This window comes from Tinamus guttatus, unplaced genomic scaffold (genome assembly GCF_059628265.1).
Source record: "Tinamus guttatus ecotype Peru unplaced genomic scaffold, ASM5962826v1 Tinamus_guttatus_pri_ptg000071l, whole genome shotgun sequence".
Taxonomy (NCBI): domain Eukaryota; kingdom Metazoa; phylum Chordata; class Aves; order Tinamiformes; family Tinamidae; genus Tinamus; species Tinamus guttatus.
The window spans coordinates 690,513-762,601 of record NW_028288605.1 but is presented as its reverse complement, the minus strand read 5'-3'; the positions used below and the strand labels follow the sequence as shown (position 1 = coordinate 762,601).

Here is a 72,089-nt window from a genome sequence, read left to right as displayed (position 1 = left end):
ACTCTGGCAGTATCGGATTCACGAACAGTCTGTCAACTGTAGGTCCGATCGCCTCCCCCCAAACAAGTAGTCGAGTTCACAAACAGTATGATTTATTCAAATGCAACATTTACAAATCAGGTTTCGGATGTCAGTACAGGAAATTCTCTACTAGAGTGTGGGGTTTTTAGCTAGCTCTGATGTACAAATGTGCAATCATCACTCACCCCAGAAGATGGGAGAGGGCTCTCAGTCTCGAGTCTCCTCAGGCGGCATGCCAGTCCGAGGGGAGGAAAGGGGGATCAGCCCATCAACTGACCCAGGAGTTACGATGGATTCTTCCCTCCTCCTTTGCATCCTTAGTTCACCTTTTATACTTTTCTTTACATTCAGGTGGAGCTTGAGTGACTAGAGTCATACTTAATATTGTTATTGATCGGTGAAAAAGTTTCTCGCTTTCATTTAAAGGTACAGTCAACCGAAAATCTAGAGCGCATGCTCAGTGAGGGGTGGTCGTACCTCGGAGGCGGGTAACTTTTGGGATGGAGGTGTGGTTTTCACATTATAATGAGCAAAGTTCAAGCAAAGTTCATCTGAAAGGAGTCATTTGCCACCTTTGCTGGCTCAGCACCGGACTTGTTATCGTATATCTCCCATTAGACAGCCACTGTGCAGCTTATCAGCAGCCCAGCAAAGGGAGTGCAACAGAGTTTGGCCGCGGTGTCTTCACTCCGCTTCAGCCTCCGTTACTCCTCTATGCAGCTGTGAGGAGGGTAGATTGTGTTGCCCAGGGAACCGTGGAGGAGCAGAGTCCGTGCGCACCAGCCATCCTGGAAGTGGCAACTGTGTATCACCCTAAGCAAGCTTTTGTAATGCCAAAACTTCTGTTAGGCCCTAGTTTTCCTCTCAGTTCCTGCTTTCAAACAATTTTTCCACAAACAATTCTTCCACAGGGCTGCACAATGCCTGAAGGTTTCTGCCCAGAGTCGCACTCGAGTATTTTCCCCATAGCCTGGACGTGATGCAATACAAGACCATTGGGCTTCCCCAAGCTGTGGCTGGTGCTCTGACAACACAGATGAAGTTGCAAAGCTATGGTATAGTATTTATTTGAGGCATCACAGCCCTTCTTACTGACCTTGAGTCACTCTGTTTCTTTTGCCTCAGATTGTCAGCTACAAAAGAGAAATAAATATGCCTCAAGTCTCAAGGATACTCTAGGGTGAGGCCTGTTAATTACCATAACATACATATTTATTATGGTAATAGAGACTATATGAGCAGATAAATTCTGCTCTGCTTAAGCGGAAAAAACATCATTAAACAGTTATCAACAGAAACTGGAAATATCTTCTTTTCTCTACAGCGCAAGTTGTCCAGCACTCTGATCGAAGTAAATGTATTCCATATTAGCTCTTCCAGACTGCTGCATGGAAAGAAGCCCTTTAGCAGGACTGTATTTTAATGTTATAGCGTGAGCGAACATGATTTCTCCAACTCCAAGTTAAAAAGTAACTGAGCTCTATTGGTGCAGGTAAATCCTGTGTGTAATCCCCCAAAGCAAACTAGGTCTCCCTGCCATACACAGCATGAATGCAATGAGCTCTGGAGCTCGGTGATGGAGCTGTTTCATCTCCCTAGACTCCAGCCCCAAAGGCAGCCCACTTTCTGTGCAAAGCGCCTGCTTTTTCTTCCACTCCAGCATAGCAACTGCTGATACTGGGGAAGGTTGTTTGAAACGAACAAAAAAAACGAAGTGAGTGGGAGAGTAGGAAACATAGTTCTTATATGCCCACAAATGCCAGCCGCTAACTTCTGTTCCTCAGAATATTGCAGTGCCTTTTACTGAAGTCAGAGGAAGTCATCCTTAAAAAATGAAATAATGCTCAAAGAAATACTGTTTGCCTTCACACCAGACTGATTTTTTTAGAGTTTGCTTCTCTGTATGTGAAGCCAGGCATTGATAAGGGGAAGTCTGGCACTGGCCCCCTCGCCCAAGTGAGTGGCATCGGCAGCTGGTGCTACAGAGCTTAGGAAGAGGAACAAACCCCTCGGGCTGTGCTCAGGTGCAGCTCCCATGCTCCTGGCTGCGGGGCACCACCTCACCTATTTGTTCATGTTCCTCCAGTGCTTTACACTTCCAAATGCTCTTCAAAAGACTCCCACTTTTGAAAAGAGGATACCTAATTGACAAAAGTCTTTAGCTGATAATGTATATTTCTGAATAAAATAATAATAATAAAAAAACCCTGCAATTTAAGGAAGAAACATGATCTAATGCAAATAAGTGCTTAGGGACTTTTTTTTATGTTAATCTTTTTATTATCAGATACTCAGGAGGATCTTTAAGAATAATTTTTCTCTTCCAAAATCTCTCCTGCCAGCACATTTTGTGAGAAGAAAAATTTCCTTACCAAAAGACCAATGCTTAGACCTCCACTCCTAATCCAGAAGACCTCTGACATAAGGACATTTCCTTGTTTAATACATTACTGAAGTATGCTGTTGACAGATACTCTGTCAGTACTGATTTCCCCCGGGAAAATGTAGTAGTATAGACTGCCTTCCTCATCTTAGAAGGGGGGGGGACCCCACAAACCACTGAAATGTTTTTCCAGGCAGTTGGTCAAGGCAGCAGGTGTCAGGCTTACAAGTAAGTCTGCGAGTCCTGCATCACAGCCCCCTTCCACTTGCTCAGCTGATGTCAATATCACAGGCTTGTACTGAGACCATTCCTTGTGTGAGTAAGAAAATACTTCCTTGTTACTCTAAGGCACAGTTAGACTATGCTATATATAGTTTGACAGTCATTTCTTCTGCAAGTTATAAAAACAACTTATTTCCTGCCACATCTATCTGTCATATAAGCTAATGCCTCTCTGCAAGTTGCCTGGCTGCTCATTTTGGATTGATTTCGGGCTTGGATTTTTTTCCCCTCCTAATTTTGCAGCTCTCCTTCCCTGCCTTCCCCTTCTCCTTTCCCCCACTGCAGCAGTGGCAATGGAACATTTACACTTATCCCTCTGAGTGCTGCACCAGTTTCCCCCTCTCATTTCCAGACCAGAACCGAGATGCCCACCCACATGGTTGAAACCTCCCTGGACCCGCATCCCTTAGACACTGCCCCTCTGTGCTGGCCCTTGCCGCCACGCCTCAGCTGTGCCAGCCTCTGTGCTCCGCTGCCGCACAATCTCCCCTGCCATACGCCCTCCACTCCAGAACTGATCTCTTTCCTCCCGACACTCTTTTTGGGGTGGAAATCAGATGTTATTAGCACGCCCTGCAGTGTTTTAGCGAGTGGTCCAAACTGGGCGCTGAGCACGCTGAAATGAGATCATATTGTTTTTCCTTGTCCTAGGGACCGCTTGACAGGCAGGTACGGACGGCACTGTACACCATGGAAACATCCCCTGGGGGGGAAGATGTTATAAATACACATGCTACACAGAAGTCACTTAGAACATCACCCTTTGCAAGGGTTACTTCACGGTATTATCATTTACTTCCTTTTATTATTTCCTCTTCCAAAGAGGAATTAAAAATGGCAGCTTCTCAAATGCAGGGTAATACTTGGCAAAAGTCAGATTTATAATGATTATTGTATGCAGGTGGTTTCCTTCAGCAAGGGCTCTAAGCACCTTTTGTTTTTTACTGTGAAAGAAATCCCTAAGAATACAACAAAAGGAAATAAAAATGAAGGAAGAGGATAAACATAAGTGATATACAGACTCAAAGAAACACATTTACCATCGCAAACAAAGCAGCAAAATCCCACTAGGGTTCATGAGAAGCACCAACAGTAAAACTTGTCATTTTGCTTTATTTGATAATGTTAAAAAATGTAGTTGCTTGAGGACCTACTTCAGATTGGACTCTGAAGTCTGCAGGTCTGTGTTTGTCCCTCAAACCTCTACCTACCGTGGGGACTGAGAGCTGGTCAGACGGCCTTCAGCTTGTCTTAAGAGTCGGGATCTTCTCAAGTTACCATGTCCTTGAACCAGATTGAAAAAAACACGGACTGCAGCAAGTAAACAACTTAAAGGAAGTGAAGACATGGTGTTAAGTCCGGTTCCCAACCCACGAGCGAGAGAAGAGCAGAGAGGCCGATAATTGCAGGATCCAGCTTTATTACCAGCTAGCTGGGGTCCTCAGCTCCCCCTCAAAGGGGGAATCTTGCACAAGGACCCCCCCTGGTGCCGCGCGCAGGGTTTATATACCAGCAAGGGGGTGGGCGGTTACGCATTTCCTTTTAAGGTCCGACCGCTCCGGATTCTCTTCGGATTGGTCGTAACGAGTGTCGCTCCTCGAAATCTTCCCGCGACTAGGCGGTGGCTCCGCCTCCAGCAGCTGCTCGGCCCTGCACGGCAGCCAATGGCAGCGCCCCGGGCTCGGGGCAGCCTCGCGCCAGATCCCGCGTGAAGTTGCGCGAGGCGCCCTCGGCCACCATGAACCCTGCGGGCCGCCATCCGCCGCGGGGCACCACGGGTGTTAAGAGTTTTGCAGAAACATAATGTTCCGTTCTCACAGTGGAAGTTGCCAATGAAGAGGAACTAAGCGGAACAGCCAATCATGAATCAACATGATGAGGATGAAGGATATAAAAGAAGGACTCGGGAGGGGGAGAGTGCACATGCATGTGCATGCGTTAGCATGGGGTCTGAAGTACTGTACCCGCTTGATCAATAAAAGCTTACGTATAGCATGCATCCCTGGCTGTCCCGACAACCTACTATCAAAATAAATCAGCTCCCTTATACTTCACATCACCACAGCTAAGAGGGAGCACATTCAGTGCTTGGCCACAGCTGAACTGGCCACATGTAGCCAAGACATATGCCAGCCAGAGCGGTAGGACAGGCCTGCAGATCAGTTAACGGGCCATTGCCAAATGCTTAAGGCCAATTTCTTACGTTTTTAGTCTGAGTTGGATCATTAATTTTGATCTCTCTTCTGCCTGACTACTCACTTGCACAACACTTGGAATCATTTATTTATCTTTAAAACTTCTATCCCTCTTTCAAATATGGCTGCTACTGGCCAATGGGCTTAAAACTTAGCAGAGACAAAGCAGAAAAATGGACAAAGATAGTTAACAAGATCCCTTAAGTCTTGTTCTGTGAGGAAACCATGCTGAAAACATAACTACTGCACAGATGGCACTACCATTTTACATTTATTTTAGAGTTCTTCACTGAACAATTTTGACACCTCAGCATGTGGGCCCCAGCAGTTATATCCTCAAGGTATAATAAGAATATGTGTGAAGAAAGGAAGGCAGGATATGGTCTGTTCATGCAGTGAAGTGAGATACTGGAAACTGGGTCTGGATCTTGGGTTTAGGGCTAGATATGAAAAATGAATTGTATTTTTAAAAAGATGGAGGTGGGGCTTTGAGTGGGCTGCAGCCCAAAGCCTACCTGGCCAGTTTAATCTCACAATCTCTTATCTGAACTGCAATTTGCACTGATGCCCACAGATCTACATACAGGGCATGTCTCAATCTGACTCATCTGAATACTGATGGCTACCTTGATACTAAGAGAACTTCCCAAATTCCAGGTGCTGATGGATGATTAAGACTCGGCCCTTTGCCACAACAGGGTGAGACATGGTCACAGAGCAGCCACCAGGGTAAACTCAGATGTGCACCATACCCTGATGTTTGCATGCTACTTTTGTAAGTAAAAAGCATGGTAGTATTGCATATTGCTAGTGACAGAGAAGCATTCATATATACGGTAGTTCCGGCTTTGAAACCAAAAACCATCTGTATAGCTGTGCTATATACAATTTCTAATCAACAACACTTACATGATGAGTGGTAAGAAGAAAGGAAGGTCACTTGCCAAAGTCAGATGGCAAAGTGGGATAAACTCTTACTAATATTTCTGAGAGCCTGGGTAGACTTCCTGCTGCTCTCTCTCAATTGCAGTCAAGACAACTCTGCTGAGCTAAGTAAATCACAAACAACAAGAACATTTGTTCTTCCTTAAGAACCAGTGCATACATGTGACAAAGCACCAGCAAGCAGACAGGGGTATTCTTCTACTGAATGGCTATCAGTACAACATATGTCCAGCCTGCTTGTCTGCACAAAGCCAGGTATGGGTTTCTCATCTATTTGGAGGGAAAGCTCATGATACGACCCATTTCCTATCAGCGTTGCCTTTTACAAGTGATTTTCAATGACTGTCTCAATCTCCCTGTTACTCAGCGTAACAGGGATTACAATTAGTGGGTGAGTAACAAGCGCTTTAAGAGATTAGAGAATTCATTTGAAGCCATAGCACTAAGTGTAAATGAGCTAGCAGCCTGATAGAAAGATCTCTCACAGCTCCTTATGCTATTTTCCCTGTAATTATAATAGTCATCCTTGTTAATAAGCTTTGACTCAGACTCCCCCTCAGCCATGATGAAAGAACCCTGCCATTAATTAGCTACACATGTAAGTGCCAGTGGAACCCTGGAAACTGAAGCTGAAATAAAGAGTGGCCCAATTTAGTGCTACTGTCTTTTGCTCTCCTGCAATGCAGATGAATTTTTATAAATATGTTCCTGCCTAATGCAAGTTTTACCTATTACTTTTTAAGGTAATCAAACTTATACTCAAAGCATATTCAAAAGACTCCCAGTACACAAGCTGAGAAAATAGGAGAAAGATTAAATCAAAAAAGTATATATATCATCTAAAATGATCTGAAGAAACAAAATGGGCTATGCTATAAGAGAAAACTAAGAAGCAGAACCAAGGAAGACCGTTTTTCTAAGGATTTGTATGCACCACCCAGTGACAGTCCCCTCAAGTACTTTTCTTGACCCTTGAAATAACCCCAGCTCCCTTGGCCACCCATCTCCTTGTCCCCATGAAGGGGCAGGTGAAGCAGCCAAGTTAGAGGCACTTGCGAGCTGACCAGGGAGCTGGTGCACATCTGTCAACTGGCCAGCTGCTGCTGCCAAAGGCATTAAGTGACAGCTGAGTCTTGCCTACCTTTCCCTCCATCTGGTACTCTTTTGGCTCCTTCTCTTCTACCCAGGCATTGAGTTTCAAAAGACCTGTAGGACTGTCCTAGCTCACCTTTCAGATGTCTCTGTGTATTGCATTTGCTTGCAATCTGCAAAGAGTTATTGGGAGGAAGTGGGGGAGAAGCGCCAGCCAAAATGGACAGAAAGGCATATGGTCAGTGAGACCACGTAACTCTTCTTCCATGGGAGATTTTGGCTCAAATGAGCAAGAGTTATTTATGAGTTAACACAGTGGCTTCTGTCATAAAGCAAGAGAGACGTTCTTGAGCTAAGTGGAGCACAAGATTGGTATTGCTGCTTAGCTAATTACCCTAAATGTCTTATACTTCACTGTATGCTGACTCCTCTTGCTTTCCTTTCCCTGACTTATTGCTTAGACCTTGAGCTGCAAACTTAGGATATCAATTATTTTAACACTGGCACAAGGATCATTTAAGAATTTTCAATGTATTGAAGCTTTTGAGATTAGGGAGAGAAAAGCTATTTCCGCATCTATCACAGCTACAATAGTCTAACAACTTGCTGTTTATAATAGATCTTAGTTTGTAAGCTTAAAATACTATTTTTGATCTGTACTTACACTTCTTACATCATACTTCAGCTGCTGCAGTCTGAAGTTAAAGGTAGGCCAGAAATATTGCCTTCCTGAGAAATAAGCCCCGTGATATTTTGCAGTGAGGGGATCTCTGCTGTGAGGCATGCTTCATAGAGAAGTGATAGGCATATAACAAGCTGGTTGTCTGGCTGCTACATACCACAGATTAGTTGTCATTTATCCATTTTTTTCTTAGTAGACTAGTCAGATAAAAATGAAGAGTATTTGCAGTATCCTGTGACTAAAATTTGTACCGAGTTACATGAATTAAGAATATTACTTCCATTTTATCTGTCATAAGATAGAGAAAGTGACCACAGATGAATGCAAACCATTCGTTTTTATGGACTTTGTTCCAGAGAGTTTCATCTGTGTCACCACATGCTGTCATTTGCATCTGGATATTTTTCAGCTGAAATAGAGTTAACACTACAAGTAACTAGGCAACTCCCCCTCATATTCTAGAGGTTTGTGCTATTCTAGTACGTATATAGAAAGTGCTGGGCTTGTGAATGATGCTTGTAGGAGTACAATGGTAGCAGAAGGAGAGCTACCAGCTCTTTGGATTTCATGAACACGGCATTTCCTAATCCACCTTCAGAAACACTTGATACTCTGCACATTTTACCCGGATTTTTAGAAGTGTTAATTAAGCACCTAACTGATCTGGGGGAGAACTCTCAAAGGTCACTTAAAGGACAAACTTTGATGGGAACAAAAAATGTACAGTACTAAAGAGTCTGTTCACATGAGCTTAAAGAAGTCCAAAACTTTATCTCATAGAAACACTGGCATTTTGCCTCTCTTGATACATTGTATGTGAAGCTGTAAGATTAGAACAAAACTCTACCTGATATGAACTTGTAACAAGGAAGAAGTTAAATTTTTCACAAGCAAGCAAAAAAAATGAAGAATCCAGAGGCTAATTTACAGTTCACTAATCAATTCTATATGTAACTTCTGACCCATTTTTATACCGAGTCTGGTATAACAGGCTTTAAAATGCCAAATACAGTTCTGTTCCCCCCCCCATTTCCTTTTATTTTTTTTTGATCATTGCTTTGCCACAGTTCCCACACATATTCTGCTGTTCATTTACTGTCTAAATGTACCATAAACTCTATAGCATCTACACAACGCGATAGGATAATGGTAAACTTGGTTTGGGCAGCTTAGAGTAATTGTTTCTTATCTACAGAGTCATTTCCCAGGTTATTAAACGGTGACAGTCACCAAGGAGTGCCCTGTAAAAACCTGCTTTGTCTTTCACTGGTTGGAAGCCCTTTCAAAGTGTCTGAGTGGTAATTGCAGTGTTGCTGCAGCAGTGATGCTCTGAGGACAAAGATGAAAAAAGGTTTGTGGGAAGGGAGAGATATCTTTTAACAGACCAACTAGTATAGCTGGAAAAAGTAGATCAAGCTTTCAAGACACGTGCCTTTTTCTTCAGGTCAGAAATAGTAGCAGAAAAATCAACTGCTAAATACAAATCAAAGGAAGTTGATAATTATGGAGTAGCAAGGAATACCATTCTCACTGTTCCTCCCCCCCCATACTTAATGGAGGTAAAAATAAGTACCTCCAACACTAACAACATTTTCCTGATTTCTCCTATGTCTGTCATACAAACTCCAACTTAATTTTATGGAGGGTTTTTTTTTTTTTTTGAGACATCTTGCTGTCTTGCAAGGAACTTCTGGTACCTGTGCAACAGGAGTATGCTTGAAAATCAAAAGCAATGCTGAAATGGGAAATGCCCAATTTAAGGGTAATGCATGCACAGAGATTTTGGCAGCTGACTTCAAAAGGGAACAGAAAGGACAAAAGGACACTAAGTATGAAACAACAAAGAGTTCTCAATGTGAAGGAAGGCTGATGGTACACGTCAGGAGAAAGACACCTCTCTACTTCCCTTTCATTCTGCTTTTCCATAGGCTTTGCTGCTTTGCCTTTTATATCTATGTCAGTGTTTGTTGCTTGTTTCAATAGGCTGGTGAAGAACCATAGACTGGGGAAGCTGAGGAGTTTGCCCATGTGCCAGGGTGGGGGCAGCCCAGGGGCAGAGCCATCACAGTTGTTGAGCCTCACGGAACTGGCTTTTGCAAGAGAGATGATGAATGTGGAACTAACTATTTTCAGAACAAATTACATCTTCATCTTCAGCTTTTCACAAGCTCAAAGCTAAGCAACACGGCTACTCTCTAACAGACTACATTGCAACTAAAATTGTGCTAACAGCCCCTCTGCAACATAATCAAACTATTTCTCAAGAAGTTATGAAGGTGACCAGAAGGGAAGACGAAGAGTCAATATTAACTGATTAGTTAAGATGCAGCACTTGACTGACTAGCTAGACAGACTAGGCCCTACAAACACTTATGAAGTGATCCCATCTGCACACTTGCCTATAGAAATACCCAGAACAAGTATCTCCATGCTCCATGACAGAGTAGTATGTTCAATTGCTTTTTGGGTGGTCCTGGCATACTCTTTCCCTCAGTTTTCTGTGCCAACTCCCCTACTGGTCAGGGTCTCTACAATGGGGACAAAGTGGCACACTTGGCTCCATTGGCTCTTCATGTTAATTATTTTCAGAAATACAGAAAGAGCCAAAGATCCTTTCTGAAAACCCTCACAACTTTCCTCAGAGTCATTTCAGTCAGTAATGAGAATTCCTCAACCCAAGGAACATGAATGTTTGCTCAGACACATGAGATGCACCAGCCACCCAGAAATGAAAGTGGCCAGTGCTGGAGTATTCTTTAGCAAATGAAGGTCTAATAAAAAGATATATTTATTCCCAGCATATGTCCACCAAGTCCTTTGTTACTATTTCTGCCGATGATATGAAAATAGTAAGCACATAAAAAGCAAGCCCAACTGCCTTTTCAAATGCTCATGTTGTGAGGGCTAAAATCCCTCCTGGGCTGTAAAACTAGTCTGGAAATTGCTGTTGATGGTAAGAAAAAAGGTGGCATGAGAACCAATTAACATGCAAAGGAGTCCACGAAATACGTAGCTTTAAAATACTTTTGGATTCAGGGAGACTTGTTAACAGAATTATGACATAGTTTAGTTAAAAGAAATGAAAACCCGACCTTTCATGAATGATGCTCAAGCCTGTCTTTAGCCCCCAGATGTAATATGTATGCTATAAGGTTGCAGTGAAAGCCTTGGAACAATATTTACTGCAAGTGAAATCTCATTGAGATGACAGGCATACCTGCCACTGAGTCCTGTGAACAGAGCTACAGACTTCTTCCATTTCACTGGATTTGTGGAGACTTCCAATGCTTTGCTGAGAGATTCTGAAGGACTTTGAGCCAGGTTTTCAACAAATGCAGTGCTGCAACTTTCTGTCAGTATGAGAGGTACTTGCAGCACAACTGGAAACGGCATCTCCAAAGTAAATGCTTTTCACTTCATTAAAAATAGCAGAGAGAAGGTGCTACTTTGTATTAGTAGCAAGTACTGGAAAGTTGAGCATTCTAGGAGCATAATTTGATGATGTGAAATTATACAACTGGCACAGATCTAATTTAAAGGAGATCATCCACTGAAATGAAACAAAATCAATTTGACGTTTACCAGCTGCACACTAAAATTGACTATTACTTGGGAAAGTTCATTTTAACAAAATTAACCATCAACTGATTCCTATATTTAAAAGTTGTAGTGTACAATTAACAATGTACTTTTCTCATATCTCCTTAATTCACAGGTGAGAAATATAAGAATCATGTGTTTTTGAATGAAAGTTACAGCTACAGGCCAAAGCAGATGACTTTTTTTAAAAAGAAAAAAAATATATACTATAGCTAAATATGTTTGTTAATTGAATTACATTAATATTCTCATTTTAAAATACATCTGCTTAAAATTAAACATGAAATTATGAAAGCTGAAATACATTGTGACTTGGTAAAGTGCTTTATGCTATGAAAAAAGCGATAGGATTCAAGCATATTTGCTGCCAGCACTTTGAAGAAAGTCAGAGAATTAAAATAAAAGTCATTGGACTTTGAGCCAGAGTTTGGTAAAGTGATAATCCAACTTTGGACAGCCTCAGCCTCCTCAGCAAGTACAGAAACACCATTTTCTTCACTTCGTCTTATTCAATTCAGGTCAATGAGATATTCTCAAAGTTGAAAAACTTGGGAACTTACAAGGAAGCTATGCTTTCCCTGACACCAAACAGGGGAGTTGGGAATCTAATAGTTTTACCACCTGAACAAACATGGGCCTTTAAGTCAACAAATGTCTGCATGAAGACATTGGCTGCATGGCTGTGCAGAACCCCACCACCTCACCAGATACTTGGCTAACCTTAGAGACAACCTTTCTGGTTCACAATCCAGCTGAGGGATAACGAGTTTCTCTTTCTCCCTAGACCAGGTCTCATATTACATTGCAGTAAAAAGCTGTGTGATAGTGCATTGTAATTTTCATGAAGAAATATAAATGGGGCAAAGAGGACTCACAAGATATGGTGCTATTCAAAAGCTTTAGAGCTATTAAAGGACCAGGTCAGTGATGATCTAGACTGTCCTCCATCATTTTCTCTTATCCTTGGACTTCAGTCTTCCATCGCTCAGATGATACCAGTATGATTTGCCTCATGTATTTTGTTTATGGCTTTACTTATCTTTCAGGGTTATCAGAAAGCTCCAGCTCGAATGAAGAGGTGATGCCTAAAATTAGAGCAGAGTAGCTTGCCACACATGTGCTTAGAACTAGTTAGCACTTGTGCGGAAAATCTCGCTGTCAAGAACTGAATGTCCAAAAGGAGACAGAGGAGTCCTAAATCTTTATTCGAATAAAGGGAGAGTCCACCAGGCATAGCCCTGTGGGGTCTCTCAAATTGCTGGGGGACGCAGCCCCCCTTTTATCCTAATTTCCAGACCGAGGGACGCCCTCTCCTTTTCCCCATTGGCCAAGGTACTCAGAAGTTACAGCCTTCCCGGCCCGCCTACACCAAACTCCTGCCTCCCGCCATCTGTTCTCACCTAAGGTCACCTGACTCCTTTGTCCCCCTTTCTGAAGAATGTGGGGGAATTCCCCTATTTCCCTCCTTTGTAAAGGCCCCCATCTCGTTGCAGATGGCTCTTTTTGTCCCGCTCGGCTCATGGCTCCACTCAGTCTCCCCTCCCTTTGTCCTGCTCTTCAGCCAAACTGTGGAGAAACCCCCTTATTGATGAATACAGAAACTTGAGCATTCTGCTCACACTTCTTCTGGATGCCATGAGGTCTTTGTAGTGCAGCAAGACAAGGTGCCTTTTCCCTTGTACTCATTTGCATGTGCTACTGGATTTCACTTGTGTGCTCTTGTGTGAAGCTGCTACAGCTTGAATGAAAGCGCAAAGCCCATTAGTCCAAGCAGGTCTTCCAGTCTCAGGTTCATTCCACTCATGAGTACATATACTTCATGTTTCACAACAGATATCAAATTGCATCTTCCATGACCCAGGCTGTGAGCCTGAGTATATTAAGTCCATCACCCTTAACTAGCTAATGAATAAATCACCTGACCCATCAGAGGAGGAAAGATGGATGGAATGAACTTAAGTGCCTATTGCCAATATTTATTTTAATGTCAAAAATATTCAGATAACATGATGATGAATGCAGATAAGTGGCTAATTGTGGGAAATTGAGAAACCGTGAGAAACTGTGAGAAGCTGTGGGAATGGTGAAAGTTAGGAGTGAGAAACTGTGAAAGTTAGGAATAACAGATTAGCAGATAGAGAAACCTAAAACACAGGCCGGGCGCACTGATCTCTGGTTGGTTACCTGTTGTCCGTTAGCAGGATTGGACCCAGATAGCAATAGAGTCAAGGAATTGGCTGGAGGCAGGAGGAGGGGGCGTGTGGACAGTGCATGCTCACATACTCGGAGAATATCTAAGTTTGGTCTGATGCTCAATAAAAGGGCTTCTGGCTTCTGGTCCTAAACCTTAAGCCCCTGCTCCTTCGATGATTCCCACAAATGGTGCCCAAACAGGGACTGAGATAGGCAAACGAGGAAGATCGTGCGGTGGAGAAAACTCCACAGGACGGATGAAGGACAACATCTACAGGGCCGCAAGTGATAAACGGTAATGAAGCTCTGAACCACGGGGGAGTGTGAGCCTTGGAAGCTCCGGCACTAGGGAGCGTGAGCCTTGGAAACTCCGGCACTGGGAATTGCGGGCCTCAGAAGCTCTGGCACGGGGGAGTGCGAGCCTCGGAAGCTCTGGCATGGGGGAGTACGAGCCTCGGAAGCTCCGGCAATCGGAAGCGCAAACCTCGAGAGCTCTGGCACTGGGACGTGGGAGCCTAGCTGTCGAGGACAATGGGGGGATCCATGACAAAGGAGCAGGAAAAGTTGTTGCAGGCTGTGCAGCATGTTTTAGATAGGTCTGGGAGAGGTCAGGATATCTAAACCGGGGATTTGATTTGTCTTTTAAAATGGGGATTAGATAATTGCGACACGTTAAGTGAGACAACAATATGCGATCCCGGGGCTTAGGACGAGTTCGGTGCAGTTTTGTGGGACTGGGCTACCCGAGGGGACTTTGCGGCATCATCACTGTTGCGCTCATGGTGTATTGTATGTGAGGCATTGCGAGAATATGCGGTTACACAAGAAACGGGGATAGAAGCGAGCGTGCCCCCCACCTCCCCCAGCTCCTCCAAGCGATTCAAAACCACCTTTGCTATCTTTGCCACCTTTGCGGAGGACTGCTATCCACCAATGTATACTTATCCACCCCGCCAGGCTCGGGTCTTCACACACAGCCTCCCCCCGGACTGGGGATTGAAGGAGGTTATGGTGCCACCACCCGTGGAGCCGGGCGGGGATAGTAAAAATGAAAGAATCGAGAATCCGGGGGTGACGGCTAGGCTTGAGGCATTGCAGGACGGTGATTTCGATATAGGAGAGGCAGCAGGGCAGGAAATGGAAGATACCTCGGCCTGAGCGGAATGCTCAAGTTTCTGTATTCATCAATAAGGGGGTTTCTCCACAGTTTGGCTGAAGAGCAGGACAAAGGGAGGGGAGACTGAGTGGAGCCATGAGCCGAGCGGGACAAAAAGAGCCATCTGCAAGGAGATGGGGGCCTTTACAAAGGGCAATTCCCCCACATTCTTCAGCAAGGGGGACAAAGGAGTTGGTGAGCTCAGGTGAGAACAGATGGAGGGAGGCCGGAATTCGGTGTAGGCGGGCCGGGAAGGCTGTAACTTCTGAGTACCTTGGCCAATGGGGAAAAGGAGAGGGCATCCCTCGGTCGGGAAATTAGGATAAAAGGGGGGCTGCGTCCCCCAGCAATTTGAGAGACCCCACAGGGATATGCCCGGTGGACTCTCCCTTTATTCGAATAAAGTTTTAGGACTCCTCTGTCTCCTTTTGGACATTCAGTTCTTGACAGCGAGATTTTCCGCACAATTGGGGGCTTGTCCAGGATCCTTCCACCTTCCAGGAACGGCAGACAGCGATTGGAGTCGACGGCGCGCCTCACCATAGCTTTTGGTGATCGACTCCCTTCGACGGCAGCCTGCACCGGACGACTGATTGGGTTCCCGAGACTGTCCGGAGACAGACGAGAAGCGGATCAAGGGGATCCGCAGGTAGGACCGGGAGGGGGTCCTCAAGGGGTCTGACGGAAGGGACTAGGTCTGATGGAAAGGACAGGACTAGGTCTGACGGAAAGGACCTCAGGGTAGTGCTAAGCCTGACGGAAAGGGCTAGGTCTGACGGAAAGGACCATTGAAATCTCACTGGTGAGTACTATGGGACAGTGGGGAACAAAAGGGGTGACGACCCCAATATGGACAGCCAGGGAGGGCAGCAAAGGGAAGCCAAAAGAGGGTGCTGGGAAAAAGGTATGACGACCTTGACTTATACCTATATAGTCCCTTGGGAAGACTTTTGAGGGTTTGGGATTAACAAAAGAGAGAGGCAATCTGCTGAGGGGTTGGAGTTGATGGCTGGATTGGGAATGTCAATTGATATTGTGGGGGATGATAAAGAAGTTAGCACTACTGTAACTTTGTGCAAAGTGTCTGATAAAGCTAGGCTGAAGTGAACTCAGAAGTGTGGGCAGTTCCAGGAAAATGATAAAACACCAATTGACATGGACAGTCCTCCTGCAAGGATACACCAAGGCTCCGGTCCTATTTGGACAAGCCTTGCAGAAAATACTGAAGGAATTTATCCCACTCCCAGGAGCCAGGTTATTGCAGTATGAAGTTACTCAATTTCTTGGCCCAAAAAGGGTTTAGGGTGTTGGGAATATATATATATATATATATATGTATATTATATATATATTTGGGGCATATTTTGGCTGGAGGTTTAACCCAAAACAGCCCCAATGTTGTGGTATGGACATGAGAAGGAGAACAGAGCTTTAGAAAATTAGAAGATAAATTGACCCAGGCTCCGGCCTTAGCTCTTCTGGACACAAAGAAAGAATTTGAATTATATGTGGATGTCAAACAGAGCCGTGGCAAGGGAATTTTAGTGCAAAAGCATGGAGGCATGTGAATACCAATAGCTTATATGTTAGACCCAGTGGCTAAGGGGTGGCCTTATTGTTGGCAAAATTACGCAGGTACGGTCCTAATGGTAACTGAGGTCCGAAAACTGACCACAGGGGGATCCCATGTTGTCAAGGTCCCATATCTGGTCAGGGCCTTGCTACCTGAAGGGGCTTCTGAATGGATGGTCATTAAGGGGAGGGAGCTGCTAGAAAGAGGAAAGCTGCCGTCTACCTGGTCAGCCCAAACCGCAGAACTGTATTCTCTAATAAGAGCCTGTGAATTACATCAAGGCAAGCTATTGAATATCTTTATTCATATGGGGTGGCACGTATGTTTGGAAAACTGTGGGAAGATATATTTAAAGCAATATGTGGCCAGAATACATTCTCTCGTGAAGTCTCTCCGACAGGAAGCCCAGCTCGCACAGATCCTCCCCTTGGATTTTGCAGTCCATGATATCCAACCAGGGGATTGGGTCTTGGTAACCACAGAAACATCAATCAAGACAGCTGAGCATGGATGGACTCATCATACCAGAGTTAAGATTTCCAAGACTCCAGAATTCTGGACTTCTCAGTTGATCTGTACCTCTGGCTGGGAGTGGGTCTGGAAAATAAACTCTGGGTTGCTGGGTCTGTGGGAGTCCAGGAGAATATGAAGACTACTCATGGGTACTAGACATACTGAACGCAGGTTGTTAGTTAATAACCTAGTTTGTAAAAACAAATATTGTCCAAAGGAGGAAAAAAAAAAAAAAAAGAGGAGGGATTGAGCAGAATGCTCAAGTTTCTGTATTCATCAATAAGGGGGTTTCTCCACAGTTTGGCTGAAGAGCAGGACAAAGGGAGGGGAGACTGAGTGGAGCCATGAGCCGAGCGGGACAAAAAGAGCCATCTGCAACGAGATGGGGGCCTTTACAAAGGGCAATTCCCCCACATTCTTCAGAAAGGGGGACAAAGGAGTTGCTGAGCTCAGGTGAGAACAGATGGCGGGAGGCTGGAATTCGGTGTAGGCGGGCCGGGAAGGCTGTAACTTCTGAGTACCTTGGCCAATGGGGAAAAGGAGAGGGCGTCCCTCGGTCGGGAAATTAGGATAAAAGGGGGGCTGTGTCCCCCAGCAATTTGAGAGACCCCACAGGGCTATGCTCGGTGGACTCTCCCTTTATTCGAATAAAGTTTTAGGACTCCTCTGTCTCCTTTTGGACATTCAGTTCTTGACAGCGAGATTTTCCGCACAGGCCGATCCGTTGCAGATGCTTGCTGGAGCTTATGCGTGTCTTGCCGTAACTTGGTTGGCAATGGGTTCCGGGGCTTGCTATGCGTACGGACAGATGGGTAAACCGCCTGCGGCATCGGGACCCTGCCCCCGCTGTGGAAAGGGAAGGCATTACGCACATCAATGCTGCTCTTTAGCTCATCGAGATGGACGAATTTTGCCTAAGGCAGGAAATGGGAAGGGCAGCGCGGGGCCGGGGGCGGGGGGTGCTCGCGTGAGGACACAAATACTGCACACCATGGACGTGGATCCCGAGATAGCGGCTCCCATAAATTTCAGCTGGGAACCGCCGCCGAGGCAGGGCGAACTGTAAAGTGGACCACCGCTGATCCCCAAAAGGTTCCTTTGCGGGTCATACAGCGAAAGGAGGGAACAGTTCTAGTATTGGGATCAGAAGGATCGGGCGTTTGAGTAACACCTCTGTTAATCCCCTCACCCCAAAAGCACGGAATATATGCTCAAATCTCGGCACCATGTCCACGCCAAAAGGTGCGCGCTGGGGATCCGATAGCCCAGGTCTATTGGCTGACCCAGATACAAGCAGAACAACGACCAATGTGGTCCGCCTAGCTGACAGCTGGGGCGGCCAAGTGCACAATCGCGGGTTTAATAAACAGCAGGGCCGATGCAACTATTATTGCACAGAAAGATTGGCCACCAACACGGCCGACCCAAGCCACGCCCCTGGAAGTCACGGGGTGGCAGGCGCAGTAGCTCCGCATGTCAGCTCCCATTCGAGTTTGATTGGAGGTCCCGAGGGGCGGGTAGCAACTCTACGCCCCTATATTCTGCCTGTTCCTGTAACCCTCTGGGGCTGGGATGTTCTCGGCCAATGGGGAGCGACACTGCATTTTACCTAGGGGCCGCTGACGCGCATCTGACTCCTGCCCTCACGTGGCTCCCGGACAAGCCAGTGTGGGTGGATCAGTGGCCCCTCCCTGCGGAGAAGCTGCGCCACCTTCGCGAACTTGTCGCGGACCAACTACGTCAAGGACACCTCCGGCCGTCCACCAGCCCGTGGAACACACCTGTGTTTGTCATTAAAAAGAAAACCATAGAATCATAGAATCATAGAATGCTTAGGGTTGGAAGGGACCTCTAGAGATCATCTAGTCCAACCCCCCTACATACGCAGGGACACCTAGAGCACGTGGCACAGGACTGCGTCCAAGCGGGTTTTGAAGATCTCCAGAGAAGGAGACTCCACAACCTCTCTGGGCAGCCTGTTCCAGTGCTCTGTCACCCTCACTGTTAAGAAATTTTTCCTTAAGTTCCTATGGAATTTTTGATGTTTCAGTTTCCGGCCATTTCCTCTAGTTCTATCAGTGGCCACCACTGAAAAGAGACCATCCCCGTCCTCTGCACTCCCTCCCTTGAGGTATTTATATACACTGATTAGATCCCCTCTCAGCCTTCTCTTCTCCAGGCTGAACAGGCCCAGCTCCCTCAGCCTCTCCTCATAGGGCAGATGTTCCAGGCCCCTGATCATCCTTGTAGCCCTGCGCTGGACTCTCTCCAGCAGCTCCACATCCCTCTTGTACTGTGGAGCCCAGAACTGGACACAATACTCCAGATGTGGCCTCACCAGGGCTGAGTAGAGGGGCAGGATCACCTCCCTCGACCTGCTGGAGACGCTCTTCTTAATGCAGCCCAGGATTCCATTGGCCTTTTTGGCCACGAGGGCACACTGCTGCCTCATGGTCAACTTATCATCCACCATGACACCCAGGTCCTTCTCCGCAGAGCTGCTCTCCACAAGGTCGGTCCCCAGCCTGTACTGGTGTCTGGGGTTATTCCTCCCCAGGTGCAGGACCTTGCACTTGGCCTTGTTGAATTGCATGAGGTTTTTCACCGCCCAGTTGTCCAGTCTGTCCAGGTCCCTCTGGATGGCAGCGCAGCCCTCTGGGGTATCGGCTACTCCTCCCAGTTTTGTGTCATCAGCAAACTTGCTGAGGGAGCACTCTGTGCCTTCATCCAGGTCATTGATGAATAAATTGAACAGGACTGGACCAAGGACTGACCCCTGGGGGACCCCACTAGCCACAGGCCTCCAACTAGACTCTGCACCGCTGATCACCACTCTCTGGGCCCTGCCATCCAGCCAGTTCCTAATCCATCTCACTGTCGACTCATCTATCTCACACTTCCGGAGCTTGCCCAGGAGGATGTTGTGAGGGACGGTGTCAAAAGCCTTGGCGAAGTCGAGATAGATGACATCCACCGCTCTCCCCTCGTCTATCCAACCGGTCATTTCATCATAGAAGGCTATCAGGTTAGTCAGGCAAGATTTCCCCTTGGTGAATCCATGCTGACTACTCTTGAGCACCTTCTTGTCCTCCATGTGCCTGGAGTGGGAAATGGTGATTATTACAAGATCTACGTAAAATTAATGAAGCCATGGAAGATATGGGAGCCCTACAGCCAGCGTTGCCATCCCCAACCATGATTCCAGCAGATTGGCGAATAAAAATAATTGATCTGAAAGACTGTTTTTATACAATCCCATTGAATCCTAACGACTCCGACAAATTTGCTTTTTCTGTACCAGGCGTAAATGGAGCAGAACCACACCAACGGTATCAGTGGACAGTACTGCCGCAGGGCATGAAGAATAGTCCCACCCTGTGTCAGTGGGTATTGAGCCCTGTGCAGATACAGCACAAGGCTGTGATTATTTATCACTACATGGATGACATTCTAATCACTTGCAGCACAGCTACGGAGCTAGAGACTGTTACAAACACACTGATAAAGGAGGTGACTCAAGCGGGCCTAGTGGTTGCCCCTGAAAAGGTTCAAGACACAGCACCATGGCAATATCTGGGTGTGACGGATACACTCCTTCCCCAGCTCATCCTGACTTCTCACACATAGCCCTGTTCAGGTGTTAACTACTATATTATCTGATCCTGGTAGTTGCCTCCCTGATTTCTTCCCCCACCCAGACATTAACCATCAATAACAGTCCTGATGGCCCTATCCTGATGGGGAGATAAGGCTAACTGTGAGTACACCAGCCAACAGTCATTTCCGAATTGAAAGAATGACTATCAGACAATCATCTTATCACATAAATACGGGGACAGCCCAAGAGCCCATTGAGCTCTCCTTGCATCGCAGTGGGCTGCACGCCAGGATCTCCCCTTGAGCAGGGACGCCTCTCAAGGATACTCCTCGAGGTTAAGAGATCCTTCCCACTACAGATTCGTGGTAAGTGACTAGAGCGCGCCTTTCTCTTTCTGAACTTGTAAACTTTACTTTGTAACTGTGCACAAATCCCTTAGACATAAACCGTTGACCAGGTCTGGGAGTAGGACTGGATCCAGCCGCACCCAGACTCCTCTCAGAAGGAGTTTGGAAAGCAAGGGGGTCCAATCTGAACCTTGTGACCCAACGGGAGGGTATCCTTGGTAATTCTGTGTATATCTTGAACCTCCATGCAGTAAATAAGAAGTGACCTTGCCATAGAATCTCGTGAAACCATTGTCATTATTGATAAAACCTATTCCTATTTCTTTCCCACAAGTGGAGTGCATCACTCACCCCCACCACCACTCATTCCGTGACACTGGGGTGGACGATTACCAATCAAGAAGTCCGGCCTCAGAAATTACGCATATTTCAAAAAATCAGAAACCTCAATGACTTGCAGAAGGTGCTTGGGGCCATCAATTGGGTCCGCCTGTAGGGTACGGCGCTCGGAAGATCTCGCGATGTACGGGAAGAATAGGGAACTAAGGCATATGCCATATTAGGTAAAGAGCAACGCTTATTGGCTATATAGGCATGCTTCCGCCTTTGCTACCTTTATAAGATCCAGCCTGCGTATATTAAACGCCATTTGCAGCATCCTCATATTGGTGTCTGTGCTCTCTGGCCCGGGCACGGGTTGGACGTGCCTGGCCGCCTCGGCGGACGGAGTCGATTGCCAATGTCAGGCAACAAGTGGTGACCCCGACGTGATACTCCGAGGCGGCGGACCGCAGGCGGTCGAGGGATCCGTGGATCATGGAAGCGATAATCAAGGTCGTATTATCGTGTGCTCGTGAATGGGGATTTCTATGAAATCGAACGCAGTTAAGAGCTGCCAAGCGGCTCCTTGAAGAAGGGGCGGTTAACAGTGCCGGGGAAGTTTTATTCCCCCAGCACTGGCAGAGATGTACCACCGCGTTAACGGAATATGGTATGTCTAAAGGGAGTGCGAAAGATCTAAAGACATGGGGAGTGATACGGCAGGTCCTCCAGAGAGCAAGGGAGGAGAGGGAGACTTGGAGGGCAGCACGGGAGGCGCTCGGGAAGAGCGAAGCAGTGGGAGTGCAGACAGAGGCTGATGAACAGACCCTCTGCAAGCTTTCGATCTGGTGCAGAGAGAATGGGTTCAAAGGCGAACCCCACCTAGTATTCAAACCCGATGTGAAAGCCAAAAGCAAAGTGGCCATCGGAGCCACGGCAGCCTTTGCAAGCACTTCAGGACCGGGACCTCCACGCCACTGAAAACCGCTGGTGTTTGGAGATCCATCGCTAACCCCCCTGCCCGTGCCTGCCTCTGTGCCTGCACCTGTGGCGCCGGCACCGTCTGTGCCCCCGCTTCCGCTTGTTAGATCGCCTTGAAAAAAGGAGAAAGGGGGGCTGGGGAAGAGAAGGCGAATGAGATCAAGGAAACTTATGTTGCTGAAGGCTTGATGAAAGCCAGGAGGGAGGTGCAGAGGAATTTGATCTGTCTTTAAAAGTGGGGTTGAAGAACTGTAATGCTTTAAGTGAGGACGGAAACCGTTATTAGGGCTATTATTTCTATTTGCTATGTTCATCTCTATTATGTGTTGTATCCTTTGTATATTGATGCCGACACGAGGTATGGTTGAAAGGTGGAAATTTGTATGAGCTGTAGAGTCATAAAACTATTGTGCAAAATAGGATCCAAGACCCTGAGAAAGAAGATGTTTGCCTGCCCAGGCTGAGCGATAAGGAGTGCGGAGGCGGCTGCTCAGCCAGGCTCAGAGCCGACCTCCTCCAAAAGCAGCTGAAGGCGGCTGCTCGACCGGGCTTGTAGCCAACTTAACTGCAAACATCCTCTAAATTAGTTTGAAGGTCAAACACCTGAGAGGGAGGGAGATGAGAAAGGCAGGACCCTCAGACTGACGACTGGGACAATTTACTGACATGCGCACCTGCGCACCCAGGAGGGAAGGTTATGTGACTGAAGACGGAGTTTGTCCGCCCCCTGGTCTGCCTGCTGGCACGTACTGGCCCTACGTGGCAGGATGCACCGGGCATAAACAGACAGTGCAGAGAGAAAGGAGGGGTGAGACTCCTAACACTGAGACCCACGTTGTCTCTGCGGGGACGCCCGCTGAGTTGGGAGCCTGTCAGCAACCCTCTCATCTGCCAACTCAAGAGAATGTTCAGTCTCAGTGTCCTGCCGACAAGTATTACCTCACGAGTAATTAGGCATACTTTGCTTCTTTAACGTGCTTTCACCTGAATAGCCGTAGCCACTTTGTTCTGTGTGATTATTGCCGAATCCCAAACCCATTCGCAACCTAATTGGCAGCGAGGATGGGATTAGGCAATTGAGACAGTGGAACTCACTAGTGGAGTGCACAGCTACGTGAGGTCGTGCCACTGGATGGAAATTGTGTTTGTGCTGTTTGTATCTGTGGTTTTTAGATCTTTATTGTGTAATATATATCAGCAGAGAGGGCTAAATAAGCACAACAAGAAAGTCCAGAATTTGAAAACGGGAAAGTCAGGAATAACTCAGACTACGGCGTCCCCCCCCACCTCCCCCGCCCACCCACCCCACCAATGGAGGACTGGAAGCCGTACTCTGACTTGTATCCTTGGAAAGAGACTAGGGAAGTACTTCAGCATGGGAAACAAGAATGAAGCGACGGCCAAGCTCCAGTGCAACTGACACGGAAGGACCTGCAACAGTCCTTACAAATTGTAAAAGCCTCAATGCTACTGGAGCGGGCGCCTCCTTAATATACAGAAATCCCAAGCAATTTCTGGGGAGGAAACCAAATTGAAGCTATGCAAACATAAATAGAAATGGAAATCGAGAACCTTTCAAAATGATTTGGACATCTTAATAATCGATTTAAAAGATTGTTTTTTCACCATACTATTACATCCTGAGGACCATGACATAGTGGAACATATGAACCAAACGCTGAAACGCCAGCTACGAAAAACGAAAAATTGGCAAGAGCAGAATATGTTTTAAAATTTTGAGATTGCCCCAGGATAGCCTAGTCCCTCTGATGGTCAAACACAGGGCTGGGCTAAAGGGAGGCCTGACAGAAGTAAAGTCGGGTCCGTGTAAGGTGATGCTGAGAGACTGGAACACGGGAAAATGGACGGGACCCTTGGGCTTAATAACCTGGGGAAAAGGGTATGCTTGTATCGTTACAGATACTGGAACCAGATGGGTGCCAGCAAAAATGGGCGAGACCTTGGCTGGAAGCAAACTCGCATACATCAAACGTAGCAGGCAGGCAGCTGGTACCCTAGCTGTGGAAAGTGTGAGCCTGCAGAAGAACAACATGGGAGGAAGAAGTGTTACTGTTATTATTAGCTGTATATTGTGGCTTTTAGGAGGTAATATTACTTTTAACGCTATTATAGAAGCTGATGCTACTTTTAACACTAATGGATATGTTATGCTACTTAGGCGTATTGTTAATTATACCCAAATTAAGAGTTTTTGGCTTTGTGGGACAGCGGATCAATTGATGCACTGGTGTTAGGTATTCCTCAAAGCAACTGGACAGACCTGAATCCATATAGCCTACTCAATACATCATATCAGTGCACACAGGAGAATGTATGGGCGGGCACGCCAATAGCCATCATGCTGGAGGAGGCGCTGCAACAGCGCAGCACCACAGCCTCCATAGTCCATGTGAGAAGTCATGCCAGTATACAGGGATATTATCAGGAAGGCAACAATAAAGCTGATGCAGCAGCCAAGGGTGTATGGACAATAACACAAGCTCGTGCTATACACGAGCACCTCCACATAGGAGCGAGAGCCCTCGCAAAGCATTGCAACATTCCCCTTGCAGCAGCCAGGGATGTGGTAGCCACTTGCCCGTATTGCCAACGATCGACTCTATGGGGTGCTGGGGTGAATCCCCGTGGCCTAAAGGCAAATCAAATCTGGCAGTCAGACTTCACATTATGCCCTTTATTCAGACCACGACCCTGGTTAGCAGTTACAGTGGATACATGCAGTGGACTGATCATAGCCACACAACACCAGAGGGTTACTGCGCGTGCAGCTCACCAGCATTGGATAACGGCTATAGCATGGAATAATCAAAACAGATAATGGCTCCTGCTTCACAGCCCAATCTACGCAAGACTGGGCTGACAAATGGGGAATTCAACTGCAGCACGGAATTCCCCACAATAGCCAAGGACAGGCAATTGTAGAGAGAGCAAATCAAACCCTCAAACAAAAAATCAAGATCCTTGGGGAGGGGGAAGGTCATACCCAAAGAATTCCCAGTATGAAGCAACCAGAAATTTTGACGCGAGCGCTATATTCGCTGAATCATTTCATTCGTGGAAATGAGAACAAGGCACCAGTGGATAAGCATTGGGCGGTCGCAGCTATAGAGGATGGGCCCCCAGTTCTGGTCAGGTTCCCGGAGAAAGGGATATGGGAGTCTGGGTGGAACTTGGTAACCCAGGGAAGGGGCTACGCGGCCGTAAGACAGCAGGAGGTAGTGAAACGGGTATCCACAAGGTGGATAAGACCGAACCTCAAAACTCATGGCAACTATGAGCTTCCCCCTAGAGGAACAGATGGTGGGACGACCTCACAACCCATACACCTCAGTGATGGAGGATTCGACTGGACCCCGACCTACTAAGAAAGCACCTTGTCCGGTTGAAAAGGAAATACTGGAGAATAGCAAAACAAACGATCGACATGTCAAGACGAGGAAAGGGTCTCTTTGCGTTATCCTGCTGATACAGGTTGTATGGAGTCGACCAGGAAACACAGAATCCTAGGCCCGACAATGGGCGAGGGCGAGAGGCGCATCCCATTATTGCCTCCCCACCGGGGTGGAAAAAGGGGAAAGTCCTGATCTCAACCTGTGTTGAAAATGTTGCAGTTTGAAAGCCGTAGTGGTAATGGTGGTGGGGGGGGGGAAGGAGGTATCAAAAAAGGTATCGGATTCACGAACAGTCTGTCAACTGTAGGTCCGATTGCCCCCCCCCAAACAAATAGTCGAGTTCACAAACAGTATGATTTATTCGAGTGCAGCATTTACAAAGCAGGTTTCGGATGTTAGTACAGGAAATTCTCTACTAGAGCATGGGGTTTTTAGCTAGCTCTGATGTACAAATGTGCAGTCATCACTCACCCCAGAAAATGGGAGAAGACGTCCAGTCTCGAGTCTCCTCGGGCAGCGTCCTGGCGCAAGGGGAGGGAAGGGGGCTCAGCCTCTCGACTGACCCAGGAGTTACGATGAATTCTTCCCTCCAGACTTTTCATCCTTAGTTCACCTTTTATACTTTTCTTTACATTCAGGTGGAGCTTGAGTGACTAAAGTCATACTTAACCTTGTTGTTGATTGGTGGCAAAGTTTCTCGCTTTCATTTAAAGGTACAGTCAACCGAAAATCTAAAGCGCATGCTCAGTGAGGGGTGGTCGTACCTCGGAGGCGGGTAACTTCTGAGATGGAGGTACGGTTTTCACATTATAATGAGCAAAGTTTAAGCAAAGTTCATCATTTGCCACTTTTGCTGGCTCAGCACCGGACTTGTTATCGTATATCTCTCATTAGACAGCCACTGTGCAGCTTATCAGCAGCCCAGCAAAGGGAGTGCAACAGAGTTTGGCCGCGGAGCCTTCACCCCGCTCCATCCTCCGTTACTCCCTTTCGCAGCTGCGAGGAGGGCAGATTGCGTTGCCCAGGGAACCGTGGAGGAGCAGAGTCCGTGCATACCAACCATCCTAGAAGTGGCAACTGTGTAGCACCCCAAGCAGGCCTCTGTAATGCCAGAGCTGTGTGAGGCCCTAGTTTTCCTCTCAGTTCCTGCTTTCCAACAATTCTTCTACAAACGCTCCTTCCACACAATCCACTAACATGCTTTGCTTTTGTAAGTTTTGCGGCTCCGCTAACAGATAACGCTTTATGCAAATTAATGGCACGAAGAGCAGCAAATCTCACAATACTGCCTAGTGGGACAGTGTATGGGGAATCATGGTCACCATATGGGTCATATGTTAATGTGACATACCGCTCCCATCATGTGAATTTCACAGAGTACCTAGAGATAGTCACTCAGAAGGCTCAGAAATGGGAGAGAAAGATTACATCAGACCCCTCTGCCACCTGTGAAAGTTATAATACAATAAATATAGGCAGAGGTGTGGGAAGATTTAGCTGCGGGGATGATGAAGGAAACAGGGAGTGGATTATACCCGAAGACTTGTTTAGACACTCAGGTACAAGATGGACGAACGGTACTATAATTCTCCCCACCTGAAACGTTTCCTGCTCTAGCGCGCTATGCTTGCTGGCTGCTGCATACCTACCACCAGACAAAATACCCCCAACCCTTGTAAAATTTTTTGCCCCCATGTCACCTGGTGTCTTTTTACCGGGTAATATGAGCGAGGCACCATTCCTCGTCCTGGTGAATGCTAATATTACTTGCCTCGGCCCGATTTTAGGATCAACAGGGCTATACAAAATTCAAAGCTCGACCTGTCACTTGTTGCGGACGAATAAAGCAGTAAACACGTTGTCTCAACAGATAGCGGCAGGTCTTAGGGATGTCAACCAGATACTCAAAGCACATCACGAGGCCATCAACGTAATCTTCGAGATTCTCCAGGTGGGGGGAGGCCGGTCCAGAACATTCAAAAACCTAACATTTTGTTGCCTGACCACAAAAGACTACGAGAAGATCGGCAAGAGGTCGGAGGCCATTCAAAACGTAGGATCAGATCTGCTACAGGTGATAAGATGTAACCCAGGAAACTGGAGATGGCTTGAGAGCATAGGCAACAGTATCTGGACATGATTACTATCCTGGCTCAATTGGATTGATTGTGGAAGCTTGGGTTGATTATCATTATGGTATTGATTGGTGTCTTTTGCGGCATGTCTATTTTGTCATGTATAACCCACTATGTATTGCATCAGCTACGACGCTCACAGAAACAAGGCAGTCACAATGTACGCTATCAGCAGCTTGTTCAAAGTAGTGGTATTTAGGATACTTAGATTAACATGGGGAGGGGGAGATGTAGGGTACGGCGCTCGGAAGATCTCGCGATGTACGGGAAGAATAGGGAACTAAGGCATATGCCATATTAGGTAAAGAGCAACGCTTATTGGCTATATAGGCATGCTTCCGCCTTTGCTACCTTTATAAGATCCAGCCTGCGTATATTAAACGCCATTTGCAGCATCCTCATATTGGTGTCTGTGCTCTCTGGCCCGGGCACGGGTTGGACGTGCCTGGCCGCCTCGGCGGACGGAGTCGATTGCCAATGATGTCAGGCAACATCCGCCCCACCATTGGAGTGACGACCGAACAACTCAGTCCATTATTTGGACATCGCTTATCCTACCTCTAGATTCTCCACAATAAGGGATGCTGAACTGACTTTGGACTATCACCCAAGCTCTTTTGAAGAAATGGAAGGGCAGGCAAGTAACATGCATGTTCTGCTATGGAAAAAAAAAAAAAAAAAGAAAAAGCCAATAGCACTTGTGCCTTGTAGCCCATAATAGACATGCGTTCAGATCACAATATATGGATCTCGATTTGAAACACCTTGATTTGAAAGGTTTGAATATATTTAGGCATAGATGTTTGCCAAGCCCAGATCCTGATGCAGATTCTGACCAAGAGTATTCTGCAATTTTGATAGCTCTAGCTATAAGCTTCTCTGTGCATTAGAAAGAAAGCATGCTAACAATTCTGGCACTGTCTGAAGATTGGGGGAAAAAACAGTCTCTTGAAAGGCAAAGTTGGGAAATAACTGTCATTTATAAAAGTGATTGCTATAAAACACACATATCAGACTGAGAGCTCTTGTATTTTATGCCTTCTTATCTATTTCAAGTCTACATTTGCCTAATTACTACTCAGAGGCTGGCAGAGATTTTCCCTGCAGCACTCAGCTCTGCTGACTGCAGACCCTACCTGGCACGCTAAGTTAGTGCATCAGCATTCTAGGTAGAAATGAATGAAAAATCAATCAGGGCAGCTGCAGTGGTAGCATATACAACCATAACCTACTTTGTGCATGGTTTCTAACATTTCACTGTATACTTAGGCATCCTTTAAAATGGTAAGTGGATCTGAAATAAAATAGACCGTTCTGATTAGCCTGAGAAATGTTTTGTCATCTTTACTGATTAGATCAAGCAAACTTACCACCCTGACTGCTAAGTTAAATTGTAGTCTTTATTAAAATGTCAAAACCTGTGCAAAGATTGTTTTAATCTTAGAAATCTATCATAATCAGACTGCATCATACAGTAAATATATATATATATAGGTATAGCTTTAGATCATTTTAACTATCTTAACAGAGCAGATTTACTGTACCTTTGGAAAAGCAAAAGTACACTTGAACAGTTTCCTGAAACACCAGAATTGCTTACATATTGTCTTGCGAGGCATTTGGTTTGTGCATATTTGTGTCTGCTTTTATTCTTTCATGTTGTATTTCTGCATAGATAGAGTTAAATATTGATTCCCAGTTTCCTTTAATGAAAATCCATGGTAAAAAGGTCCAGTCTAACAAATCTAACTTTTTCAGCTGAGGGGGTTAAATAGGTTGTAGATCCCTTAAAAGATCACTAGCTGTAACGAGCGGTGCAGTACAACATTGTAAAGGTTTCCAAAATTTCACAAGGCTCTTGATATCTGATGCCTTCACAGTGAAGAAGATTCCTTTGACTGTAAAGATGAGGAGTCTACTCTTTCTGGTGCTGATTTCTATCATCTGCTGGGCTGAACCTCACCCTGACAACTCAAGCCTGGAGCATGAAAGAAGTATTCACATTCAAGGTAAGGAAATACAGCTATATCCATGAGAAAATGTGCTTAATGATCCTTAATATTTTATTCTGCTGCACTATTTTTTCAATGCTATCACTGGTGATTGAACATTTTGTTTTCTGGTTGCATTGCTGTTAATTGTAAGAAATGTAAAAACGTGCAAGTTGTTAGCTACATTGTCTAACAGCACTTAGCACAACCTTGCTGAGTTTAGTGAGTAAAAGACAGCATGTCTTAAGATAAAGGAAAATGCATGCACCCTAAAGTAATAATCAAGTGCAATGCATTGAAATACCTTTAGTTTTGTGTAGAATACATTTAAGACAGTCGTATATAAATCTTCATATCACAGATAAAAAACTGCTGCTTATTATTTAGCTCCAGGACATCTGAGATCTGTTTAAATTGGGCAATTAAACATGGTGGTGCTGGGGGGGAAGTAGCTTACCCCAAACGAAATGTGTCTGTCCTCATATCTTTATTCACACTAAGTATTATAGTGCCCTTCTGCATAATCCTGTTTGGTTCATTTGAATCCTACAGCTTATAGCTGTAGCAGGGTTGGAGTCTGCAGTACAATGCAGCTGTTTTTTCAGTTCCAGCTCCAGTCATTGAGGGTCATTCTGTATAAGAAAAAAACAGGATTTATGCAGTAAGGCAAGGCAGAACGAACAGACATTTTCCTGCCTTCTGTTATACATTTACTGAGGCTGGTTAAAATTAATACTGCAGAATTAAGCAGCATAGCATTATTTTCCCCCTCTATCTCTCTTTAAAGTTTCATTCCTTTCTCTTACTGTTATTTGAGCTTCCTTATAAACATGAATTATAGAGGTTAGTCTATAGGATATTAAGAGTGCCTGAGCACTTAACAGTCCCAGGAAAGTCACAGAAGTTAAAGGTGCTCTGCACCTATTTGAACAGACACAACAGTTTTCAAGGTCAAATTAAAAAAATAAGATAGCTGGTTTCATTCTATGGAAAATCACAGTATGAAGGTGTTCCGGATGGGCTCGGGATTTGGCAATAATCACGCCAGAACGAGGTGACTACATCGAGCATTTATTCAGGTGAAAGCACATAAAAGAAGCAAAGTATGGATAACTACTCACGAGGTGATACCTGCCAATCTGGACCCGAAGATCCTCTCGAGCTGGCAGATCAGAGAGAGGGAGTTGCTGACAGGCTCCCGCAGAGACAGCGTAGGCCTCAGTGTTAGGAATTTCTTTTCCCCCACCGCTCTTTCCTCACTGTCCTCTCTATGCCCGGTGCATCCTGGCACGTAGGGTCAGTATGACCCAGGAGGCAGGCCGGGGGGGGGCGGACAAACTTCGCCTCTAGTTGCGCAACTCTTCCCCCCCCCCCCCCCCCCGAGTGCGCAGGCGTGCATACCAGTCAGGGGTCCCAGCCCTCAATTCGAGGGTCCTGTCTTCCTCCTCTTCTTCCTCATTTCCGGGTGTTTGACCTCCAAAGCTAGTTTGGAGGACGTCTGCGGTTAAGTTGGCTACAAGCCCAGCCAAGCGGCCGGCTTCAACAGGTTTCTGGGGGAAGGTGCTGCCTGTGAACCGGGCAGAGCAGCTGCATCCCTTCTCCTTATCGCTCAGCCTAGGCAGGCAAACATCTTCTTTCTCAAGGTCTGGCCTCTGCTTCCCACGGGAGATTGTTTTGACTCTACAGATCACAGAAATTTTCATCTCCAATACAGAAGGTCAAACAAATGTGTATATCAAAATGAAGATACGTCACTTCTGTGACGTTCCCCAGAGTAAATTGCAAAGCTGACACCTGCATCTAATGAATGTATAGTTTGTCTTTTTCAGTATAAGGCTGTTTCTTAACTCTGAATTTTTGTTTATATTTTGGAAGAGGAACTTTTAGTGTGTATAATTAAACCAAATCAAAATTGATTTTCTTTAATCTGTGTATCTCAAATTTGCCTAATCAGCAGTTTCTTTTCAAATTATGCAGTTCACTTATCATTAGCCGTTCAGCATGTGTGCAGCACAGTCTTCAAGTAACTATACTGCCATATAATTCAAAACTGATAAAAATTTCAAGGTGGGTCATTCTTTCTATCCTTAAAACTTCAACTCTGAACCTCAAGAGTTTATCCCTTGAAGGAAAGCTGGATAGTGCTTAATATTGAGTTCTACCATGAGCTTTGAAGATAGCTGATTCAGGCTCTGAAACACACAGACCATAATTCAAAAACAATTAAATGGTTCAGAAATTGGCACTTTCTGTTATTAATTTTGTACTCTTTGCACTGTGGAATCACATCAGGCTTGGGATTGCATTCTTCCCAATGCTGCATAAACACAGAAATTTGTTACATCTGGAAAAGAGCTGGAAACCAGGGAAGTCTGTGAAACACGTGTTACACAGACCCATACAAAAAGTATTTTACATTAAGGAAGGTAGTACTCTCCTCATGTACTGTAAGCTTGGGAACACTTGGAATGACAAAAGGTGAAGAGAACTGTAGTGTAATCAAGCACAAGGAACTGAAAGGGATCTCCTGAGGCAATGGATTCAGCTGTCTTCTGTCCTCATCTGCACATGTAATAACCCATAGAATGCTTGTTTTTATATATATGCAAGCTGGGTTTCAAATCCCATTACTGAAAGGCAGTTCTAGCTGCTATTCTTCTGATTTAAGAAACACTTCTAGTTCTACATATACATTTGTGGCCGATGTATGGCCTAGTGCTTGTTCTATTATTATTCTTTGACTTCAGATAAATCCTTTTCTTTTTAGATATTTACTTCAAAACAATAATGAGGCAACATCATATCTCCTCACAGCTCTCATTTCAAAATCTTCTCTAACAGTACAACCTCCAGTTGCCTCATGATTTTAGCAGTTCTTGTGTGAATTTGTACTTCTTGAACACAAACGGTCAAAATTGCGGTTGAGAGAAGATCTTAGCCTGGCATTAAAATTTCTGCCTTTCAAAGATGTTTAATGACATGTATTAAGCAATACTTCACTTAATAGACCTTGGGATCAGATCTGCCCTCTCCCTGGCCACTCTGCAGTAGTGATGGATAATCTACAGTGACAGACAACATTTAGCAGTCATTCTTCTCTGCTATCACTTGCATTTAACAAGTACAAGATTTAGAGCAGAAATTCTTCATACTAGATTTTGCATTCTGTGTTAGGTGATATCGTACTTTTTCACTCAACTTCTGTCTCCAAATATGCTAAATATATATTCTCCTCTCATCAATGATGCTTAATGACATGCAAAAATTTAATAATTCAGTATTCTCATTTATTTTTTAAGGTTAAGTTAATGGAAATATTAAAGCATATCAGTCTCAACACTGATATCAAAGACAGTCTGTTGGCCTTTTGCTAGGCCGATCACTCTGACCTTTTGCTGGCCTTTTTCAGCCCAAGCAATTGCAGTCTCCCCTATATCTAGTCCTTACCCACTTAAACAAACAACTTCCTATCAAATTTCTCATGTTTCCCAAGTCTATCAGTACCTCACATTTTCCTGTCCTATTATCCTTTTTTTTTTTCCATATAGATGCTATCCATTAGTCTGACATACTTTTGTAAATGTGTACAGTATTTATCCCACTTTCTCGTGACCTACTCTATTTTTCTCCTTCAACAATTTTTCTTCAAAAGTTGTTCTGAAGTCTTGCTTGCTGTTGAGGTCAGACTAATCAGTTTGTTAATGGCTAAATTACTTTCCTTATATACACATTATTTTACTTTTGTCAAGAAACTTATGGTACCATTCTCAATGTGGTATATCAGCTAATATCTCTGCTGTCAGGTTTAGCAGATAGTAATGTCAGTATTTAAGATTGTTTTGTCACCCTTTTCATTCTAACAGACTTTATTTCCAAAATTATGTCTTTATTCCCTATCAGTGCACTCATTTACATTACACTATCTACCACCACACCATCAGAACCAATCTTATTAAAAACAGAATGTGTAATTTCTGTATTGTGCTTCATCTTAATCTGTATAGTGATTGCACACTTGGAAATGAACCTATGCCTGCTGAAAAGACTTGTCTCACCTCTGCAGATCTTTTACAGTCCTTCCTGACATGCTTTTGATCTTTATCCTATTTTATTCTTGCCATCTTCACAACTTACTGTAGCATTGATGAACAATGCTAGCTCTTACTTATTTTTTTTTCTTTATCCAGCTTTCCTGAAGAGCAGACACCTGTTAATACTATATTCCAGCCCTGACTGCTATTTCAGCATGTCTCCATTGGCAGTTCTGTGTAAGGAGCCAGAAGATCCGATTCCCCAGTTTTGCTGCCCTTACATTAGTATACAAATTTCTTCAGTCTCTCCCAGAATCAACACTTGCTAAATAGAATGAACAGCATTTCATTGATTATATCATTCTCTGGCTATATTGCCAAATCATTCCTTCTATTAAAATAGAACTCTATATCTTTCAGCTGTCCACTCCCTATTGGTTTTATTCACTGTTAGTTCTCTGTAGAAAAAAAAACTTTGGTTAATAAGGCCCCTTTAGCAATTTCCCCAATGTATTATTCAACATAAGTAGTTGGGCTCAGGGAAGAGTGTTTACCTCAGTCTTGTTATCTCTGTGTTTGAGAAAGAGAGAAAGCTTTCTCCTATGCCATTGGTAAAGCAGCTATTTTTAGTAGTACTAAACAGTTTGGAACTGTTTAGCTGAATTTCTTAATTAAGATTTATCAGTATCTCTATTGCCAATTGTACATCAAAACTCAAAAATAATTCATAGATTTTTTTTTTTCTGACAGATCGGAGGTGGGAACACAGAACTTAGATGTTTATATTTTCTTTCTCATGACATAACCAAAACAAAATTCATGCTTGGGCCAAATAAGAACAAACAACTTTCCTTAGCCATACAACCAGTGCTTGTACAAATACAAGTTTTTAGAATTTTTCCAAGAGCAAATTAAAAATATAGTTAGATATAAAGTAGTTAGAAAACAAGTAGTAGGAGAAGTAGGTGGAAAAAAGTGTTTGCATGTGTAATTCTACCTGATGCTCACCCCTTCAGATTCTGTCATTAATACACACACACATGTATATATATCAATATGCTACAGTTGCATACATATTATAGCTAGTGGAAGCTATTGTTATGAGATAATAATTATTACTGTTATCAGATTTTTGAATTCTTAAATAGATATAGCAGGGTAAGAAAACACACCACTTCTACAGAGACACTGAGAGTATTTTAGAATGAACATTACATCCAGGTCCCAGATAACTCTAGAAGAAAGCAAAAAACAACTCTAAAGTAGGATGATAGACAGTGTTATTTAACTAATCTTTTGCTAACTGTGTGGAACATCTAAGGCAATATATGAGTTTTATCTTATAAAAAGAGATCCATAAAGACTTTCAAAGAGAAAAAAAAATCCCTGGCTTTGATTTTTTTTTCCTAAAATGTACATTTTTTCCATATGCTATAATTCTCTCTAGAGCTCTTCCTCTGTAATTAAGATATGGGAATAATCAAGTTATGTGGCAGGGTCAGTATATATTCTGGATAGTTCCGATGAATAAAGTGGCTAAATCTGTTTGCCAAAGGGACAAAGTTGACTGCCTGCCCCTGCTCTTCCATCCCACACTGTGTTCCTAGCCTTCCAAAATGGACTTGCCATTACTCTTGAGCACTGAAGCCAGTTAAAATAAATAAATAAATAAATAAACAAACAAATTAATAAATAAAACCATACTGAATGTGTCCAGCAGCAGAATTTGGAACAACACCAATAACCCAGCAGGGGAGACTGAGAGCTCTAAGAGCATGAGAAAAATCCCATCACTGTCCTCCTTGAAGTGGGAATCACACTAGAGCCAATGCAAGGTGTGTACAGAGTAACGGTAACAAGAACAGTGCTAATTTCCTAGCAGCCAGGCAAGGCAGAAAGGGAGGGCAGGTGGAAAGTAAACCAAGCCTGTGATGTGCTGCTTTCTGTGCCTTTCTATTTATGGCAGCAAGATACCCTCTGCTTGACAGAAAAAAAAAAAAAAAACACATAGCCAAACATTTCCACTCAGTTCTGACTTCAGACAGAGCTAGTAACCAGTCTATTGCCATCTTAATTCTACACCAGAAGAAACAGCTGGAAGTTGCCTAGCATATTCCTTGCCATTCTCCATATCTGAGGCTCTTCTGCGGCCATGTTCATGGGTTTTCTCATCTACAAAAGACTTGTGAACAGTCCTATTGCAGTCAACTGTTTAGTGAGGGATTATCTGGTATTTGCAGAGTTTATAGCTGCTCAGCAGCCAGTTACCTTACAAATTATTTGATGGTGCTTTTGAAGAAAGTAGTTCTTGGAAAAAATAAGTGTTCTCTTCTTTGAGTGATATACAATAAGACCTATTCCAACTTTTTTCATCTTGCACTCATCATTTAGATAATCCTGCCCCGTAGATACAAAGATTTTACTCAGAAGCAGCAGCCTGCCAGAAACACGATGAGGGAAGCAACCAGAAAGCCAGTATGACAAGCCTTTATAAACACTGTTTACCTGGGATCAGAGCACTGCTTCACAACATATCATTGCTTTTTGTGTGAAAGGAAGGGAGATTCATTCCTCATATATGCATTTTACTGCAGTAAGCTCAAATGATGGTTCCAAGAGCTAAAGTTGTTGGCAGAGCGTGCTTCTGAGTGGGGTGGCTGCAATCTCACTCCTCCAAGAGTGCCAAATGAGCAGCTTGGATGGTATGCAGAAGTGCTGAGATGTGCTTGCACCTGGGACATCCCAGGGGTGATTCCAACAGTTGAGGTGCTAAACTTGAACTGTCCACCTGTTTCATAACTGCTAACAGGACAAGGATGAAAATATCATTTGATTTTTCTCAGCACTTGACACATTTGCACAGCAGCAGACTTTGGTGATAAGGGGCATGCTTTGCAATTCATTCAATGTTTCTCATGCAGAAAGTAGACAGAATAGTAAAAGCTCTACAAGTAAACTAAGGAGAATAAACATAAGCATATATATAGTTGCTGTTACCTTGGGGAAAGAATGGAGTTTGTTAATGAACTAGTATGGCTAAAAATATAAGGTAAAAAAAAAAAAAGCTAGGAATACAGATCAGAAAGAAAGAAACAGAACTTCTTAAAAGTAGTTGCATGCACATGTTTCCCACTGTTTTATACAGTATATTCAAACCTCCCATGTAAAAACAAACAGATGAACAAACCCAGCTTAGAATCAGCTCCCCAGTTCTGAGGGCTTTATTAATGAATAGCACTATGTTTTGTTTTGTTTTGTTCTTAGCTCTCTGTTCACTTCTGAAAGTCGAAGACTATTCATTTTGCCATGCTCCCAAAAATATGCAAGTAGATAAATTTGGCCCTGGCTCTCACTGGCTGATGGATAATAGAGACATTCTTCCTTCTTGCCAGACTCCTGGGTTCTCATTTTTAATCCCAAGTTCTTCCTGTCTGCATGTCTCCTAGCATAACAGCAAACCATGCAGCATACTTCAGTGTGACATCTGCTTTTCTCCAAAGCCAGAGACTCTTCCATCCTCTTCTGCCAGGCCTGAGAGCATCAGCAATGTTATTTCTGATTCCATTGCCTCACTAGAGAGGGGCACATTATATCTTACCTGTTAATATATATAACGCACTGTGCTGGAACCCATCGTGGTCCACTCTCTGTGGAGACACAAGCATATCCCCTTCCCCAAGTTATGAGCTTGTGTGGCCCAGACCATTGGCCAGTAACCAGATCACGAACTTGCACCGGTACCCGCTGTGGTACCTTTTCTGTTGTAGTCAGAGAGGAAAAATGCGAAAAAATGGGTGATAGAGTTGTTAGGGAAGGAAAGAAAGTTAAGCACATATACAGCTTTATCTAGTCTTGCCTGTGGGGACTCCCCCTGCATTCCCCCTTTTTGTTTTTGCACGAGGCGCTTCAGAGTGCCATGCAAGCGTTCAACGAGGGCTTGGCCTGTAGGGGAATGGGGAATCCCGGTTATGTGGTGAACACTCCATTGATTTAGAAAACTCTGCACCTTTTTGGAAACATAGGCAGGACCATTGTCGGTTTTCACTGTCTGAGGAATGCCGAGAGTTGCAAAGGCACGCTGAAAATGGTGAATTACGTGTAAAGATTTCTCCCCTGCTTGGGCTGTAGCACAAGCAGGGTGGGAAAATGTATCAACAGAAACATGGACAAACAGAAGCCGCCCAAATTCAGAGATATGGGTGACATCCATTCGCCACAATTGTAACGCTTGTAGACCTCTCGGGTTAACTCCATAGAAAACAGGCGTCTGCTGTCCTTGACAATCAGGGCAGGCAGCAACTATGGATCGTGCCGCGGATTGCGTCAAGCCAAATTGTCGACTCAGCGCCGAGCTGCCCTGGTGAAAAAAGCGATGAGATAATAAACCCTGCTGGTGTTTGTTAGGGAGCGGACCCAAGGCCACAGCAGACACAAGGGCATCAGCCCTTGCATTACCCTCAGCAAAGAAACCAGGTAATGCAGTATGACTGCGTATATGTAGTATAAAATAGGGTTCGGTTCTCTGTTGTATTGCAGACCATAGGTCTAAGAGTACCAAAAACAATGGACGTTGCTCAATAAAAGACAGAACCGTCTTATCTAGCCGTGCAACTAGATTGGCAACATAAGCAGAGTCCGTAACAATATTCACAGGTTGGAGAAACATTTGAAAAGCTACGGCCATAGATCGCAGCTCCACTATTTGAGGTGATCCTTCTTGTAAGATTACCTTGTCATGCCATTCTCGGTTGTCGTACCATACCACAGCAGCTTTACCAGTCTTTCCAGATCCATCTGTAAAGGCAGCGAGTCCATCAACCGGCCCCATTTGGCTCAAGTGCTTTTGACCCACAGTAATTTCCTGAAAAAGCTTAATAAGCGGATGTGAGGGCAAATGATAAGAGATCTGCCCATGAAAATCAGCCATAGCTGCTTGAACTTCATACTTGTTGGCTAAGCACCATTCAAAATACCACGTTTGTATAGGGACAACAACGTGATACGGATCTCTTCCTGTCAGTTCCACACATCTTTTACGAGCCTTCATAATAAGGTCTGCTAGAAGTTCAAACAATCCTGGTGCAGTCTTTCGAGGTCGAAAAGGTAAAACCAGCCATTCCAGAATATGTAAAGGATCTGTCCATTCAGGGTTCCATTGCACCAAGGCACCAAAAGGAGTTGTCCGATCAATGAGGACAAACAACTGAACTATCTGTAATGGGTCAATGCGGGATACAAATTTAGTTTGTAATAACGACTCCACCTGTTGGATTGTTTGAACTGCTGCAGGACTCAAAGTCCTAGGTTCAGAAGGATTAACAGAATGCTTAAGCAGTTCCAATAAGGGCTGCAGCTGGGAATTTGTGAGACCGAGAGAGGGTCTAATCCAATTCCGCGACCCCATCAATTTTTGGACATCAGTAAGTGTTTGAACGTTAACACTAAGTTTGATGGGTTGGGGCATCACTCCTCGGGCAGTGACTGTAAGCCATAAATATTTCCAGGGCTCAGTCTTTTGCACCTTCTCTGGTGCTATAACCAAGCCAAAATGCTGTAAGGATTGTCTAGCTACTTTTTCTAGATCGTTCAGCTGCTCCTTTTCTGGGCTGCAAGCAAAATGTCATCCACGTAATGGTAACAATAACAGTCTGGAAATTGCTCCCAAATGGGAGATAAAGCTTGAGCAACAAACCATTGGCAAATTGTTGGTGAATTTTTCATACCTTGAGGTAACACCTTCCATTGATATCTTTTGGCTGGCTCAAAATGGTTCACAGGTAATACAGTAAAAGCAATTTTTTCCCTATCCTGGAGTGCTAACGGAATGGTAAAGAAACAGTCCTTCAGGTCTAGTACCACAATATCCCAGTCCATAGGGATCATTGAGGGTGCAGGAAGGCCGGGCTGTAAAGCTCCCATGGTGGCCATGGCAGCATTTACCTGTCGTAGGTCATGTAAAAGCCACCATTTGCCAGATTTCTTCTTAATCACAAATACAGGGGTATTCCAAGGACTGTGAGAGGGTTCAATGTGCCCAGTCACAAGCTGTTCTGACACCAATTCTTGCAGGGCTTGCAACTTTTCCTCTGCTAGGGGCCACTGATCCACCCACGCAGGCCTATCAGTTAACCAGGTTAAAGCAAGTGTGGGTCGACGAACATCCTGCAACACAGTGGCCCCCGTCAAAAATCCGTCGTAATCCTAACCCCCCATTGTCCTAAACAATCTCTTCCCCACAAGTTCAGGGGTGCAGAGGTTATGTATGGTTTGATCGTTGCTATTTGCCCTTCAGGATTGGTGATCAGCACAGGTACAAGAGATACGCCCCCCTGAGTGGATCCCCCCAGCCCTACTACACCCATCCCCAGTGTTCACAATGGGCCGAGACGACGGCCAGGAATGTTGAGAGACAATAGTCACATCAGCCCCAGTGTCCAACAAACCCGTAATCTTCAACGTTGATGGTAAATAGCCTTTGTTGGAGACGGTACACATCATTTGTGGCCTCTGCGCTGATACAGTTTGCGACCAGAAAACTTGAGGTGGACCCGTAGAACCAAAGCCTCCCTCTCGTCATTCCTTAAGTTCTGTGCAAGGAACACAACTCGAAAAAGGCACAAGTTGAGGGACGCAGGTACCTTTGGGAATGGTTACCAGGGGATAGGGAGTAGACATCATAGCACAAATTTGCCCAGTATAATCCAAATCAATAACACCTACATGAACAATTAATCCACTCAAAATACTGCTAGACCATCCAATTAATGATGCACTGAGTCCTTGACCTATAGGTCCCTTTGCATCCAGAGGCACTTTAACAATATCCGTAGTTGACAGAGTTACTGTGTCGGCGGTGGATACATCCATGCCTGCTGATCCACGGGTTTTCCCTGCGAGACGGTCACAGAGGAATAAGCCAACGGAGGTGCTCCCATGCATGGAATCACTGTGTGAGGTACTTGTGTCCCTGCGCGCCTCCTCGTGCGTGTTTCCTCGTTTCCCATCAAAGAATAGCCATTAATATGGAATTCAGATTGACAGTGTCAGGCAAAATGCCCTATCCTGCCGCATCGATTACAAGTATTGTCCACAGGCAAAATGCCCTGCCGCTTTGCCTTTTCGTTTAGCAGCTGCACTCTGAAACGAGCAAGCAGCCTTGATATGCCCCTCCTGACGGCACACAAAGCACTTGGGATTGGGATGAAGAACTGCAGCTAGAGCAGTCATTTTATTTGTTATCGTTCCCACTCTTGAGCAAGCTGTTACCATATCAGGAATAGTTGGGTTCCCTGGCATTGCTTCAATTATTTTCTGACAATCTTCATTAGCATTATCTTTAGCTAGCTGAGTGCACAGTCTCTCTCTCAAGTCATCATCCTCTACTTGTTTTTCTAATGTTGTAGCAATCTGTTCAACAAATTGTAAGAACGGCTGTTTAACCCCTTGCTTGATTGTTGTATATTTAGGACAGGGCGAGGCCAGCTCCATAGTTCGCATCAGAGCTGACATACCTAAACGTTGCACCTGTTCAAGAATACTAGGGTCCCACTGAGCCTGAAGATCGGGGTTAGCAAAAAGACCCATCAAAGCGTCAACCCCAACTCCCTGCCGTGGATCTCCTTGTGGCAATCGCATGTTATCTAGTGCAGCCCGCTCAGCTAACCTCCTCCAGTGTGCCATAAACACTTGATTCTCTACAGGCTGGAACAGAATCTGAGCAAGATGGGATATATCATACGGGGGCTAAAAGATCCGCATTAATAATTCGGATCAGCCGCATTACCTCTGAAGAGTTAATACCATATTTTGATGTACATGTCTGCAGGTCTTGCACTACTTTCCAGGCAATCGTGCTGTGTTCATCCCTTCTTCCAGAGTTGGAGGCCGCCTTAAACACAGGAAAAGCTCCCAAACCACAGCCGACAACTTGAGTGGAGGCCTCTGAGGGGCAACCGATCTTATCTAACAAATCCCATTGCCCCATTTCGGCTGCCTTTTTTCTAACCTGATCCCAGAATTTGCCAGGCTGTTGCGGCAACACAGTCACCGTGGCGGGGGGGAAGAGTCCAGGGTTCAGCTGCTAATCTCAAGGTCCAACATTGAGAACTCCCTATAGTCTCTTTCACAGAAGGACGAACAGCAGAAACCACCTCCTCCTCCTCGTCCAAGGAGTCTTGGGGGAATTCGGGGGGGGAACGTTTTTTACTGCGAATTTCTTCATCATTTTCCTTCTCCCCCTCTCCAGGAGGAGCAGAGGGAAGCACAGGTTTATTCAAAGCCTCCCACTCGGCCAACTGCTGCGCAGGTGTCTTATAGAGGGGGGGCAAAAACTCACTGGGAGACTTCCCCCATCGCCGCATCTTAACCAGCTCATCAGGCGAGGGGTACTTATGACTCGAGTTGGTTTCGTGTTTCAACGACCCAGAGGTGCCCGTGGAGCACTGCAAAGCGTCCATTTGCTCCATAACAGACTCTATAGGAGAAGGACGCTTCTCCTGGTCCTCTCTGTCTTCCCCCAACAGAGGGGTACTTTCCGGCATCACAGGAATGCTCTCCTGGTTGTGCTCCGCTTTCCAATCCTCCAAAGTCTCCTGCAGCAGTCGCCAAGTAGTAGGTAAACCCTCTACCTCTTTAGAGCCTCTAGAAAGGGCATCCCACAGCTTATCACCGACCTTCTGCCAAGCGCTCACACTAAATGCAACAGCTGAAGTGGCTTCAAACCCCTGTCCTCGGCACCAGAGCAACAGGCGGTGTAACGCATAGTCAGTAACTTTAATACCTCTCTGAGCAAGTAAGGCCTTCCATGTAGATAAAACTAGGGCTTCCTGCTTTGTCAGGTTTTGCCCCATGTCTGTGTATTTCCGCTCTCTGCGGCGCACCTTCGAGAGGTGTCAGTCCCGTTTGAACCTTCGAGAAGTGTCAATCCCGTTCCCGGCAGCTCACCTTCACAAGGAGTCAAATCACAGGTCCGGACCAGGCAGCTTCCCTGCTGCTCTCAAGTTCCACTGGGCTCCGCCACCACCGCCAGTCGCCAGGCAGTCCACTTATTATCATCACGTCGGGGTCACCAGTTGTCGCAGTCGTGGCGGCCAAAAACACAGACAACTGGGGTAGATGCAACGCAAACTACGTTTCATTGTTTTTTAGGTACATTATTTATACCGAGCTTTCCTCGTCATGGCTGTTGCTTATTGGTGAGGACTACAAAGGACAGTAGTTAGTGACAGAGTTATGATTGGATGATTCTTAGCTTGGCCAGTTTCTGCTCCGTGGCCAAACCTCCTTAAACTTGTTAATAACTTTCTGCTGTCTCTGTGTGAACTCCCTATCTCATAGATACGCTCTAATCTTTTCAAGGTTAACGTTCTCTGCTAAGGGAGCCAGGGATTTCACAGACCAGCTGCAATCCCTGACAGAAAACTGAGGCAGGGAAGCTGATGTAACATGCAAGGGAAGTTCCCAGTGTGCAGTTAATATCATACCTGCATGTGAGGCCCTGCTATCAGATTAAGCAGGTGGGAAGGAAAGAAAGGGACAGAAGGGATCAACCCCCTACATCACAACTAATCCAGTCAATACAACCATGACTATGGATGACATAGGATGGCCTCTACCTACTCAGCGGGCAATGCTGGGAACCACTTTGCCCTTTCTCTCTCCCTGGAAGTCTACACACTGCACTTTCCTACATATAGAGCATGAGAAATAAAACTGCATTAAATAGCATGCTATTTAATCTCACTCCAGTGTGTGTTACCAGCCTCTATGTGTACAATCAAGAAAATAGTTATGTATTGCTAGCTTACATACCCTACTGCTGCATAGGTACAAAATGATTACAAGAAACTAATCCCGCAGACTTATGATACAATATAGCTAATGCACTGGTCATCTATCCTTCCTGTAAAAGACTAAGCCTTGTTTTTATTTTTCACCTTAAATCCTAGAAGAAAATGGACCCCGTCTACTTGTGGTAGCAGAACAAACTAAAGTCTTCACACACCGGGGAGGCAATGTCACACTGCCATGTAAATTTTACCATGAACACACATCAACAGCTGGCTTAGGAACCCACAAAATCCGGGTGAAGTGGACCAAACTCACCTCAGATTACCTCAAAGAAGTGGAGGTCTTTGTTGCAATGGGACATCACAAAAAGAGCTATGGAAATTACCAGGGCAGAGTGTTTCTGAAGGAGACCAGCAAGAATGACGCCTCTCTTATAATCACAGATATCATGCTGGAGGATTATGGACAATATAAGTGTGAGGTGATTGAAGGTTTAGAGGATGATACAGCAGTGGTGACTCTGGACTTAGAAGGTAGGTGACACCTCAATTCTCTTGCATTCAGACATGTGCAGTGTTAACAGATGCCTACGTTTCATAATACCACCAGCACTGTATTATCAGTGACAGTAACAAGTTAAGAAGTGGGATGCATTGTGGTCTGGGGATCTTGGCCTGGCAGCCTGTAGCAGCCAACATAAATTAGAAAAAACATTAGGACTTCTATAACTTCTTATTCTAGCCTATGGCATTTTCAGGCCCTCAATGAGTCCTAGTGTGAGAAGATCAAAAAAAAAAAAAAAAGTGGCCAAGTGTAGCATGAAGAACTGCATATGTTTTAAATTTCATCTTATGACTTTACAGAAAGCACTATGTGTTTTATAGTAGACCTAGGCAAAATTATATTAAATACTCCTGTAATAGTTATTCCACAGAACTTTGGGACATGCTCTACTATCAAGCAGATATAAAACTTCTCACAAAAAGTAACAACTTTAAAGCAATTTTCCAAAGACAATGTTCTTTTTTCCCAGCCTTATAATTTTATATAAAATAAATAGCTATTGCCTGCCATATGTAGGATAATTCCTACATGCAGTCTGTAGTCATTTTCCTCAGCAACGTTCTTGTAAGCAGTATAGTAAACAAACATCAGAAAAATTAGTGAAATGGCCTTAGAGAGGACCAAAATTCATCTTTTCTTTACTATTACGTAATTCAGACAAACTTTATGAGATTCAATGCATTTCAATAAGTATTTGGCCTTTTTCCCCAAAGCACTGTATTTAGCAATAAACTAAGCACTGCATGAGAATGCTTTGCTTACATTTATATTTGCCAGGAAGTGTATGTCTGAAAAAAATAAAATAAAAGAAAACCAAACTGGTCCACACACTGGCAAATGGGCAAGGTGTATGATTCTTCAGCTTTCACTGACACATTACATACTTCACATTACAGTGTTTACTTAGTTTGCATAATGAATAAGACTAGCCCACTGCTTCTTGAAGCCAAATAGATGACTTCTTTACATTCATCTTTTCCTTTCCTGGCAAGAGGCTGCTAATGTATAATATTTCTGAGGGCAGAGAAGCCCCTCACAGTTTCCTTGCTGGTGGGACTGTCCATTTAGACTCTTTCACACTCCTCGTAATAAACGTAGGCTGTTATTTGAAATTGAAGAGATAAGTTAACCTGTATACATGTCCGATTATCTAAAACTCATTTCTGAGTAAAGAGAGAGATGAGCAGGAGGAAAAGGCATATTACTTCATTCACCTCCATTAGTCAAAGGCATTTATGTGCTACAGTCCTTGCTCACTGTAGTTGCTCTCTATGGGACAAGCACAACAGCAATTTCCATTTATCATGCTCTGGTTTATGCAAGTAAAAGTAAGGTTTTGGTGGTCTACCCAGGCTGCAGCTCTGGGACCCGCATTTGGGTGATGTATTACAAGGTCAAGAGCCCCAGGGGAGTCACCTCACAGGGTGATTTCAAGATCAAGTCTCTGCTCTTCCTGAACTGTTTTGTGGACAGTGCTGGAGTCCATTTCTGTGATACTAGGTGGGATATGTCTGTGCTCAGTAATTTGGCACAACAGCATGCTATAATACTCTCCTGTCTGTCTCCTTGCATCCTAAACACATATATCAGTTAGGCTTCAAAAATATTTTAGGGAAATAGCAGTATTGTTCCCAGTTGCCTGATGGGATTTCCCAGTGTTTTATGACATTATGATGTTTCTGCCAATGTGAAAGGTTCAGAGCCTGCATAAAAATCTTTGAAGGATTCATCACACCCAAGGTAAAGCACAGGTACTCAGCCGGTGCCACTTAGCATTGTGCCCTTGGAGTAAAGTGCATTAGCTCTCTGCTATTGAAAGTGAGCAGAGTCCAGCACAGATGCAGACTACTTTAATGGGATTCTTTGGGAAAGAGGAGAAAACTGACAGCTGTAGTGACAGAATGTGAAATTTGGCTTGAGACTTTGTATAAATAATTTTGTACATGGCAGAGTAGTTGTATCAATACTTGAAAGACTCTATAATAGAAAAAAATAATGAGAAATACATATATATTTTATTGACCACACACAGTAGTAACCAGAACACAGTTACATGTTTTTTGACACTGCCCAGAATTAAGTGCGAAACTTACCACTGGACTTTAACATGCTAGTTTGCTCAGATAGACACCTACATTTCTTAAGCAGCGCATGAACAGAGCAAGGTACCTCAATCCTAACATTCACCAGAGCAATTATACTGAGGACAAACCACCTAAGTTATTGAGCATAAGAAGAAATTGTGTCTTAAATTCAATGCTGGAGTAGAAAGACAGAGGGGTAGAGAAGAATTTATGGCTGTAGGTTCAGAAGGACTGGATCATTCCAGAGCCTGAGGCCTCTGGGCTATCTTCCACATAGACAGAAACATGCTAACTGGGGATACTTTGCAGCTCCTAAACCAGTTTGCCACTTGCTGGGAAGCCTAAAGGCTCTGGCTGGGAGCAAAGACTCACCTCAGCTTCCACCTGGAGTAATTTCCTATCAGAAGGTGAGGGGATCTTCAATAAAAAAATAAAAAGAAAAGAAAAGAGTTAAAAGATATTACACTGTTTAAATCCTATCTCTCTGGGTGGCAAGATGCCTAGATGCAATCAGGATGCACATTGACAACCTTGCTTCAGAGATAAGAAGGAGCTGTTTTTGTTGAAAATATGACAGGAAAAAAAGGGAAATTTTCTACTTTTTTTTTTTTTTAAAAACTTGACTATGTTGCTATAGCACCAGCCCATTGAATATAAGAGCTGGGTTCCACGTCCCAATCATATACAGCATTGCCATGTCTTGCTACTAAACAGTGTCTTACCTAGAAATATGCTACCCTTAGCCTACCTTCCCCAGCACTACTGATCCTTCCCACCTTCCCATCCTCTTCAAAAGACGGAAGCTCATTGGACAGGAGTCATAGAATCATAGAATGCTTAAGGTTGGAAGGGACCACTAGAGGTCATCTAGTCCAACCCCCCTGCACACGCATGGAGCACAGGGGAGCATGTGGCACAGGACTGTATCCAAGCAGGTTTTGAAGATCTCCAGAGAAGGAGACTCCACAACCTCTCTTGGCAACCTGTTCCAGTGCTCTGTCACCCTCACTGTTAAAAAAAATTTCCTTAAGTTCCTGTGGAACTTTTGATGCTTCAGTTTGTGGCCATTACCTCTAGTTCTGTCAGTGGCCACAACTAAAAAGAGGCCAGGACCATCCTCCTCACTGCCTTCCTTGAGGTACTTGTATACACTGATCAGGTCCCCTCTCAGCCTTCTCTTCTCCAGGCTGAACAGGCCCAGCTCCCTCAGCCTCTCCTCATAGGGCAGATGTTCCAGGCCCCTGATCATCCTTGTGGCCCTGCGCTGGACTCCCTCCAGCAGCTCCACATCCCTCTTGTACTGTGGGGCCCAGAACTGGACACAGTACTCCAGATGCGGCCTCACCAGGGCTGAGTAGAGGGGAACGATCACCTCCCTCGACCTGCTAGAGACCTTCTTAATGCACCCCAGGATCCCATTGGCCTTCTTGGCCACGAGGGCACACTGCTGCCTCATGGTCAACTTGTTGTCCACCATGACACCCAGGTCCCTCTCTGCAGAGCTGCCCTCCAGAAGGTCGGTCCCCAGCCTGTACTGGTGTCTGGGGTTATTCCTCCCCAGGCGCAGAACCTTGCACTTGGCCTTGTTGAATTGCATGAGGTTTTTCACCGCCCAGTTGTCCAGTCTGTCCAGGTCCCTCTGGATGGCAGCGCAGCCCTCTGGGGTATCAGCTACTCCTCCCAGTTTCATATCATCAGCAAACTTGCTGAGGGAGCACTCTGTGCCTTCATCCAGGTCATTGATGAAGAAATTGAACGGGACTGGACCAAGGACTGACCCCTGGGGGACACCACTAGCTACAGGCCTCCTGCTGGCCTCTGCACTGCTGATCACCACCCTCTGAGCTCTGCCATCCAGCCAGTTGTTAATCCACCTCACTGTCCACTCATCTATCCCATACTTCCAGAGCTTGCCCAAGAGGATGTTGTGAGGGACAGTGTGAAAAGCCTTGGTGAAGTCGAGATAGATGACATCCACTGCTCTACCCTCATCTATCCAGCTGGTCATTCCATCATAGAAGGCTATCGGGTTAGTCAAGCAAGATTTCCCTTTAGTGAATCCATGCTGACTACTCTTGAGCACCTTCTTGTCCTCCATGTGCCCAGAGACAACAGCTAGTATGAGCCGTTCCATCATTTTTCCAGGGACGGAGGTGAGGCTCACTGGCCTGTAGTTGCCTGGGTCCTTCTTCTTGCCTTTTTTGAAGACTGGCGTGACGTTGGCCTTCTTCCAGTCCTCCGGCACCTCCCCCGTTCTCCAGTATCTTTCAAAGATGATGGAGAGTGGCTTAGCTATGACATCTGCCAGATCCCGCAGCACTCTGGGGTACATCGCATCAGGGCCCATGGATTTGTGGGTATCGAGTTTCCTTAGGTGCTCTCTGACTCAATCTTCCTCTACCCAGGGCAAGTCTTCCTCTCTCCAGGCTTCTTCTCTTGTCCCTAGGGCCTGGGACTCTAAAGGGCTGCCCTTGGTAAACACCGAAGCAAAGGCGGCATTCAGCAACTCTGCTTTTTCTGTGTTTTTCGTAACCAGGGTGCCCACCCCATTCACCAGTGGACCCACGTTTTCCCTGATCTTCCTTTTGCTGTTAATATATTTGAAGAAGTTTTTCTTGTTATTTTTAACGTCTCTTGCCAGATTGCATTCCAAACGCGCCTTAACTTTCCTTGTCGCATCTCTGCATTCCCTGACTACGTTCCTGTATTTCTCCCAGGGGGCCTGTCCTTTTTTCCACTTTCTGTATAGTGCCTTTTTCTGTTTGAGTTTTGCCAGCAGCTCCTTGCTCATCCACGCAGGCCTCCTGCCCCCTCTGCCTGACTTCTTACTCAAAGGGATGCACCACTCATGAGCGTGGAGGAAGTGCTGCTTGAATACTGACCAGCTCTCTTGGGCCCCCCTTCCTTCTAGAGCTCTAGCCCATGGGATTCTTCCGAGGAGGTCTCTGAAGAGGCCAAAATTGGCCCTCCTGAAGTCCTCGGTTGCAAGGCTACTTACAGCCCTGCTTCCTCCTCGTTGGATCCTAAACTCAACCACCTCATGGTCACTGCAGCCGAGGTTACCCCCCCACCTTCACGTCTCCAACAAGTCCCTCTGTTTGTTAGCATGAGGTCCAGTAGCCCACCTCTCCTTGTTGGCTCCTCCACAATCTGTCTTAAAAAGTTATTATCAGTGCTCTGCAGGAACCTACAGGACGGTTTGTGCCTGGCTGTGTTGTCTTTCCAGTTGATGTCGGGGTGGTTAATGTCCCCCATGAGAACCAGGGCCTGTGACTGTGAGGCAACATCCAGCTGTCTGTAGAAGGCCTCATCAACCTCCTCGTCCTGGTCAGGTGGCCTGTAGCAGACACCCACCACAGTGTCTCCCACATTAGCCTGTCCTCTAACCCTTACCCGCAAGCTCTCAACTCGCTCATCATCCACTCCCAGGTTGAGCTCCATGCATTCCAGTTGCTCTCTCACATAAAGAGCAACTCCACCACCTCGTCTTCCCAGCCTGTCCTTCCTAAAGCGCACATAGCCTTCCATGGCAGCACTCCAGTCTTGTGAGCTATCCCACCATGTCTCTGTGGTTCCAATGAGATCATGATACCGGGCCCGCACACAGATCTCCAGTTCGTCCCGCTTATTCCCCATGCTTCGCGCATTGGTGTACAGGCATTTCAGGGAAGTAACCGAGCCTGCAGGTTTCCCAGGAGGGGTGAAAGAGGACCCTCTGTGATCATTTCCTATCCTCACCTCCCCACTAGCATACTCCCGCTGAATGCCATGTGACCTAGGCTGCGTGGTACTGTTCGCCATGTCTGTGTGACACTCCCCTTCCCCCTTCTCGTCTAGTTTAAAGCCCTCCTAACCAGGTTAGCCAGCCTTTTGGCAGAGAGATGTGTGCCCCTCTTGCTGAGATGGATCCCATCATTCCCCACTAGCTGGTGGTCATAAAACAGAGTCCCATGGTCACTGAGTCACTGAGAGGAATCATATTTCTTTAAGCAAATATGTTCCAATCTCTAGTCAAAGGAAAGTTTACACTTTCTAATTTGGATCTGTTAAACATATGGAACAATGTCACCTTTCCTTTGGTGATTGTGGTTAGAAATGGGGGGGGATGTCAAAATGTTTGTTTCTGACATTACAATGATATTTCATAAGCATAATCAGGAAAATCTCATCAGGGAAACATCATGGTAAAACTTAACCTTTCCAGAACTCACATGAGACTATTGAGTGTCTCAGGTTGGAATAAGACAATTTAGTCTGGCTTAAGGTAAGTATGATTCTGGGCTTAAGTTTCATTTCACTTGTCTTATAAAATGATAATGATTAAAATACACTTTTATTTATAATAGATATACGTAATTCAGGGGAATGTATTCCTCTCATGCCTCTGCACTCATTTTTTTTCCATCTCATCTGCAGCTTCATGCAGTGCTGCCTTTTATTGCTGTTTCATGCATTTGGGCAATACGGTACAGATTAAGGGAAAAAAAATCACTGTCTTTGGGCAAAAGAAACTACACTAGCCCGTCCTAACACTCTACATCTGTTATAAATAACAAGGTTAATCTCACAGTAGGAAGGATTTGCATCAATAGCCTGATGTACTGAGCTGCTGGCCCTGAGGATGTTAATTGGCAGCAAGACAAAACCATTTATATCCAGGAATGCCCCACAGCAGTACAAAACAGCTGATCATTCCAATGTGAGTTCACTGTACAAACAATAAAGCATATTAATATATCAGTGAGAATACCTGACCTCTACCTCAAAAGGCCTTTTTCCTTTCTGAACATGGTAGAGATCTGTTCATATTAGACAGACAGGCTTCATTATCATCATTAAATAAACTATCCCCTAAATTACAATCACTAAATTGGGTAATTTTAGCTTTGAAAAAAGCAGTAGAATTAGATTCATCACATAATTGTTACATATACTATACATCTTTTTATGTTCTTTTCTGATACTGTTTAAGAAAAGTAGATGCATGCCATTCCTCGCCTCCAGTAGCAAGGCAGTGCTGGCTAGCAGCTAAATCTCAGGACTAGGATTCATTACCATGTTTAACAAACTGCCAGCTTTACCAGTGAAGCCAGCTGAAAGCCAACAGGCCTCTGCACCCTCTGTATTCCGTTTCTACCCCACCTACTCTGCCCCCTTCAGCGAGCCAAGACAACTGTTCATGAGGTTATACTGTAACTACATAATGAAAATGATGCAGCTTAAAAATAGCCTTCAAAAAAAAAAAAAACAAAGCTCCTTCTTTTATCATTTATTCATCATCATCATCCTGTTTAGTCCTGTAGCTCATCCTTACAAGTACTGATCTGAGGGCAGCAATATTAAGCTGGGAATGGTGGTTGGAAAAATGACAAGTACTGAACGGAGCTGGACGGTGTTTTTCTGTTGGCCTTGTTGCCAAAGCCATTTTCCCACTAAACTGGCCATGCGGTGCTCCTTCCATGTAAAATAAGCATCATGACTTTTACATTCTTTGTTAAATGTTTTGGGAGTTAAAACCTTAAGCAAATTAAAAGGTTTCACATATCAGGTAGATATTGTTACATTAGTCCTAAGCAAAGAAAGAGTTCTCAGCTTACGTTAAAGCTTCTTTCTTTTAGTGTTTTATTCTTGTTCTTGTGAATACTTTTGAATAAGTTTTGAATAAGTTCAGATACTTTTGAATCTCACCCTATTAGATTTGTATGCTGCACTTCTCAGGTAGATGAAGGCTCCAGCACTGGCCTTTTGTCATACTTACCAAGCAAAGCTTTTGTGCACAACACCTTCAGGGAAGTAAGACTCACAGCCTGGGTTACCAAGAATGCGGAACAATGCTGAACTCCCAGCAAAAGCAGAGCTTTAATCTATTTGGAAATCTTTTCTATAGTTTCTACATACATAGAAGATAGGTGAACATAGTAGCTTTGCAATACATGCTCTGAAATAATTGCTTTGTACTTTCAACAGTACCAGAAATATGCAGATCTAGAAAAACCTATTCAAAATCTCTATGAACTGCTTCTTCTAGATGGAAAATAGCTATTTTGGCTTGAGTTTGAATAGAAAATCATCAGGTTTTATGATCCTAGTTGGAGGGTAGATTAGCCTTTATGTCCAAGACAGAATTAGAAAAAGATCAGCCATCTCTTTCAGAAAAGACTTTATAGTTCAAAACTGATCAAATTCATGTACTTAATATAAACAATTTCATCCAAATTGTTACTGTACACATTTCCTAATATAATCATTTTCTCTTAAGAAGCATGCAAGCAACAAGGGATTCAGAATTGAAACCAATATATGGACCCTAAAGCTTACCAATCACATGCACTTAGTATCCGAGGATAACAGGTTTTGCCTAATGTGTATTATATCTGTAAATTTTGTAAAAGACAACAGGAGTTTGCCAAGAGCAAATCATATCAGATTAATCTTGGTCCTTGTGCAACAGGGTAACAGGGTAACAGCAGACGTGCCTCTACTGTGTCTAGTGTGAGTAATGGTACTGTGAAAAGAAAGATGCACACGAAGTGGAAAGTCCAAGATAGAGCAACATAAAATTATATAGAAAACATCACCTGCAAGTAAAAGCTAAAAGATCTGGGACTGATTAGCCTAAGGAGAGCAAGGAGGCTGGATAAGCCTAGCCTCTATTTATCAGAAGTGCGTAACGTCCCTGTGGGTTTGGTGTGAGGACGTGGACAGATAGGCACCGCCACAAACTTCAAGCTACAAGCGACAGAGCAGTCATTGCTGCCAACAGCCAGTGGCCACCCATGAAGTCTGTGCTACATAATCACGTCTCTGACAAGATCATTTTGACAGGTAGAGAAATGGAGATAGATTCTCAAGGAAAGCGAAGGACTTTCCATTGTTTTTGCAGAATTACAGAAACCCAACATGGAAAATTTGGCTTTCAAGGGTATGAACCTGCCAGCATAAAACTGTACCCTGCAGTACAGCATATAGCAAGCTTTACTGTACCCCATGTTTACACTGGCTACAGAAAAAAAAAAGTTACTTTTTGTTTAGACTAGAGCTGAAGGAAGCCATTTCTTTACTCTGGCTATGAAGAGGCTTTTTTTTTTTTTCCATATGAGTTAACAGAAATTTGCTTTATTTTGTTCTATCTGTAAATAGTCTCAAAATGGCCAATTGCATACAGTGCTGTCTTAATAGACAACCATAAATTCTTACAGGAGTTGAGCTTTCTAAAACTGTTACAGGAGCTGAGCTTTCTAAGGTCCCTTCCTCCTCTTTTTACCTTGGGGAACCATTACACTTCCTTGCACTGAGAATGTGTCTCTAGCAACCAGGCAATTGCCAAGAACTCTAGTCTCAGGGACTACTTATATGTAAGTGCAGCACAAATAGCATACAAAGGACATGCCAATATCATGTCTTTTCCATTCCTTAAGTGAGCAAGGTTGAACTCTACTTTAAAGACTATTTTCCACTTATTTTCTGATATAACTGGGCATTTAATTCTCATAGACTTGTTCAAAATTCTCCCTCTCAAGACAAATAGAGAAAAAAAAAAGTTTTCCCAGACAGGATAAAAAAGTAGCATTAAAACCTTCTTCACAGAAGTGATGGCTTGTTTTGCAAAAGAGCCAGCTTACTTGTCCTCTCTCTCTCTCCTCCTGGGTTCCCGTTCAAAAATGCAATTGAAAACCACCTCAACAGAAGCAGAATTGTGCATTAGTGGGATTGAAAGTAAGGCATTCATAGAAATATAGGGACACATATGGGGTGTGTGTTATACTTTCAGTACTTATGTTCTAATTTCCAGTACAGCAACATTTTGCAGAACAGTGACTGCAGTGTCACAGGCATATAGAGTAAGCCTCACCAGACTCGCTTCTTTCACTAACAGATTATTTCACCACCAAATTAACATATTTCAGTTTCTTTCCTCCTTTGGAGGAAGGCAGAAGAGGAGTTATTAACAGGAATAGTTCAGCAAACTGATTGTCTGGGAGAGAAGTTACCTCCTAAATCTAAATTCCAATTCATGTTCCTTACTCAAGTTCTGATTGCTTAAAGCAAGCAACTGAATCACTGAGGTCAAGCTGAGGATCTTCAGGCCAAAGTTCCCACAAGCTAGCAGTGCGAGAACCACCATTCCCTTGTTTTAAACAGGGGTCTACCAACTCACTCTCTGCAAAGAGCCGTACCCCAGTAGGTCAGTGGATGCACTTGACTGCCTTCAGGTAATACCACTGCCGACAGGTATTCCTGGAAGCCTGGAAGGGTAACACAGAAAATAGGGAGGAAGAATTTAGAATTTTTGTTAAGCTTGAACCAGAGAGCAGGCCATAACTAAACAGATAAAACCAGTAAATGTAAGAAAAAATACCATCCTTTTCCAACAGAAGACTTTCAGGACACTTTTTCTTATTACCAATAAATAAGTATTCAAATGTAATTGAAAACCGCAGCAATAGCAGCCCTTCGAGGTTGGAAGTTTTTCCTCTTCCTTCATTTCCCAAGTTGAATTTGCTAACATTTGGAAGTGGGTGTTTTGTCTTGGAGTAAAACACAGGATTGAGTCAGGTGTTTAGATTCTGTTTTGGGAAGAGAACAAGCCCCCAGACAGCTTTGTCCACTCAGGTCCAGATGGTGTGTATTATCTTTTGATGGGTCATAGGAGCCAAGATTGAAGATGTTGCTGCTCAATTAACTAAGGTTTAAAACTGCTAAATTGTAGCCAAAAGAAGATGCATAGTATAGATCTATCAATTCAGTGCTGGGCTTGATAGGGAAATGAGAAAGAAACAACCAGTAACAAGAGAAGATGCAAGATAACAAAAAGCCACAAAAAAACTGCATGAGGTCAATTTTGCTATATAAAATCACCAACGGCTACTCTGTCTGTATCTGCAGGGTGAAATTAATGCTAAGCAGTTGCAGACTTGTACTGCAGATGAACTCAAAAAAAAAAAATCATCTTCTAGCCTGTCTCTCCAAATATAGCCCAAAGCTAATATTACAGTTCTGTGCATATTTATGTTATTAAAATGCTATGGCCCAAACTGTCAAAACTAAGTAGATTTGTAACAAATTTACATTCATATTTAACCATCTTAAAAAAAAAGGTGATTAGGAAACCATAAGAAATCAAATCTGTTTGAATAGTTTCTGATGAATTGTTTCTCAAACTTTAGAAGTATATGAATTTAGATCTTTATTAATAAGTATCTTTCTCAAGATTTTTGTACTTGCATATCAAACATATGTATTGGACCAGGAGTCTAGGGAGTTCTGGAAAAATAATAAAGCATTAGATTTCTAATAAAGCCTCTGGCACTTGCTACACTTTTACTATAGCCATTGATATTTCTAACCATTAATACTGAGGTAAAACAAATGATTAAAATATATATATATATCAAAGATCCAGAATGAACATGAAACATTTATGGCTGCTTGTTTATGAAGCTGTAGTTAACAGCGCACAATGTGTTGCATATCATTCATCTTTTATAGTGCAGAACAGCTAATAACTGAAAAGCCTTTTAACAAAGGATTTACAAAACAAAAGTCAGATTTTCTAGTTAATTACTGAAGGAGAACAAAATTGTGTTTATTATTACCCTGCCAAGTTTATGCTTGCATGATTTATTTTCTTGGTCCAAGTCACTTGGGTTTAGTATTAGCAAAGATATTATTTAACAAAAATAACACTACCAGAACAATATATGGGTGAGGAAGAGAAGGGAAAGAAAGGAGACATTAAGATACCGGTGGAATAGACAACAAAGTGGATTCAAATGTTCAAAAAGAATGACTTAATTGCATGATGACAGTCAAGCATGACCATAATGTAATTTCTCTATCCTATGCTACATAGGATAGCATTGCCTTGGAGACAAGGAACTTTCACCAAAAGAGAAACAGTAAAAAGAAAGATTGTCTTTACCAATTTAAAGCTCTTGGCTCATGTCCTAATACATTGTCTTGTCTTCAGTCTTTCTCTGTCCTACACCTCTTAGTTTTACAGCGATGTTTGAGAATAAACATCCTGAGGTGGATCTTCCCTGATGTCATATTGTTTCAGCTTATTATAAAGATTGGGCTAAAGCCAGCAGCGAAGTTTAGAGCCGGGTTGAGTTTCTAAACCTTGACAAAGATTAGGGTGGTCTGATCCAAACTTTTGTTTCAAATCTCTCTCTTCTCTGAACTCCCTTTTGTCAGAGCCACATGGGGAGGTGGTTCTTCAACATTTTCTGAAGCAACTTTCCAGCTTCAAGAAGTCATTTTAATTACAGATTTATTTTTTGTATAAAACAAACAGAAAATATATAGTTGACAAATCTATAAGAACTCTATTAGAAAAAAAATGTTAATTAAATGTCAGTATTGAAACAACTCTGGAGGCATCCCCATGTTTCTCATGTCCGCTTGGGTGCTCTCCAACACAGGAAGGTCTCTGCCATGCCTTCCACAACAGCTCACAGCTGACAGGGAACAGATCCACCTGCGGCCCATGCAATGCTGGCCTATATCCCACATGGGGCATAAGGAAGCATCAGCAGATCTGTGCCTCCACACCAGGGCTCACCAGTCCCCCAGACTCTCCAGAACATGCTCTTTTACTCCAGTGATGCTCTTGGTGCCCATAGGGGTGGCAGGAGAGACAGCCTCTCATGCCACTTCCTCCCAGGACCATCTGGCTTTGCTGCATCCCGTGTACCACTTTGTTCACTGGCTAGGATTGGGGAAAGCTATCGTCTGATGAAGGGCCCATACTCACCGGCACAGTCCGCAAGGAGCTCCCCTTCCACCCTGAGTGACTGTGAGGATGAACTACCACATGGTCACTTAGAAGTGTCCAAAAAGTCTCCTTTGCTAAAGGCACACACATCTTCACTGATTTGATTTCCATGTAGGTTTCCTGCTTTAATACCTCAGGACTATCATTCTGCCTCCTACCAGTCTAGCCTTGCACTGTTGTTACTAAGTCTGACCTGAAATTCCTGGGATAATCTCAAATTTTTAAAGAAAAGGGGGAAGGGGAAGGAGAGAAGAAAACTATTTTGAATTAGGAGCAAAAGATCATGAAAAAATCATGGACTGGCAAGATTCCATGAAAAGAAAATAACACTTTTACGTCAAGCAAAACATTTCATTTTAACGTTAAAATGAAATGTTTAATGTTTAATGCCCAGCAACAGTGCATCCCTGTGTGTAAGAAGTCAGGCAGAGGGGGCAGGACACCTGCGTGGATGAGCAAGGAGCTTGTGGTAATGCTCAAGCAGAAGGCGGCGGTATATAGAATGTGGAAAAAAAGACAGGCCCCCTGGGAGAAATACAGGAATGCAGTCAGGGAATGCAGAGATGCGACAAGGAAAGCTAAGGCGTGTTTGGAACGCAATCTGGCAAGGGACGTTAAAAATAACAAGAAAAACTTCTTCTAATATATTAACAGCAAAAGGAAGATCAGAGAAAACGTGGGTCCACTGGTGAATGGGGTGGGCACCCTGGTTACGAAAAACACAGAAAAAGCAGAGTTGCTGAATGCCTTCTTTGCTTAGGTGTTTACCAAGGGCAGCCCTTTAGAGTCCCAGGCCCTAGGGACAAGAGAAGAAGCCTGGAGAGAGGAAGACTTGCCCTGGGTAGAGGAAGACTGGGTCAGAGAGCACCTAGGGAAACTCGACATCCACAAATCCATGGGCCCTGATGGGATGCACCCCAGAGTTCAGCATGAGCTGGCAGATGTCATAGCTAAGCCGCTCTCCATCATCTTTGAAAGATCCTGGAGAACAGGGGAGGTGCCGGAGGACTGGAAGAAGGCCAACGTCACGCCAGTCTTCAAAAAAGGCAAGAAGGAGGACCCAGGCAACTACAGGCCAGCCAGCCTCACCTCCATCCCTGGAAAAGTCATGGAGCAGCTCATCCTGGCTGTTGTCTCCAAACATGTGGAGGATAAGAAGGTGCTCGGGAGTAGTCCGCATGGGTTCACCAAGGGGAAATCTTGCCTGACTAACCTGATAGCCTTCTATGATGGAATGACCGGCTGGGTAGATGAAGGGAGAGCGGTAGATGTCATATATATGGATTTCAGGAAGGCTTTTGACACAGTCCCTCACAGCGTCCTCCTGGGCAAGCTCCGGAAGTGTGGGATAGATGAGTGGACAGTGAGGTGGATTAACAACTGGCTGGATGGCAGAGCTCAGAGGGTGGTGATCAGCAGGGTGCAGAGTCTAGTTGGAGGCTTGTAGTTAGCAGTGTCCCCCAGGGGTCAGTCCTTGGTCCAGTCCTGTTCAATTTCTTCATCAATGACCTGGATGAAGGCACAGAGTGGTCCCTCAGCAAGTTTGCTGATGATACCAAACTGGGAGGAGTAGCTGATACCCCAGAGGGCTGCGCTGCCATCCAGAGGGACCTGGACAGACTGGACAACTGGGCAGTGAAAAACCTCATGCAATTCAACAAGGCCAAGTGCAAGGTCCTGCACCTGGGGAGGAATAACCCCAGACACCAGTACAAGCTGGGGACCGACCTTCTGGAGAGCAGCTCTGCAGAGAGGGACCTGGGTGTCATGGTGGACGACAAGTTGACCATGAGGCAGCAGTGTTCCCTCGTGACCAAGAAGGCCAATGGGATCCTGGGGTGCATTAAGAAGAGAGTCTCCAGCAGGTCGAGGGAGGTGATTCTGCCCCTCTACTCAGCCCTGGTGAGGCCGCATCTGGAGTATTGTGTCCAGTTCTGGGCCTCACAGTGCAAGAGGGGTGTGGAGCTGCTGGAGAGAGTCCAGTGCAGGGCTACAAGGATGATCAGGGGCCTGGAACATGTCCCCTATGAGGAGAGGCTGAGGGAGCTGGGCCTGTTCAGCCTGGAGAAGAGAAGGCTGAGAGGGGATCTGATCAGTGTATACAAGTACCTCAAGGGAGGCATTGAGGAGGATGGTACTGGTCTCTCTTCAGTGGTGGCCACTGACAGAACTAGAGGTAATGGCCACAAACTGAAGCATCAAAAGTTCCACAGGAACTTAAGGAAAAATTTCTTAACAGTGAGGGTGACTTAGCCTTGGAACAGGCTGCCCAGAGAGGTTGTGGAGTCTCCTTCTCTGGAGATCTTCAAAACCCACTTGGATGCAGTCCTGTGCCATGTGCTCTAGGTGACCCTGCGTGTGCAGGGGGGTTGGACTAGATGACCTCTGGAGGTCCCTTCCAACCTTGAGCATTCTATGATTCTATGTCTGCATCTGAAAAAAGAACCCAATACTAACCTATAATACTATCTCTATACTACTTTTTTTTCAAAATGAGTACCAGAAAAGCCCCTAATTGTTCCCCGGAAAAAAAAAAAAGAATTGATCTTTTTCTACTTAACTTTTATTTCCAGTCAAAATGAGAAATTTATCTTGCAGTCGATAAACAGATATTTTCTGATGAAAAACGTTTAACTGCAAACGTTCCAGCAACCCTGCTCACCTCCAAGCACGCTCAGAGGGCAAGGGCATGAGCAGGGGGCACAAGATGACATTGTGGGGCAAGGAGCCCACTGTGAGCCAGGAGGCACCCAGATCCCCCTCTCCAGCAAAAGGGCTGATTTCAGAAGGAGCATTTCTCCCCAAAAATCCAGCAGCACCATATCCTGCTGCAGAATGGGGCTTTTGGCAGTCATAGGTAATGCCTCCTCTTGTGCCTAGGATCCCCATAACACGCCCTCTCTCTGCCCCACAGGTGTGGTGTTCCCGTACTCCCCGCGGCTGGGGCGGTACAACCTGAACTTCCATGAGGCCCAGCAGACGTGCCAGGACCAGGACGCTGTCATTGCTGCCTTTGACCAGCTCTACAATGCCTGGCAAGGGGGGCTGAACTGGTGCAATGCTGGCTGGCTCAGCGATGGCTCCGTGCAGTACCCCATCACCAAGCCCCGTGAGCCCTGCGGTGGCAGAAACACCATGCCAGGGGTCCGGAATTACGGTTTCTGGGATAAGGATAAAAGCAGATATGATGTCTTCTGTTTTACTTCAAACTTCAATGGTAAGAGTTTTAGTCGCTTCTTCAAAAGGGCATCTCTGAGCTTAAACAAAAAGAAAATAAACCTAATGGCAGCAAAGGGCAGCAAGTGATATTTGATTTATCAAAGTTTATGTTACTTTGGAAAATATTATTGTTGAAGTTACAAAGACACATGTGTGAACTGTCTTTGCCACATGTTCACATAAATCATTTCTAAAATTCAGAACTTATATTTGCAACAGTTTCGAATATCTTCATTTTCACCCTTTTAAAATTTGTGTGTATATTTTTAATGCTGATATATACCCAGTTTATTTCAGTTAAAGTTATGAAGAAAGCATGATTTCTTTAACAGAGTTTTCATTTTATATTCAGTTTTCTGACAATGTTTTACAATTTTAATATATCACCAAAACAAAATTCTGATTGCAACTTTGTCTCTGCTGTTGTGTCAAGCAACTCTGCACTGCTCATATGACTAATACTTCCTTATCAGCACAGCTATTTCTAGCTTTTATGTGTAATAGTTTAGATTCCTAATCTTAGTACACTATCAAAGCCCTAACCTGTCCACTTTTGTTGTGATCTTGAAGTGCTCCAAACCTTACTTTAGTGACTGCAAGCTTTTTTACCTATTTGTAGGTGCTACTTGGCATTGGAAATGGCTTGATGTCAGCTTGCTACATTTAACGTTTAATCTAGTAGTTGAAAAAGATTTAAAACCATGGTTGTGAATAAGAGGAACACTGCAGGAGAACACATGCAAAAGCAGTCTACAATCTTCTACAACATTGTTCTCGCGGGCAATTTCTATCCAACATGTTCACACATGTTTGGCTTTCAGCCCAACCAGACCCAGGAGCATGGCCCCTTTTGTTTATGCTCAGATTACTAACCCACAATGGGGCAGATTTGTCCTTGAGCACACACACAAAAACAAACGTCTGGCTCTCTCTCAGAAGATATGCTCTAATGCTAAGTCTGCTCCACCCTCTCAAAAACTCCCAAGCCCTCAAACCAACAATATCAAAAGTTAGGTTGTATGCAATCTGAAACAAATATTTATCTGATTTTTGTCATGCCACATCATTGGCATATGAAAAGCTGGCTCATTTTTACTTGTGTAATTTATGCGAGTCCAAATCCTATACAAGCTCATCTCTTACGTACAGATTTAATCATACTAATAAAGGAAAAAAAAAGAGGAATAAAATACTCAAGAAAAAAAAAAAGCAAAATAGCTTCAATATTTAAAGTGCTTGCAGAATAAATGTTTGTGACTTGATTACTAACCAACATCTTTTCTTCAGACAAAGCTGTCAGACAAAGAGAGACTGGACAGTCTCTTAAGGACAGAGAAAAGTCATTTCTGAAAAAATGTAGCAAAAGATAAACAAGGTTTGTACCCTGAGACAGTAAGAGAGACAGAGAAAGAGGCAGGGAGAGGCAGAGGCATATGCCAGAGGCAACCAGAGGTGGTTGGGAATTCAAAGGGAGGAAGACACCCCTACAAATCTCATATTGGTGAGTTTGTTAAAATCACCTGCCATTCAGAACACTGCATGGCAATAGGGTGGTATGAAGAGTTGGGCACCATTTTTTTCAGGCCTCACCAGCTAGATTAGTCTCCCAAGGCATTAGCATGAAATCTGGGCTTCTGCTTCTCTCACCTTCCACCTCTTTTCCAGCTCCTACCCAGTTGATATTATCCTTCCATATCCTCCCCTATTCACCTGCCAAGGATACTTTAATATCCACAGCAACCCCAGCAACTGTCCCAAAACCCCAGCTTCCTATTTTCACCTCAACACTAGATCGGTTATGTCTGTTTAACAATTTCATCAGCTTTCTCACTGTCAAGGAAAAAAAAGTGTATGATAATTGCAACGAGGTTGCAATTGTCAAGGACAGTGGGTTTGGGCAAAGATGTGTTCCTGCAGTGGTCAAGAGTCATCATACACCCAATATTGATTCTCTCAGCTCAGCAACAGCCAAGGAAAATGAGATGTGGTTAGGATGCCATGCATTTCCAGCAATGGGAATGACTGCTGTAATCTGTTGACATTATAAAAAAGCTTTCAGCTTTATATAAGAGAGCTGGAGAAATGCCAAGAGCCCTAAGATCACATGATTGTAGTGCTTGCTTAAAAAAAAAAAAAAAGAAAAAAGAAACACAGCGAGCTGCTAGGAAGAATGAGGGTATGTAGGGCTTAAGATTTCTACTCACTGGATTTTTCTTAAAGAAAGGAATCCCCAAAACACATTATAATCCAGAAAATTAATTCCTCCATCTCCTGCCACATAAAATAATGACTATCAATATTGAGAAGTCAGCACATTAGGAACCTTTCTTGGCAGGAACCTGTTGGCAGGCAAACCCAGCAAATCTGTACTGCATTTATTGATTGCATTTTATTTAATCATTCTGGTTACACATTTTCTTTTCCCCCCATGAGGTTTACTATTAAAGTTTTCCTACTTAAAAAGAAGGGGCAGAGAATAGGAGTTATTATTATTGACATCATATAGACTGGTGGAGCCACTCTCTGCAGTCGTCCCAGGTAGTGCACCCAGAGAAACCCCCAGTTCAGTCTGAGATTCCGCTACCCCCTTGCCATAGAGCAGAGGGGGCAAAATTAGCAGTATCAAGCCAAGAACAAGAATGGGAACATATCCCTGTTCTAGGTGGCAGGAGGGCCCTTTCCCAGCCCACCTCGCCCCCTCAAGTGGCCACATCCAACAGGTATGAGGCCCTGGAACTTGAGGGTCTGACAGATGAGGTCAAGGACCAAGGCCCATCTAGGGGGTTGTCTAGGGTGAGGCAGTCAAATCCACACCTTAAGACTGCCCCCACTAAGGAGAAAAGGAGCACCCGGAAGAAGCGACGTGTGATTGTCGTGGGTGACTCCCTGCTGCAGGGCACGGAGGCACCGATCTGTAGACCCGACCCCTCATCCAGAGAGGTTTGTTGCCTGCCAGGGGCTCGGATAAGGGATGTTGCAGAGAGGCTACCAAGATTTGTCCAAGCGTCTGACTATTATTCCCTGGTATTGTTTCATGTGAGCACTAATGATGCCATGGGGAAAGTGAGTAACATTAAACGAGATTTCAGAGCCCTAGGGATGGCAATCAAAGGTATGGGAGCCCAGGTTGTGTTGTCCTCTATCTTGCCAATGTGGGGAATGGATATGAGGAGGAAAAGGAGCAGATTACAGGTGAACAACTGGCTGCACCACTGGTCTTGGCAACAGGGTTTTGGTTTCTATGACTATGGGACTCTGTTTGATGACCACCAGCTTGTGGGGAATGATGAGAACCACCTTAGCAAGAGGGGCATGCGCGTCTCTGCCAAAAAGTTGGCCAGCCTGTTTAAGAGGGCTTTAAACTAAGCATGAAGGGGGATGGGGAATGTTACATGGACAGGGCAAACAGTGGCAGGCAGCCAAAGCCAGAAGGTGTCCAACAGGGATATGGTAGTAGGAAGGTGAGGATAGGAGATGATTATAGAGGGTCCTCTTTCACCCCTCCTGGGAAACCCGCAGGCTCAATTACTTCCCTGAAATGCCTGTACACCAATGCGCGAAGCATGGGGAATAAGTAGGATGAACTGGAGATTGGTGTGCAGGCCCGGTATCATGATCTCATTGGAATGAGAGAGACATGGTGGGACAGCTCACACAACTGGAGCGCTGCCATGGAAGGCTATGTGCTTTTTAGGAAGGACAGGCTGGGAAGGCGAGGTGGTGGAGTTGCTCTTTATGTGAGAGAGCAACTGGAATGCATGGAGCTCAACCTGGGAGTGGATGATGAGCGAATTGAGAGCTTGTGGGTAAGGATTAGAGGGCAGGCTAATGTGGGAGACACTGTGGTAGCAATTTGCTACAGGTCACCTGACCAGAATGAGGAAGTTGATGAGGCCTTCTACAGACAGCTGGATGTTGCCTCACAGTCACAGGCCCTGGTTCTCATGGGGGACGTTAACCACCCCGACATCAACTGGAAAGACAACACAGCCAGGCACAAACCGTCCTGTAGGTTCCTGCAGAGCACTGATAATAACTTTTTAAGACAGATTGTGGAGGAGCCAACAAGGAGAGGTGGGCTACTGGACCTCATGCTAACAAACAGAGGGACTTGTTGGAGACATGAAGGTGGGGGGGGTAACCTCGGCTGCAGTGACCATGAGGTGGTTGAGTTTAGGATCCAACGAGGAGGAAGCAGGGCTGTAAGTAGCCTTGCAACCGAGGACTTCAGGAGGGCCAATTTTGGCCTCTTCAGAGACCTCCTCGGAAGAATCCCATGGGCTAGAGCTCTAGAAGGAAGGGGGGCCCAAGAGAGCTGGTCAGTATTCAAGCAGCACTTCCTCCACGCTCACGAGTGGTGCGTCCCTTTGAGTAACAAGTCAGGCAGAGGGGGCAGGAGGCCTGTGTGGATGAGCAAGGAGCTGCTGGCAAAACTCAAACAGAAAAAGGCACTATACAGAAAGTGGAAAAATGGACAGGCTCCTTGGGAGAAATATAGGAATGTTGTCAGGGAATGCAGGGATGTGATGAGGAAAGCCAAGGCACAATTGGAATTAAATCTGGCAAGGGATGTTAAAAATAACAGGAAGAGCTTTTTCAAATATATCAATGGTAAAAGGAAGATTAGGCAAAATGTGGGTCTGCTGGTGAACAGCATGGGTGCCCTGTTTACAAAAGACACAGAAAAAGCAGAGCTACTGAATGCCTTCTTTGCTTTGGTGTTTACCAAGGGCAGCCCTCTGGAATCCCAGACCCTAGAAACCAGAGATGGTGCCTGGAGAGAGGAAGACTTGCCCTGGGTAGAGGAAGATTGAGTCAGAGAGCATCTAAGGAAACTCAAGACCCACAAATCCATGGGCCCTGATGCGATGCACCCCAGAGTGCTGTGTGAGCTGGCGGATGTCATAGCTAAGCCGCTCTCCATCATCTTTGAAAGATCCTGGAGAACGGGGGAGGTGCCCGAAGACTGGAAGAAAGCCAATGTCACACCAGTCTTCAAAAAAGGCAAGAAGGAGGACCCAGGCAACTACAGGCCAGCCAGCCTCACCTCCATCCCTGGAAAAGTCATGGAGCAGCTCATCCTGGCTGTTGTCTCCAAACATGTGGAGGATAAGAAGGTGCTCGGGAGTAGTCCGCATGGGTTTACCAAGGGGAAATCATGCTTGACTAACCTGATAGCCTTCTATGACGGAATGACCGGCTGGGTAGATGAAGGGAGAGCGGTAGATGTCATATATATGGATTTCAGGAAGGCTTTTGACACAGTCCCTCACAGCGTCCTCCTGGGCAAGCTCCGGAAGTGTGGGATAGATGAGTGGACAGTGAGGTGGATTAACAACTGGCTGGATGGCAGAGCTCAGAGGGTGGTGATCAGCAGGGTGCAGAGTCTAGTTGGAGGCTTGTAGTTAGCAGTGTCCCCCAGGGGTCAGTCCTTGGTCCAGTCCTGTTCAATTTCTTCATCAATGACCTGGATGAAGGCACAGAGTGGTCCCTCAGCAAGTTTGCTGATGATACCAAACTGGGAGGAGTAGCTGATACCCCAGAGGGCTGCGCTGCCATCCAGAGGGACCTGGACAGACTGGACAACTGGGCAGTGAAAAACCTCATGCAATTCAACAAGGCCAAGTGCAAGGTCCTGCACCTGGGGAGGAATAACCCCAGACACCAGTACAGGCTGGGGACCGACCTTCTGGAGAGCAGCTCTGCAGAGAAGGACCTGGGTGTCATGGTGGACGACAAGTTGACCATGAGGCAGCAGTGTGCCCTCGTGGCCAAGAAGGCCAATGGGATCCTGGGGTGCATTAAGAAGAGTGCAGGGCTACAAGGATGATCAGGGGCCTGGAACATCTGCCCTATGAGGAGAGGCTGAGGGAGCTGGGCCTGTTCAGCCTGGAGAAGAGAAGACTGAGAGGGGACCTGATCAGTGTATACAAGTACCTCAAGGGAGGCAGTGAGGAGGATGGTGCTGGCCTCTTTTCAGTGGTGGCCACCGACAGAACTAGAGGTAATGACCACAAACTGAAACACCAAAAGTTCCACAGGAAGTTTAGGAAAAATTTCTTAACAGTGAGGGTGACAGAGCGCTGGAACAGGTTGCCAAGAGAGGTTGTGGAGTCTCCTTCTCTGGAGATCTTCAGAACCTGCTTGGATGCAGTCCTGTGCCACATGCTCTAGGTGACCCTGCGTGTGCAGGGAGGTTGGACTAGATGACTTTTAGATGTCCCTTCCAACCTTAAGCATTCTATGATTCTATGACTGTTTTTTGTTCACCAAGAAAATTATCTGAAAGAAAGCAGAAGTATTTTTTTTTTATGAGGAAGAAAAATGATATTATTTTGAAGTACATTTTTAATCAAGAAGCAAAGTGTATTCCCTGGAATTAGATCAAGAGGCCTACATTAATAAACTGTTTTGTTTTTCAGTTGAGTTGCCCTTAGAAATCAGATTGAAAATGTTGCAGGCATACTTGAAAACTATTACTCCTTCAGCTAAGTGCTATTACTCTGTAATCCATTTTTACCTAGGACTTGTTAATTGTCAATCCCATTATGACAAATAACCTTGAATATAATGAACAAACGGGATACAATTAATTTAATATTGTCTTGATACATGAAATTAATGTTTGCATTATTGTTGCTTATGGATTAATACAGGAGACCTGTTATATGAGCTTTAATTTCTGGCAAATGTTTTCATTACCTTGCGTCTGGGGCACTTTTTTTTTTTTTTTTAATAATACTATTGGTTCAATGTCATCTTATGGCTAGAATATGCCCTTTGATGCCTAAAAAGAAACAGTTGCACAACTGCTGTGAATGCTTTTGACTCTAGTAAAGAAGAGTTACGACAGGCATGTTTTTGATCTACTAAAGGTTCAAACTCCAGTTTTGAGAAGCTGCACAATATCTCAGCTTTCTTGTGGGAGTCATCGAAAGGAGCAGGGGCTTAAGGTTTAGGACCAGAAGCCATTTTATTGAGCATCAGACCAAACCTATATATTCTCCGAGTATGTGAGCATACACTGTCCACGCGCTGTTCACGCGCTCCCTCCCTCTGCCTCCAGCCAATTCCTTGACTCTCTTGCTATCTGGGTCCAATCCTGCTAACGGACAACAGGTAACCAACCAGAGATTGGTGCGCCCAGCCTGTGTTTTAGGTTTCTCTATCTGCTAATCTGTTATTCCTAACTTTCACAGTTTCTCACTCCTAACTTTCACCCTTCCCACAGCTTCCCACATTTCTCATGGTTTCTCAGTTTCCCACACTTTCTTACAGAAAAACTTTAAAATGTGCTTGTACTTAATCAGAAACAGGGTTAGCACCTTGCCAAAGAGTAAAACTGCACGTGTTACCTCTAGCCACCCTCAGCCAAATACTATCGAAGGTCAGCTCTTACTGTGCCATGCTTCTGAGAAGAAAACTCATAAAGGTTTTAATTTAATGCTGAGAGCATAATGTAGAGTTACACTACTTTAGATATTTAACTAATTTCCCTTCTCTGTCAATAAGCTACTGCTGCATGAGACTTGTTTTGCCTGAAGTCTACAGGGCTCTTCAGATGTTTTTTGTGGGGCATTGTTGGTAAATACATCTTTGGCCTTAAAGCTTAATGAAGAACTAAAGCTATCCTCTAAATCCTGGAGTATCTTCCGTTATTTCTCTCCTTAATGTTTTTCTTCCTATTTTTCCACCTCTGCAAGCAAAGGAAAAATGCATTGTAACAATTCAATTACAACTAAATGAAGTGAGGGCAGAGATTTGCTAAAGTAGCATAAATTTATATGTGTATTTTTTCCTCTCATTATATATAAAACCACTTTACATAAAATTAACATATTTTAACAGTACGAAGTATAAATTGCATAGTTCCAAACAGGTCAAATAATTTTTTAATGTGATTCTGCAATGACCTTCCCCATTTCTCCTCAAAAGACATCTTTATCATATCATAGCATCTTATTCATGTCACTAATGGCTTTTTTTATTTTTTTATTTTCCCCTCTCCTTTCTCTTATTAATTAGGTCGGTTTTACTACCTAATACACCCAACCAAATTGACCTACGATGAAGCCGTTCAGGCTTGCTTGAAGGATGGGGCACAGATCGCCAAAGTTGGCCAGATATTTGCTGCCTGGAAACTGCTAGGATATGATCGCTGTGATGCTGGCTGGCTGGCTGATGGCAGCGTCCGCTACCCAATCTCTAGGCCAAGAAAACGCTGCAGTCCCAATGAAGCAGCAGTTCGCTTTGTAGGCTTCCCTGATAAAAAGCACAAGCTCTATGGTGTCTACTGTTTCAGAGCATACAACTGAAAATACCTAGAGTACAACAGTTTTAAATTCATTAAGAACATGTGAAAGATTTCTTTTCGATAAGAACTCATGCAAGTTACCAAAACTGTGATAAACCTTTTTTACTTACTGTAAAGAGTTGTTTTCATAAACCCAACCCATTAATTTTTTTTGTCTTAATATTTTTTAAAAGTATAATTCCATAGATATTTTAAATTAATATAATTTAATGTGAGCTCTAGATAAGGAAGTCTTAGAGTCAAATTCTTTAAGCTACATCATCCCAACAAAATATACTTTCCATGAATGGGGCATGCAATAGAGCTTGGTGGTTGCTAGGACTCACAGAAGGTAAGGCTACTCAAAGCAGAAACTTTTACAAGCACAAATTTTACACGTTTGTACCATTTTGAGAGGCACTGCAAATTAATTATATCTGCAGTTTTGAAATAAAATAATCTTTTGCTAATAAGTGTTCAGTGGGTTTTTCAAAACAAAATAGAAAGAAAATGTTTTCAAATGGAACAATATACAATTTAATAAAAGTGGCATTTAAAGCAGTCCACAAAAATAGGACTCATTTTACCATTTAAAAACTTACCTTTCTAAAATATATGCTCATGATCCCATTCATATCAACAAGCACAATTAGTTCTCCGGAACATTTCAATTGTGTTTTTATTGTCTATAAAAGTTGAAGAGGGTATGGATAATTAACTAATGAGTAAACTCTATTTTCTTCTTAACTCAAATTAAAGATGCCTAAGAAGTGCAGTATTACCTTTGAGTAGCTTTACTAAGTTACTTTTAAACTCTAAAAGGCCATTCGCTAAGCAGCATATAGCATCTACTCAGGGCAGTTGTATAAATGAACTGCTGGACAGAAAAACTGAAAACTTTAGCAGCTTGATTTTACATTAACCCTTGAAATGTTATTGTCTTAATGAAAGAACATTTCTTTCATATTTGCATATCACAAGAATAAACATTGGGAAAAAGCATTAAAATGATAAAAATCTTAAAACAAGATAATTAAATAAGAACTTGAAACCAGCTATTAATGTGCAGAGGAGAAAAAAGCACTTTCCTCACTTACATATCATTTGTATCTAGAATAATTTTATTTAGTTAAAACACTTTCACAGAAAAACTATTGAAATTCTGCATTTCATTAATTCCACAAGGGTCTAGGTGGAATATGTTTACCTGTATCTGCCAGCGTCAGAGATAAACATGCACTGTGCACAGTGCCTAGGATTTCCAGAGCTGCCTAAAGCACTAAGTCCTCCCTAAAGGCCAAATTGAGGGAATTTGGATTTCTGATGCAAACTTATTTTGGATGCAGCAGTTCTCAGTGCTCATCTTCAGATACCTTAATGCAATCAGAGTGGGTGCTCAAGGCTTTCTGAAAATCTATTCCACTTATGGTGTCTCAAGCTGGATATCCAAAAAATAAATAGAGGCCACTGACTAAAAACACCTTGGTCTTGAGTAATCTTCTAGGCAGTTTTAAAATTCCCTCTCCAGTATTGGTTCTACTACTTAAAAACACAGAACTTTTCCTACTCTATGCTTACTGACTTCGAAGACTTTGGAGGACCAATATTTGTATTATACAAAGTTTTATACCTTCCCATTGTTTCCATATCTAAATGAAATATAGTGGTACTATCCAAGTAGGGCACAACTAGTATGCCTACATGAATGGTTTTGTGTAGTTACTTTCCCATGAACATCGTAAATCCCTGCAAGTCCCATCGTAAAATCTCTGTGGATAAATCATGGGGAATGCATGAGAGGATCATAGTAGAAAGCTACTCTAGTAGAAGAGGTATTGCGCTGGAGTTCATGCCCATGAGCTCTGAGGCAAACTTCCATCCTGCTGAGTTGTCAATATGTACATTTGCTTATAATATACAGATGAAGCAGTCCCTGTGCCAAAATCCCCTTTTAAAAAAATGACTAGGAGTCACATTTTCTTGAAAATCTTTCACTTAGTTATAAAAAAAGACATATCATAAACTCAAGCCTTCAAAATCATATAAGCTTCTCTCAATCAGTCATTTTTTAAACCAATTTTCATTACACATGTTTTCATGGACCACTCAGAGTCTTTTCCAAACATTTTGAAGAAAAAAGGAAAAAAAAAAAAAAGCAGGAGGAGGAAGAGGACTGGAGAATATTTGTACTTGAGAAGGAATGGGATATAAAAGACTGTACTGCAACCAAGAGGAATACATATTGCTTCCCCATTCAATCCTTGGAAAAAAAAAAAAAAAAAAGGAAAAAGTATTTCCTAGTCACCTCTGGTACATGGACAAGGAGTCAGCAATATGGAAAAAGCCATAAGGATTATCCCAAGGTGGTTGCCACCCCCTCATAGATCCCAACTTGTTGTGAAGCGGGAAGCCCTTTATGTAGCTGGCTCTCTCCTCGCCACAATCTGCCACATCTGTAGGATAATGCACCATTTTCCTATTTCACAGTGGTAGAGGGACATGCAAGGAGATTTCCCCATCCTCCTTTCAAGAAAACTTCACAGGGTTTCACCTAGACACTTCTCTTGCAGGAGGGACAACTCCAGTGTGCCAAAAGCATAGACATCTGACCCATTCTCACAGCTGGCTAATGTGCCCTTGCTACTAGACCGCAGGTGCTGCCAGAAGAGGTAAATTTGGCCACTCGTAAACCTTACAGCATGACAGAAATAGCTGATCCATGGATCATGATCCATCGGACCACTGCAATATCAGGTTTGCTCTAGTTCGGACAGGCATCCCATGATGGGCACCACCAGCCCCCCCAGGGCTGGAGCTGAGCAGGCTTCTCACTCCTCGGCCCTGAGGAAACCTCATCAGACAGGTCTTCTCACTTGGCATGGCCATGGTACAGTGCAGAATCAGGTCCCTAGAGCCATCCTGAGCTTTAACGGCATCACAAGTGGCCAAATTTGTCACTTGGTTACACCTATGAAATCACATTGAAGATATTGCTTACTCACAAACAAATGCTCCTGTAACAGGGTCTCAGGATGTGAATTTCCATTGGTCATGTTACTTATGAAAAGTTCAGAAGTCCAATCTGGGAACACAGTAGTTTTAGATCACTATATAGATATACAATATTATCTATTATTATAACAGATAAAGCTAATGGGATAGTTTGATGAAAATATGTTTATATGAAAAAAAATAGCTCTAATGGAAGCAGGTTTAAAATATTAAGTGTATGATTACTTGAGAAATGGGCACGAATATACAAAAAGACATGAATTTTATTTATTTTTACAGCTACTGACTCCACTTCCTTTTATAATGTCAAAGGTCAAGAGGTTTCCTATTTTTTAAATAAGCTACATAGGTGCTTGGATAAAACAAACAAACAAAAAAAAAGCTTTAAAAGCAGCTTAAGAACTGGACAAAAGTCTGTGCTGTTTTCTGTTCTTTGGAGAAAACTCTATCATTAGAATCAATGTGCTCTGTCATTATCTTGTATTTCACAATGTATTTGAATTTTAATGTCTGTGAATGACAATTAAATCATGTCGTTCTTTTCAATATGATGATTTATTCTTATTGACTGACCACTCTTTTGTTTCTTTCCTGGGCTGTCCCAACAAAGGAGACATAAATCTGGGGGCAGGGGAGAATCTACTCTATGGATATGATTTACAGTAAAGAAAAACATATTCCCAAGCATTTAGTTTATGCTTCTTCAAAGCATTTTGAAAATACAGTTACAAATTCCATTTTTTTATTTTGCTTTCTCTCCCATCTTCCAAAATAAAAGGGAGACTTTTTTATCTCTCCTGGTTGCTGCTACACTCTGCGCATGCATCACGAGAAATTGGATGAAGAACAACATTTAATGTTTGGAAAAAAATATGGAATTACTTTTATAATCTACGGAA

At 44.1% G+C, this 72,089-nt stretch overlaps 1 protein-coding gene across 1 annotated transcript; it reads left to right on the top strand.

Annotated features, from left to right (window-relative positions):
• Nucleotides 1–28,663: 28,663 nt before the first annotated feature.
• On the top strand, nucleotides 28,664–68,248 carry LOC104570772 (hyaluronan and proteoglycan link protein 1). Its single transcript, XM_088519788.1, has 5 exons — nucleotides 28,664–28,714; nucleotides 29,311–29,439; nucleotides 43,400–43,774; nucleotides 59,581–59,883; nucleotides 67,911–68,248. Exons 2-5 carry the CDS (start codon nucleotides 29,337–29,339, stop codon nucleotides 68,198–68,200), a joined length of 1,071 nt encoding a protein of 356 aa, XP_088375914.1. The 5' UTR covers nucleotides 28,664–28,714; nucleotides 29,311–29,336; the 3' UTR covers nucleotides 68,201–68,248.
• The last annotated feature ends 3,841 nt before the right edge of the window (nucleotides 68,249–72,089 follow it).

Coding starts and splice junctions, on each gene's coding strand:
- LOC104570772 (XM_088519788.1), top strand. CDS start 29,337: ATGAGGAGTCTACTCTTTCTGGTGCTGATTTCTATCATCTGCTGGGCT. Junction 29,440..43,399: donor AAGAAGTATTCACATTCAAG/GTAAGGAAATAC, acceptor CTTAAATCCTAG/AAGAAAATGGACCCCGTCTA. Junction 59,884..67,910: donor TTTTACTTCAAACTTCAATG/GTAAGAGTTTTA, acceptor CTTATTAATTAG/GTCGGTTTTACTACCTAATA.